This window comes from Schistocerca americana, chromosome 2 (assembly GCF_021461395.2).
Source record: "Schistocerca americana isolate TAMUIC-IGC-003095 chromosome 2, iqSchAmer2.1, whole genome shotgun sequence".
NCBI lineage: Eukaryota > Metazoa > Arthropoda > Insecta > Orthoptera > Acrididae > Schistocerca > Schistocerca americana.
In genome coordinates, this window is record NC_060120.1 from 871518053 (window position 1) to 871590141 (window position 72089).

Sequence of the window (72089 nt, forward strand, 5' to 3'; positions counted from 1 at the left end):
CTCCTTCTCTAAGAGTTTTAGTCCTGACTGTACTTGTTCCTCAATATCACAATACTAAATTCCAAGACGCAGAAATAACCGAAAAACTAATCCACTCGACGGTTCAACCAGCCAATTTCTCTCCAGAATTCTGAGCCTGGCTCTTTGATATCTCTCGTCAATTGCAGCTTCTGAAACATCTTCAAGTATAACCTCTCAGCCAGTCAGCATTACATTTACGATGTGATTAGCTCTTGTATGAGAAGAGACTCGTATCTACTAGGTGTTGTCCTCTGTTACTGCTGTTTGCATCATAACGTCTTGAGGGATGCTCCCTGGAGGAATGGAAAACCCACAAAGAACTAGAAGAGCCCACAAATCCTTACAACAGCATTTAGATTGGCTTGGCAACCTTCCAGAAAGGTTGAGAGTTGCAGGAGTATAAATTAGAACAGTCGTAGTTAATCACAGAAAATACTTTTCAGTGCAGCTGTTTGACTACCTCGGAAAAATATAAATCGGAGCATTGAAGTGAACCATGTAGCTAAAAACAGAAACACGAAACGATGGAAAACTACAAAACGGTAAGTTTTTTATGACATATCCAGGTGAAATGACTTCTGGCGTCTATGTCAGTTCTGGAGAACTGAAGGAAAAATATGTAAGACGAACTGTGCTATTGGTAATGCATTTAAGCACTCGTACAAGATTTCAAACATCCAACGAGTTACTCTATTATACTGTCGTGACTCTTATGAAGGAAATACTTTGAAATTCCAAGAACCAGTCCTTACGGAGCTTTGTAAAAGTAAACCCCTTGCCGGTCTGACGGTGTAGCCCCGCTGTGATTATAAAATGGCAGTGATTAAAGTGTGAAGAGAAGTGTGCAGGGAACCTGTGTTCACTCGCAGCTCTCTCAGACAGAACAAACAGGTGAGTCATGAGGACATGGAGTGAGAATAACACTGACTCTAGGCGTCTTCTGATCTTAGGAGACTGAATGCGGATGTGGTTTTGCAAATGGAACTGTTAGCAAACAGAAAAAAATGGCGGGAACAGTCTATCACCAATGTTAGAGGATATAGCAGTGCTCTCTCTATAAATTTTAGTGCAACATCTTCATTCAGTAGAGAGCGCTCAAACATGTTGGAAATGACTCGTCGAAGTCAAAGGCTGTAACGGCAGAACGTGAAGAGGCAAAATGATCGACCATGGGAAATGTGCTTTGCACATCGTACAAGGAGTGTTGCTACGTCATTTGATGCACATGTATATATCCAGTGCTCTGAAGATACTGCACTGAGGCACTCAAAGTGAACGCACCACAGCCTGTTTGCCCCTAGTCATAAAGGACGATTCAGCTTCATTCACGGTGGTTGCTCGACGCTGGAACTGTGAGACCATGTACCATGTACCATGTACCATGATGTCTGCTGTGAAATGGACTAACGAAACACAAGGCATTACGCCAGCTTTGATCAGGGACCTACAAACGTCTCAGTCTGGTCTGGGCTCGTGAATCCATCGCTGACGTGCTAAACTGAATTTTCAAACCAGTGTGTTGGACGCTACTGCAGTCTGGAGGCCAGCTGCGTTGAGCAGCATAAAACTTGCGATCTTGGTTGCTATGTCACGAAGGCAATCAAAAAAGCAATTGCTACATCAAGGAAGTAGGTCTCCTCCTCGGACAACTTAGTAGTGTGGTGAAGAACGTACAAGAACTGTCCGAACTCTGACGGATACTACCGCTTTCACATTCTCCTGGCTAGCATATGACTACTCGGCTGCTTGTTCGTACAGTCAAACAATCACTGTTGATAATTTATGGATTGATGATGATGATGATGATGAGCGTTTGGCGTCATTGGCCGGGAGGCCCCTCGCGGGGCAGGTCCGGCCGCCATAGCGCAGGTCTTATTACATTCGGCGCCACATTGGGCGACCTGCACGCCGGATGGGGATGAAATGATGATGAACACAACACAACACCCAGTCCCTGAGCGGAGAAAATCTCCGACCCAGCCGGGAATCGAACCCGGGCCCAGAGGACGGTAATCCGTCACGCTGACCACTCAGCTACTGGGGCGGACATTTATGGATTTAAATATAGTGAGCACTAAAAGACATGCCGCAGGAACATATCCATACCAGTAATGATTCATTATGAACTTGAAGGGTAAGACGTCAGCATATGGGGCTCCACACTATACTGCATTCTCAGAATCACAGATTATACACAGTTCTGTGATCTTATTCAAATGGAATGACGACGATGAAAATCTGTGCCCGACCAGGACTCGAACCTGGATTTCCCGCTTATAGCGAACGATAACCTTATTTGTCTATCCACGCCCGACTAACGGCCTGACCCAAAATTCCATATGTCGTTAACCACTTGTGTACATCCCGTACTCGTATAACCATTATGTACATCCTCGTACAGGGGAGAAAGTCACTTGCCCGGTGTTGGCGGAAAAATACACACTGCAGTGCCTGTATTATTCCGAATTACGATGTAAAGTTCCTTCGGACAAGCAGGCATGCAGTTTTGAATACTGGGCAAGCGACTTTAAAATAAATTGTCTCCTCTATACGGGATTATACATAAATGATATACAGCTACAGGAATTAGACAAATGGTTGACGACATATGAAAGTTTGAGTGTGGCCGTGATTCGTGCTCGGATAGCCAAATGGTAAGCCTACCGCTCGCGACGAGCGGGAAATTCGGGGGCGAGATTTTCGTCGTCGCCACTCCATTACACAGCTGATGGTAGTCCATATTCGCAATAGCGAATACATTTCATGTATTTCATCACGGCTGCAGTCGCTGCAGTGCTTTACATCGTAATGCGGAATAACACAAGCACTGCAATGTCGCATTATTAGTAATTGGGTTTGTGGTACAAAGGGCGCACAGTTCAGTACACAGAATAGCCGCCTGTGGCAGCAACAATGACTAGCCTGGGTGATTGTCGAGTAGACGGCTACGTCATTCCGTGGTGCTTCCACTCTGTGGCAGAGTGTATCAGTCTTTGCCGTTGGCGAGGATAGTGCACCAGTCTCTCGACAACCAATGACCAGACGTTTTCGATAGTCATCTGGAAGATGTGTTGGCGAGTGGTATCGAGGTAGATGAGAACAACGTGGACAACATATGGTCTTGCGTTATCTCGTTGGATTGTAACATCACGGAGACATGGAAGACAGCGCCCCATCCTTGACCTTAACACGTCACTAAGGTAACGGCCGCTGACCTGATTACCAGCAGTGTAAACCAGAGTTTATCGCGTTATATACTCATCACGCCAGGTGCTGGGCGAGTATGTACTTGACGAAAGCAATGTCGCAATGTTCCTACTCCTCAGAGTCTCCACAAATGGATACGTACATCGGTGAGGCTGTACACGGAAGTACCACTCCCCTGAAAGCACAACCTGTTGTTTTTCCAGTGATTAAGTTGGGCGCACCACTTTGATGGTGTCTTTCTCTGCTGCAGCAGCAACAGAAGCTGCAACAGTGCTAGCCGTGCTGAATGTGGTACTCTTCTTGCCGTCACGTTGTCCGTGTGGCTACTTGTCCCGCTTCAGATAACTTAGTTTCACGACTCTAGTTACGTAACTTGGTCGTACACTCCTGAGTGGCCGAGCAAACAGTATGTCTGACCTCGTGGGTGGTAATCACTTGGGGCAGCTGAAATCGGGCATAGCATTGGAAGATACCCTACTGAACCCATTGACCCCATGTCTATGACCGTCTTGGTACCCCTATCAATCCGAGCAGAAGCAACGCGGAAAGGAAACAGCATTCTTCATAGGCTACGATCCTACCGCTGTCGAAATCGGACTCCCGCTGTAGACATTTCCTCGTCTTAAACGCAGAATAACACAATCTTCACCACCAACATTCAAATGCAGTTCCCGAATGAAAAACCCACTGTGTAATACTCTCTTACACACAGAACATAGACAGTATTAAACCTACTTTATTTGGGCAGTTGAGCTGAAATTCTAGTGCTTTGCATATCCAAGTACGTAAAAGGAGATTATAATTAAAGCTCCAGATTGAAAACGCTATAAAAAATAAACAAATAAATAAAATGCACTGCTCAGAATGACGTCAAATTTGAACGGAATATTATCGAAGTAGGAGAAACGTTATCGAAAAAAGAACGGAAAAAATAACGAACATTTTATCACTTTTGATCACTAAATCGCTCTATAAGACACAGAGCATAGGGCTGTTCCTCAGTTTGCGTCTGAGACGCCCAGCATGACTTTCTCAATGCAGGATCCCGTTCCATGCTGGTAAAGCTCTTTTACAATAACGGTGACTGTGATCCAGTAACTCTGCAGAATTCCCGAGCACTCAAGGGTGTGAAAAATGCCATCGGAACGATGTGTACCAATGGTCTGGAGAAAATGATTACGAAATTCGAAAGGACACGTTCTTTTAGACTGAAATGGGTCATTGGGTGGAAAACAATTGCCGACGTCTGTAGAAGATGTGGAAACAGCATTGCAGGAGGGAATTGTGTGCAGCCATGCAGTGATCTGGTAATTGATCGAACTTTGGACAGGAAATTCTACGAAACATCCTACAATGTTATCCATACAGTATTTCCCGTGTTCAGAAGTGTTTGCATGAGGACCCGACAGTAAGGCTCTAGAATTTCTTGCCCACATGCAAGTGGAAAATGAAAGTCACGGACAGATGAAGCCTATCTCCATCTTCAGAGGTATGTCAATACACAAAACTCCAGAATATGGGCAACGGAAAATGCGCTTGCGAATTAACCGGTACCATTTCATCCTACATAGATAACTGTTTGCTGTGCGTCGACAATATCGTTTATCAGAGGATCATATTTCTAAGAAGGGATGGGTTCTGCAAGTTCTTTTACGTGTATCGTCAGTGGTAAACTCTACGAAAGTCTTTTGCGCACCAACGTCATTCCAACGCTTCAATAGTGTAGATGTATAGATAGGATCATCTTCATGCAAATGGAGCTCCTCCGTATATTGCACAGCAAGTGGAGCAGCTGCTGCAGACGCATTTTGGAAATGCCTGAATTATCAGCCGCCATCTTTTTCCTACAGCCTGGCCATCCAGATCACCTGATCTTAATCCATGAGACTTTTCCCGGGGGGTTAACTGAAAGATGCCGTGTTCAGTGCTCCGATTACAAATGTAGGCGAACTAAAGGCACACAGCCGGTCGCTGTGGCCGAGCGGTTCTAGGCGCTTCAGTCCGGAACCGCGCTCCTGCTACGGTCGCAGGTTCGAATCCTGCCTCGGGAATGGATGTGTGTGATGTCTTAGGTTAGTTAGGTTTAAGTAGTTCTAAGTCTAGGGGACTGATGACCTCAGATGTTAAGTCCCATAGTGCTAGAGCCATTTGAACCAATTGATTTGAAGGCACACATTGCGCAGTGCGTTCTGAACGTGACCCCTGAGAAGCTCCAATCTGTTGTGGAACATGCTGTTTCTCGATTTCAACTTGTGACAGAAAACGGTGGACAACATTTTGAAGATGTCTTGCGGCAGTCTAGCCACATTAAAAAACCGATTGCATTGTTGCTTTTTACACGGTTTTGGCCTTAGGACACTTTTTTCCACTAGCTGCTTATATTTTATGACCCACCGTCTAATTTCTTATGGTGGGTCGTATGTTGCCACTTAGCCGCTGTGACTGGGTCCGGGGTCCACAGTGACTGAAAGTAACACCACACCGGCTCCCGTCCCCACTCACACCGTTGCCCGTGTCCCGCCACGTGGAGGTGGGCTCTGTTTAGATCCATTTGATATCTCTTTTTTTGTGCAGCATTAGAAAAACTTATAACTAATACAAAATAGGACAGTTAAAATGTGATTTTTTCCACCCGATATCCGACCTTTCCGTGGCGGATGGGCTTACGTAACTAACAGTGCCACAGTTATTGAGTGCCATACACGTACAGTCATGCACATCGCACAGTTCGGTTGGTTTAATGTGCAACTCACACCTTAGCCATCATATTGCGATTCATCTGTCATTTGTAGCCGGTGTAGCCGAGCTGTTCTAGGCACTTCAATCTGGAACCTCGCGACCGCTACGGTCGCAGGTTCGAATCCTGCCTCGGGCATGGATGTATGTGATGTCCTTAGGTTAGTTATGTTTAAGTATTTCTAAGTTCTAGGGGACTGACGACCTCAGATGTTAAGACCCATTGTGCTCAGAGCCGTTTGAGCCATTTATAGCCGACCGCATTTACGTTATGACGCTTAGAGCGCCATATAGTTGGAAATTTTCCTTAAATATTTTTTTCCATAACGTTTATCCCTTTTTCAATAATATTCCGCTCCAATTTGACGTCATCCTCGACAGAAGTTCTTTTTTTACAGCGTTTTGAAACTGCTACTTGAATTAAAATCACCCTGTCGTATTCTTCATATCAGTTCACGGCGTTGCAGTTTTTTTGGTCTGTGGTTTCATTTACTAGTGTGTTATCCAAAATGTGCTTGTGTAACAAAAGGGAGCAAATGGCAGCATTTGTACAGTTGCAAAAAAGATGGCTCTGAGCACTATGGGACTTAACTTCTAAGGTCATCAGTCCCCTAGAACTTAGAACTACTTAAGCCTAACTAACCTAAGGACGTCACACACATCCATGCCCGAGGCAGGATTCGAACCTGCGACCGTAGCGGTCTCTCGGTTCCAGATGGTAGCGCCTAGAACCACTCGTCCACTCTGGTCGGCTGTACAGTTGAAGATGGCTATTAAAACGACAGCAAAGGGAAGGGTACTTTCATGTAGGCAAATGTATCCATGATTTCCTGGTGATACGTTTTGCAGTTTCCATTTCCAACAGTGTAATTTAGTTGTGCATTATCCAAATATTACGTGTGTAATAATAGTTAGGAAATGGTAGTATTTGTAGTGTTACAGCTGACGTTTTTGACGACAGTAAAGGAAAGAATGCTTGAGCATAGTTATTTGTCTTCAATACTTCTTGACGGACGACCGAGGCTAACAACTCCATCAGACAAGCTGATTACCATCAGTAACGTCAAGCTCCGTAATTGCCTACGACCGAGCGTTGTGACACAGCGGTAAGGCATACGATTCTCAAGAGGAGGAGTGTGACTCAAATGCGAACTCAACCTTCTTGATTTAGGTTTTCAGTCGTTTCTCTAAATCAGTTTTGAAGAATGCCGTACAAATGTAGTGAAAAAGTCACCACCGAATTTCGTCGAGCGGTTTCCTTGCCTGATCAGACAGTTCACGCAGCAGATCACAGCGGTTTCCTCCGTCTCCTTCCCTCTTCTACCTTCTTCACTTTCCGACTCAACCACTGCTCTATGAATTGACTCCTTTGTACATGACTGCGGGAAGTAGCCTGACCGCTTCCACAAAATAACTACACGTATATACTGTATATCCAGATACAGAGAGACTAACAATCGAGTAATCAGTATTTCCACGGAAAGAAGTGATACTGCTGTCTCTCAATAATCGAGGCTACGTAACTGAATGAGATATTTAGCTATGAAATGTCAGTAGTTTGATTTATTAGTTCTGTAAGTACAATCACTAATGGACACCGTATCGCAGACTAAAGGAAACGGGCGGGGAATTGTTTTAACCTCGACTTGAGCTGAAGCCGCCCACACATTCTTCGCGAACCTTGGAATTCCAATAGCACAATGGAATGTCAGGCGGTCATGAGTGCCATTTCACTTCCCGCAACACAAGAGGAGAACCGTTGTTCGTTCCAGTATGTCATTAGCATACGTGAAACCGACGTACCTCCCAATAATTGGTACGTAGTTTTTGCCGCATATGTCTACGAGGCACGTGATCTACTGCTACGACCGAAATAAGACCAGTCGAAGATGATATTATTTATGATGTTAGACTCAGTCTTAGAGGAGTAGCTACACACAGCCAGCCCTCAACGAAATATTTTAAAGCCACCGAAATCTTCGCCACCACAGGAAATGTGATCCGGCCGAGAGATGTGTATGATTAATTATTATCATGGGTGGGATTCCAGGAGGCGCTGTACTGACTCACGCTATATGGGTGCCAAGCACAGATTTCCGTAACAGAAAAATAGCGTTTCACAGAAGCAATTTCCAAGTTTTTAGTTAACGTCACAACTGCGTTAGAGCGCATGGCCGAGTAGTAATTCGGGCTAAAGTTATGTGCTTATAAAATAAGATGTGAATAAAAAAATGCTCTTTTCAAAGCTATTGGTCACATAGCTACAAAATTATTTCGTTAAATGGCCAACATACTATTAACAGTTCGTCACGGTACTGTATTTCCATGTTACTAGTGAAATGCTTTTTTTTATAAAGAATTGCGAGGGTCATAAGCTTTTGCACATCGATTTTGTTTTTAATTCAGTTGCGACTAGACATAAAATGAATCGTGCAAATGTTATAAAAATTTGAGTGAGAAGGTGCTACATTATTTACATAAAAAATTATTCAGCTGTTAGTCTAGCATTCAGTCGTATTCCACGTACATAGGCGACAATGTAATCGTTTGCAGCGGACATAATAAGGTAACTGATTGTTTATTTAAGACTTTCAATGAACTTCATGAAAAAATTAACTTCGCCTATGAACAAGAAACGAGAATCGGCATCTTAATTGCTCATAATTAAGATCTCTTTCGATATTTTCTGAAGGAGACCAGTACAGATCAAATATTGCGCTCCAGCTCAACACATCCCCATAGTCATTAAAAAGACTTCTTCCATTCAGCTGTTCATCAGAGTGTTTCAACACCTTTACCTGCCGAAAAGTTTAAAAGTGTAATGATTTTAACAAAAACTATAGCAGTTTTTATAGTTATGAACCTGACTTAGTCTTTAATATTTTCAAAGCAAAAATTAACAGCAGAGTCATTACTATAGGCTACATGCTAATAATGGCAGTGACAACAGCAAAAAATATTCCTCGGTACCGTACGTAGGGACCATTGCCTTCAAAATTTGGTGTCTACTAGAAAAATTATACGGATACAAAGTCCCTTTTCCACTAATAACAGCAGAAAAATCTAATTCACAATTTGAAATCTTAGGTTACTTCTTTGCGTAATTCATGGCATCTTAAAATAATTCTAGAACATTACCTGTGACATTCGTCCAGTTTATTTCATAAGATAGATAAGGAAAGCCATCAGTGTCAGACATTAAGACCATTTATTAGGAAGAACAGGTACTAATGTACATAATTCGTCCTTTGCTGATGATATGTTTATAACTGGCCACAAACCGAAGAATTGAAAATTTTTAAGCGTATGTCCGTTAATGATGCTCTGATTCTTAACGAAAAGCTGTAATCGCGAAATGAAATTTTTTTTTAAAAATACTTGTTTTGTGCCGGCCGCGGTGGCCGAGTGGTTCTAGGCGCTTCAGTCCGGAACCGCGCGGCTGCTACGGTCGCAGGTTCGAACCCTGCCTCGGGCATGGATGTGTGTGATGTCCTTAGGTTAGTTAGGTTTAAGTAGTTCTAAGTTCTAGGGGACTGATGATCTCAGATGTTAAGTCCCATAGCGCTCAGAGCCATTTGAACTTGTTTTGTAAATAAAACTACCTTTTTCTAATAATTATTAGAAGAAGAAATACGCCGGGAAAATTTCAGAAGTAACATCAAAACTACCTTTTCCTGCTGCTAGTTATTTTATTTATCCCATACGCGTTTCGCCTTCTCCTGTTCTAAGGCATCATCAGTGGGATCTATAACAATACAGTTTCGTTAGTTTTAGATTATTAAACAGTTCACTTCGCGATTTTTTTGTAAAAAAATAATTACTCGCGACTTGCTGATCTGCGTTTCCTCCCATCTGGTCTATAGGTCGCACTACCACTTTTATCACTGCCAAATAATCACATCTTTGTGTTCTCGCCTTCCACACACTGTTCACCATGTTTCTCACTATTTTTTGTGGTGGACTATTGTTCTTTTGTCAGTCGATACAACTATTTCGTCGTACACTGTTTTCACAACGTAAATATTGCGACTCCATTCCATCACGTGTTTCATCTTCTTTGATATATTTACCTATTTGTTGCCAACCTAACGAAGTATATGTTCGAGACTAACTTCTACACTCCTGGAAATGGAAAAAAGAACACATTGACACCGGTGTGTCAGACCCACCATACTTGCTCCGGACACTGCGAGAGGGCTGTACAAGCAATGATCACACGCACGGCACAGAGGACACACCAGGAACCGCGGTGTTGGCCGTCGAATGGCGCTAGCTGCGCAGCATTTGTGCACCGCCGCCGTCAGTGTCAGCCAGTTTGCCGTGGCATACGGAGCTCCATCGCAGTCCTTAACACTGGTAGCATGCCGCGACAGCGTGGACGTGAACCGTATGTGCAGTTGACGGACTTTGAGCGAGGGCGTATAGTGGGCATGCGGGAGGCCGGGTGGACGTACCGCCGAATTGCTCAACACGTGGGGCGTGAGGTCTCCACAGTACATCGATGTTGTCGCCAGTGGTCGGCGGAAGGTGCACGTGCCCGTCGACCTGGGACCGGACCGCAGCGACGCACGGTTGCACGCCAAGACCGTAGGATCCTACGCAGTGCCGTAGGGGACCGCACCGCCACTTCCCAGCAAATTAGGGACACTGTTGCTCCTGGGGTATCGGCGAGGACCATTCGCAACCGTCTCCATGAAGCTGGGCTACGGTCCCGCACACCGTTAGGCCGTCTTCCGCTCACGCCCCAACATCGTGCAGCCCGCCTCCAGTGGTGTCGCGACAGGCGTGAATGGAGGGACGAATGGAGACGTGTCGTCTTCAGCGATGAGAGTCGCTTCTGCCTTGGTGCCAATGATGGTCGTATGCGTGTTTGGCGCCGTGCAGGTGAGTGCCACAATCAGGACTGCATACGACCGAGGCACACAGGGCCAACACCCGGCATCATGGTGTGGGGAGCGATCTCCTACACTGGTCGTACACCACTGGTGATCGTCGAGGGGACACTGAATAGTGCACGGTACATCCAAACCGTCATCGAACCCATCGTTCTACCATTCCTAGACCGGCAAGGTAACTTGCTGTTCCAACAGGACAATGCACGTCCGCATGTATCCCGTGCCACCCAACGTGCTCTAGAAGGTGTAAGTCAACTACCCTGGCCAGCAAGATCTCCGGATCTGTCCCCCATTGAGCATGTTTGGGACTGGATGAAGCGTCGTCTCACGCGGTCTGCACGTCCAGCACGAACGCTGGTCCAACTGAGGCGCCAGGTGGAAATGGCATGGCAAGCCGTTCCACAGGACTAGATCCAGCATCTCTACGATCGTCTCCATGGGAGAATAGCAGCCTGCATTGCTGCGAAAGGTGGATATACACTGTACTAGTGCCGACATTGTGCATGCTCTGTTGCCTGTGTCTATGTGCCTGTGGTTCTGTCAGTGTGATCATGTGATGTATCTGACCCCAGGAATGTGTCAATAAAGTTTCCCCTTCCTGGGACAATGAATTCACGGTGTTCTTATTTCAATTTCCAGGAGTGTATTTATGACGTTTATGCCGTGTGTGTGTATGAGTAAGAGAGAGAGGGGGATAGAGCCGACGAGTTTTCTTTTTTGGTGACAGCTGATTTGACTTTTCCTTTCAATATTCTCTGGAGTGGTTCATTGATGAGTGAGAGTAAAGATGGTGGGTTCTATTATGATTATATTGGACAGTATTATCATATTAATACTTGTTGCGAACGTTATTATATTATTTTATCTATTAGTGTAAATAATGAATTGCTTGGCACGTGTACTTGGTCATTCATCAGGATTTTACCCTCTGTTTTGGTTTTCTGTATGTGGTAGTTTTCTTGCATGGTTAGGAGGTGTTTTTTATTGTTGATTCTAATTATTTTCATGTCATCTTCTCTAGTGGTTGGTTTGTGGTTATTGTCTCTTAGATGTTCTGCAAGTGTGGAGTGGTTTGTCCCACATTTCCTGGCTCTCATGTGTTCCTTGTATCTGACATGAAATGTTCTCCCTGTTTGCCCTATGTATGTGCCTTCACAAGCATTACACTGTTGCTGATATATACCTGCTTTCTGGTATATGTCTCTGTTTTTTGTCAGTTTTGGGGTGTATTTTTGTATAGAATTGTCTGTTGTGTACGTTGTGTTTATTCCCTATCTTTTAACCGCTTCAAATGGCTTTTCACAACTTTTTTGATATACTGCCGTTCTTTGCTTGATGGTCTTTATCCACAGTTCTGAAAAATCGTTTTCCTCCTCTTTTGATTGTATTAATTGCATTCCATGGCTGTTATTCCTACAACGTTAATTCTGTTCATTTCGAGAACTTTAATACTTTATGCACTAGACAGATGGCGCATATCAATTGCTGTTTCATTTTGTAGCATTTCCAACAGATGGCGCGCATTGCACTGTTTCAACGCGGCGGCGTATCGGTTGAGTACACTTTCAGACTAATCAAATGAATTCGCAATTGCGAATAAAGACTACCACCAGGTGTAGAATGGAATGATGACAGTGGAAAATTGTGCCGGACCAGGACCCAAACTCGTATTTCCCGCTTATCGCGAGCGGTCGCCTTACCATTTGTCTATCCATGCACGACTCAGAACCACACCCAAACTTCCATGCGTCTATGACCTGGACTCGTACTTCGATTAGTTACATTCCCGTAAAAGTCAGACCTTTTACTTGAAAGTCGCTTGCCCGGTATCGGCAGATAAAGACGTTATTGCAGTGCATGTGTTATTCTGATTACGGTGCACAGTTCCTTTCGGCACGCATGCATGTCCAAAAGAACTTTGCATCATAAACAGAATAACACAGGCACTGCTAAGCTACGCTTGTGTTTTTAATGTTGACATTACAAGAAAACTTTTACTTATTTGACTTGAGCACTTCAGCTCATATGGTTTTACTCTCTCTCCATGCAATGTGAATCTATATAAGCAATAGCTGTTCTGTTTTTAATACTTCTTGTACTACTTAAGGTTTCTGAAATAGTTCTTATTCTCATGTGTAAATTTAAAAAAAATTATTGTTAACTATAATTTTATTGTTAACTATAAGGTATGATGAAGATACCTCAGTCCGCAGATACCTTAGTTCCCGGGTTCGATTCCCGGCGGGGTCAGGGATTTTCTCTGCCTCGTGATGACTGGGTGTTGTGTGATGTCCTTGGGTTAGTTAGGTTTAAGTAGTTCTAAGTTCTAGGAGACTGATGACCATAGATGTTAAGTCCCATAGTGCTCATAGCCATTTGAACCATTTGAAGATACCTTAGTCGGTATCGAAACCACGTCAAAGCAATAAAATTTGTGCAATCGGTTGTTTTCATTCTTCATTAAAATATTTCATAATTATTTAGAATCGCAACAGACTTCTTTAGACGGAATCGCGGAATTTGAGAGAAAAATACCAGTGTATTTTGATCTTTGTATTCCTCCACTAAGTTATGTTCATGGTCGTTACGTGCCTTCATGCTGGTTGGTATGCACCTTTAATGAAGCTCGCACCTAACATAGATTGCACGCTAGCGGAATGCAGAAATAGCGAAGGTGAAGGGCGAAGCTTGAAGGACAGCCCATGGAGAGAAGCCAACGACGTGCCTATCCTGTTTACTTAGTGTCAACTAGGTTGCGTTGTTAGTCCACCTAGTCTTCAAGCAGAGCAAGACAGTAACCTTATGGATACAAGAACAAAAGTTAGGTATCATAAAAACATAAGGAAGTAACTGTCACAGGCCTACAGGAAAACTGTAAACGCTCATCAACATTGATTTCAACGAGGACAAGGCGCAGGCCAAGACGAATGAGGACGGGGGTGGAAATCAGTCATTTATTTTTCATGGCCTCATCCCGAGTCTTCACAGTGTCAGTATGTTAATCTGAATTTGGTAGTGTTAGTGTTAATGTGAATTTGGTAATATTCGTAGGTGGGGGGTGGCGGAATTCCTTATCTCTCTGCCCCGCGGGGTAGCTGAGCGATCTCGGGCACCTTGACACGGTCCACGTGGCTCCCCCCGTCGGAGGTTGGAGTCCTCCCTCGGGTATGGGTGTGTGTGTTGTCCATAGCGTAAGTTGGTCTAAGTTAGATTAAGTAGCGCGTAAGCTTAGGGACCGATGACAAAAAAAAAGCTTCAAATGTGTGTGAAATCTTATTGGACTTAACTGCTAAGGTCATCAGACCCTAAGCTTACACACTACGTAACCTAAATTATCCTAAGGACAAACACACACACCCATGCCCGAGGGAGGACTCGAACCTCCGCCGGGACCGATGACCTCAGCAGTTTGGTCCCATAAGACCTTACCACAAATTTCCAAATTTTTTCCTATCTCTCTCCCCACCCCCACCTCTTTCCTTCGACGGCAATTGTGTACCCCACCTCTCTGCGTCTAGTGCTAACCTACGTAACAGTTTGTGAATGTTTTCGAAATGTTCGCGAATCGTATAACTGAAGCAGAACGTGGGTACCAGCCCAGTATTCACATATTTGGATGTAGAAATCCGCATGAAAACCATATCCAGATTTGCCAGTCCGAGCGAGGTGGCGCAGTGGTTAGCCACACTGGACTCGCAGTCGGGAGGACGACGGTTCACATCGGCATCCAGCCATCCTGATTTAGGTTTTCCGTGATTTCCCTAAATCGCTTCAGGCAAGCGCCCAGATGGTTCCTATTAAAGGGCACGGCCGACTTCCTTGCCCATCCTTTCCTAATCCCACGGGACCGATTACCTCGCTGTTTGCTCCCCTCCTCCAAATCAACCAGTCAGCCAACCATGCCTGTCGGCACACCAGCCCTCGACGTTAACCAGCCGTCGGATTCGACCCGGGTCCGGCGCTCCTCCCGAATCCCGGCAGCAGTGTGTTAACACTTACGACTATCCGTGCGGGTAGGGAACAAAGTGATCACGCCCACACTGAATGCCCTTTCCTGGCCTTCGTAGATTCATGGAAACTACGGAATATCTAAAAGAGGATGGTCAGCCAGAAATTGCCTCAAATGCCTTGACCCTGCGCTACCTCGCTCGGTTTGCATCGCCAGTCCTGAAATTCGGACATCTGCCACAGCCGCTCTGTTGGCGTTATTTTCAAAGGGATTTGGACTAGTGAAGTCACGCATCGACCAAAAGAAACCGAGGTCAGTCGCTTGACGGCGCGTTTCGGGGCGGGCCCGCCCGTTGCCGGCGCGCCGTAGGGCACGGAGGCTCGCACTGGGGCGTATCGCTTTCCAGTCGGGCGTGCCGCGGCAGTCCTCACAGGGGAAGTGATGCGTTTCTTATAGCCTCTCCTTCCCAAGTGGCTCTTTCCGCCTTCCCGTGGTGCCAGACGGTAAGCTCGGCATTCTGCCTTGCGACAAAAGGGAGAGCTGCGACCCAACCCGATGCGAAAGCGAAGGGTGTATGGCACAGGGGGAGCTGTGTCGAGGGACCGAACACCAGTCTCTTTCTGTTCGCAGAGCACAGACCAGCAGGTGCTCTGCATGCCGGCGACTTCGTTTGTCGGCGTGGGATCACGGCGCGAATCGGCAAGGGTGCTTCGCCGCGCCCCTGGGGAACCGGGGCGTGTTCTGCCAAACCCAGGAGGTGGTGACATCGCCTGGGCTAGGTTAGATGGGCCCAGACCGCTGAACGACTGGGGGACCGACCCACCACCTGAGTAGGAGTGGGTCCTTGGCCTTCTGGTGGAAGCTCGGGCAAGTAGGCGGCGAAGGGCGAGGGGTGCATCCGCCTCTCCGGAGTGCGGGGTGCAGTTGCCGAGGAGCGTCGTGTGAAATCGTCGACGACGGGGCCATCGATGGGGACCAGTGCGCTGGCGACGGCGCACTGAACCCGGCAGCTCTGCAGTGCCCTTGACCTAGGGGCGAGGTCGGTGGGCGAGCTGCAGAAGTCCCCCCCCCCCCCCATGCCAGAGGAGCCGGTCCGGGGCAAGAGACGGGCTCCCACCTTTTTTATCACTCGTTCCAACCATGGCTACAAACGAAACGAGTGATTCGCGTGCGCCTTCACAGCCTTCCGCTGCGCCTGATCCCTCTCCCCAGGACGAGCAGGGACAGGCTGAGAATGAAACGGTAATGCAGAGGTACACTAGAATCTCGTCGCTCATGGAGCAACAAATAAAGAATGGCAAGATAAGCCAAGCAGGTCTTGCCATCATAAAAAATGAGCTGGCTGCATGGGCTATTGCTCACGCCAAACTTGAGGGAAGGGTAGAAGAGCTTGAGAAAGAGAACGACAGATTGAGGACGCAACCGGCAAAGACGTGGGCGGCTGTGGCTGCGCAAGCGCCCACCAAGCGCCCACAAAGCACGACCAGAGACACCATTGATAAAGTCACAAAAAGAACAGACACAGCTGTCTTCCTCAGGACACTGCCTGGGCAGGACACAAGTGTCAAGAAAATACAGGAACTATTCACAAAAAATATAGACCCTGTCAACGACAAAATCAAAATTAAAAAGATTAAACCGAGTAGAAATTCCGTGGTAGTCGAAGTTGCCTCAGAGGAAGACAAAGAAAAGCTATTGAATAATCAGAAACTGAACTCGGTGGTCAAATGCGAACCACCGAGAAAAAGAAATACTCTCGTCATACTATATGACGTACCTACAATTATGACAAACAAAGAACTAATAGAAACAATCAGGCAGCAGAATTTTTATGGAATAAATGAAGATGAATTCAAGAACAACTTTAAGTTGAAATTTAAGACTGGGCCGCGGGGTCGTGATGTTGTTCATCACGTCGCCGAAGTATCGGCGCCGATGTGGAAGAAAATTACAACAATGGGCAGATTGTATGTTGGCTTCCATGCCATCAACACTAGAAACTATGTCGTGGTACCTCGTTGCCACAACTGTGGTGACTTGGGCCACATCCTAAGGCTGTGCACCAGGGAGTCGGCGTGCACTAAGTGTGGGGAAAAAGGTCACAGCCGCAAGGACTGCAAAGCGGCGGCAGTTTGCATACCATGCAAGAATCGAGGGAAGAAGTCTTGCGGAGCCGCAGGCAGAAATTGCCCGACATACAGAATGTTGGAGCACAGATTGATCTCTAGAACTGACTATGGCTGAGCCTGGCATACCGAACAGGATGCCAAAGCGAAAGTCCCTGAGCAAAAGGAGGAGGGATGCCATGCGGGCAAATAGATTCAAGGATTTTTTGAGGTCGCTTTCCGAAGCCACAAAAATTGAAACAAAAGACATGGCCATACAAACCGAATTTCCAACTATGGATATAGGCATTCAAACCAATCTCCCCCCCATGGCTGAAATTCCCTCCTCTGGAAGCCGGGAAACAAAGCCGAAACTACACCTACAACGGCAAGGGCATCCTGTGGCTCTAGCAACTCTCAGGGACAAGAATACAAACGAACAACCAATACAAGAAAATATAGTGACGAGCTCAAGTACGAGCCCCACCACACAATGCACACCAATAGTTAGACTACCACCGGCCGATCCGGTTAGGGTGTACCCCAATTTGGAGTACACCATGCAACTATCTAGATTGGAGCAGCCGGCTACCCTGACCACTGCCTTACGGCATGTGGTCCGTGTAGGACACTAAGACGGCAGGAAGATAACTTTTTCGGTTATGGAGGCTGTTGACAGAATCCAGCTAAAATCAGTGAATCTCCCCACCGACTTGGGAGCCTTGCGCGACTTGCTCAAGAAAGTATTCGAAAGACGAGGAGAGAAATTTGATCTTGACGATATTTACCAACAATCAGGAATGGCACATGGACGAATTGCATTTGACTGGAGTAAGACCTGGCCACATGACCGAATTCACACATACTTTCCATAATGACACAAATAACTATAGGACAGCTTAACACACACAACAGCAGACTCGTAATGCAGGAGCTCCGAAGGGAGGTGGAGGAGAGGAGATTAAATGTACTCTGTCTACAGGAGCCATACTCCCTGGCTGGGAAAATAGCATTTGCTGCTGCAAGCTGGCAAATAGTCAGCAGAGGAGATGACCCGAAGGCAGCAATTATAATAACAAATAAACTCTTGAGAGTTACCATACTCTCACAGTTCACAACTAGCCACTGCAACGTCGTGGAGCTTCAATCCCCTACGGGAATTTTAACTCTCGTAAACATGTACTTTCAGTATGGGGACAACATTGAACTTTATATAGGCCACCTAGCGAGAGTTACCACGGCGTTGCGGGGAAGAAAACTCGTAATAACTGCCGACATTAACGCAAAATCCCCCCTGTGGTACAGTGGCACAAGAGATGCTAATGGCGAAAAGGTCGAAGAACTTATTATGGCATCATAACTTGTGGTGGCTAACAGACCCGGCAATCCTCCCACCTACGCTGCAGGTGGAGGACAGGGCACAAACATCGATGTCACCCTAGTAACTCCGAACACAGCTAATAATCTTCAAAACTGGAGAGTTACAGAGAATGCCACCACAAGCGACCATAATCTGTTAACTTTCACCATAGGAGAAAGAGAGTGCCGCTGGGCCACGGGGTGGGAAGTACAACTAAACTATAGAAGAGCCGATTGGGAACGCTTAGCGAGGGAGTGTGACATTCCTCCATCACCGGAAGATGACATGCACTTGGACATGGACGTAGACCAGAGGGCAGAGGAACTGGTGACTGCAGTGACAAGAGCGGTGAGGACAGCCGTACCTACTAGGAGGAGGGCCATGGCGGCCTCCCCGTCAACATGGTCTGCCGAACTAGGAGAACTGCGTCAGTCTGTCAGAAGGCTAAGGAGGTATTATCAGCGCAGTGTCGTCTGGCAGGAACGACAAAGGTGGCAGTTGCTGTACAGGGAGGAAAAACGGAAATTCCAAAAGGAACTGAGGGAAGTTAGAAGGAAAAGTTGGGAAAACTTTGTGCTCAACCAGCTAGTCACGGACCCGTGGGGGCTTCCATATAAGTTGGTGAGAGAAAAAAATCCGCTCTCCTCTGGAGTTATCAACAGTCAGGTACGGGGATAGGATGACGGAGTCCTGGCAGGAGACTGCGGGGGTCCTCCTCCACTCCCTGCTGCCTGACGACAATGCGGATGGGGAGACAGAGGGACAGCAGCAACTCAGAGATCAAGACCAAGAAATATACACCAATGAGACGGCTGTCTACCCCTTCTCAGACGAGGAGGTAGCAACCCACATAAGGTCTCTGCAAAGAGGGAAAGCACCTGGGCCAGACGGCATTGTGGTGGAGGTGGTGTAGTTTCTGGCGCCTCAGCTGACTGCGCCACTAACACATCTGTACAATGAATGCCTGAGACAGAGGAAATTCCCCAAAAAGTGGAAAATGGCACATGTAGTTATCATAAAGAAAGGACCAGATAAGAATCCTGCAGAGGTGAAATCTTACAGGCCGATCTGCCTGCTGGATATATTTGGCAAAATTTTGGAGAAATTGCTGGCTGACAGACTGACAGCACACTGAGTGTTGTGCGGGATGAGTGACAGGCAGTTCGGGTTCAGGCCGACATCTGATGCAATCGCCCTGGCGGCCGAGGTCTGTGGCTCGACCCCGCACAAATACGTGGTTGGCATCATGGTTGACATCAGTGGCGCCTTCGACAACCTGTGGTGGCCTTCGCTCTTCTCCTGCCTGCGGGAGAAAGAGTGTCCAGGGCCGCTATATGGTTGCCTGAGGAGCTATTGCGAGGATCGGGAGGTCTGGCTATCATCCTCTAGCGAAAGAGTTGGAAAGACAATTACTAAAGGATGTCCCCAAGGCTCCGTCTTAGGACCCCTCTTCTGGGACATCCATATGGAGCCCTTGTTAGATAGTTTACAACAGAGTGAAGAGGTGCTAGAGGTGATAGCCTATGCGGATGACCTCCTTCTGTTGGTTGGCGGCCGCAGCCGCGAAGACATCGAACCGAAAGTAGAGACTGCATTAAACTCCAACAGTGGTGCCACATGACTAAAATGACGATATCGCCCAGCAAATCTACTTACCTCCTGCTAAAAGGACATCTCATTAGAAATCCGACTGTCAGAATAGACGGTTCACCAATTCTCAGACGACGTGAGACACGTTACCTAGTTGTCATCATTGACGAGAGGTGGAGTTTCGGAAAGGACATTGATACCGTCACCCAGAGAGCCCTTCAGATACTAAACAATCTCATCTCAATAGGCCATAAAAAATTCCATCTTCCTCCACACCTAATTAGACTTTATCATAACAGCATCCTAACCTCAGTTGTGGGCTACGGCTCGGGAGTCTGGGCGCACAGGCTCGCGAGGGTGGTGCCCGCCATGGCGGTGAGAAGAGTCCAGAGAAGCATGATACTAAGAGCTGTGGGTGCCTACAGAACATCTCCAGGGGGGCCCTATTAGTCATAATGGGGCTGTGCCCTCTGGACATAAAGATAAGGGAACAGGCGGCCTGGTACTGGGCCAAAAAGGGTAATTACGAGAAGATTGTAGATATTGTGGGTATTAGGGTGGGGGATAAAAGAGAAATAAGGAAAAGAGGGGAGGAGCTCTGGCAGGAGACTTGGGTGATAGAAGAAGCTGGACGACGTACCTTCCAGTTTCTACCTGATGTGAGGGAACGCCTGGGAATGAAGTACTTCGAGCCCACACGAGGTCTGATTCACTTTCTCACTGGCCATGGACCCTACCCGACGTACTTATGTCGATTTGGGAAAAGGGCAACATCAGCGTGTGACTGTGGCGATCCGGAGGGTACACCCGAACATGTTTACGAATGTTCCCTCTTCAATGATGTCGCAAATACACTACGAGACAGACTTCCCAACCATGACACGTATCAACTGCTCAGACGAGAGGAAACTTTTCAGATTCTAAACTCCTTGGCAAACGAGGTATCACGAAAGGTTCTAATTGAATATCTAAGAGAGATACCGTAAATAACAAGGACAATAGTCACCGATTTCGACCAAGAGCCCTATTCCCATGCCGCCTGTGCGTGGACTGGCCGACCTCATCCGAGTTGGAATCCGCCATGTGCAGGACTAGGGGGAGTAGGGATCAACCACCGAATATGACACACACTGGACATGACGTAGGATAAGTTAGTTTGTAGGACTTAGATATAGGAAACTAGAATAGGTACTGCAGTGAATTATAACGTCGAGGCCTGCCCAGTGCCAGGGGCATGTTCTTCGGGGTTAGCTCGAAAAACAAGGCAAATATAGTAGGTTTATATTCTAACTGGCACACATGTGACGCTGCAAAATATATATAAATTCAATTAGTTATAGGATTTAGGTATAAACAGTAGATGTAGATATTAATGCCCATTGTTGTTAGTAACTGTAGCTCACTATAAAACCAAAAAACTAGCTGCACAATTTAATAAAAATGTATAACTATTAGGACCCACTAATGAGCTAAGGAAGTGGGTTAATTTGTATTAATTATGATGGTTACCTTAATAAAGAATTTAAAAAAAAAAAAAGACACCGAACTCTGAAGACAGGGTGCTGCGCAGACGTAGGTTTCCTATAAATGCGATAAACAGAGAAAGGAATATACTTGCTGAATATTGATACTTCATGCCTTTCCTGAACTAAGGAAAGCTCAAGAAAAAGTTACATGGAAATAAGAAAAACGAAATATCATGCAGAATCAGTGTGAAATTACTACTAAGTAACTGCCGTATCTCTGGAGACAAGAGAGTGGCGGGTACACTCATTAAAGCTTACTAATTACTTTGCACCGACTAACAAGATGTGGACGGGAGTCACTCGCGGAAGCAATGAAAGTGAAACGGAAAATATCGTGCCAAGGACATGAGGGAGTGCGGTGCTGAGCGGATCAAGCAAGCTGACTGGAACGAGTTATTGCTAACTGCACAGGTTGTCCTACCTGGTCCCTAAAGCCTGTAAATGTGGTTCTATAACAGCACTGCTTTTTTGATTGACCACTGTGTTTTTAAGATAAAGTTTGCAATGCCTGTCATTTATTTTTAGTTTTCCCTGCTCCTTAGCTCTCAATATGCTAAGTCGTACCATTCTTTGTCCTGTAGGTACGTACAATTCTCCCCACAGATGTGACTAATGCAAAATTTGCAGCACATTGAAAGTAAGTTCTCCAGTAAATCTCTTAATTTCGGTTATAGCTCTGCGGAATTGTACCATACCCTAACGAATACTATTTCGTTTTTGTTACAGACTTGCTGATGACACCATAGAGGATGAAATGCATCAATAAACGTATTATTTCCGCTGCAACCAAGACTGTTTTTCTTTCGAAACGCCATGGAGTGCGAAGAATAGGGTTTATTTTTTTATTTTTTTTTTAATAGCGACTCATATCTGATTCACGGTGCTGTCAATGTTGATATTAAGAGGAGGTCATTTCTGACAGCAAAGCATGTCTTATTTAAGCTGAAAAACTGGATACGTTTACGTTTTGTATGGTGTTAGACCAACAGGAGACAAGGGATTTTTGGAGGGTTGTTCATTGCTGCATAGGTGATGGCCAGTTGAATACTGCAAAACTGTCATCAGAGAACTCTTCTTACAGCGTGTTACAACACGCCATGGCCGGCCGAAGTGGCCGTGCGGTTAAAGGCGCTGCAGTCTGGAACCGCAAGACCGCTACGGTCGCAGGTTCGAATCCTGCCTCGGGCATGGATGTTTGTGATGTCCTTAGGTTAGTTAGGTTTAACTAGTTCTAAGTTCTAGGGGACTAATGACCTCAGCAGTTGAGTCCCATAGTGCTCAGAGCCATTTTGAACAACACGCCATTGCCAGTGGTGGGCGGCGGCACTGGTTGAAGGAGACAATATCTTACTCGGCCAGCGAGGCAGCACATAGGCACAGCATCACTTCCACAATAATGGCGGGAGGCAGTCACAGGACTTAATCTGAACTGACATGGACCCCAAACATTCGATCAGTAGCCAATAACAGGTCGCATTAGCGTTCTATATGTGGTCTCCCACACTTTTTCAAAATTCTTCCAATAAACCGAAGCGTATCATTCGCTTTTCCTCCTAACCCCACATGCTCATTCCATTCCATATCTTACTGCTTTGGAAGAATTCGTTAGCACTGATACTGAGATTTAACCATCCCAATCAATGACTTGTTTTTCAAGTATGACTTCCAAGAAGTGGGCTCGTGTTATTGACAAACACATACATATGTAGTAATTACTATTTCTTATACTACAATAATAATAACAATAAGAATAATAATTTATTCTTGTCTGCATTGCTTCTGAGATGTACTCGTTTTTTTCGTTTTTTTTCTAGGTGCTATCAATAACAACGACAGTGGGGGAATGAATTGACATCACAGCTGCAAACATCCAACGGAATGATCTATTCTTCATCCCACCCCAGGCTACGATGCCTTTTTGCAGTACAATTTCATGTCTTATGTTACCAACTGTTGAGGGTCAGATAAGTGGGTAGTAATAGAATCATTTTTGCGCTTTAGAAGGACAATAATTTTACACTTCCATTCATAGCTTAAGAGGCCTCTTTAGTTTCTAGGTACACCCAATAACGACATTGCCATGGACGAGATTGATCACCAAGCAGAGCTAGATGTTGCACTAAGAGGCAGCATCAATTGATGATGAAATGTGATCAATATATTCCAGGACAGAGGATGAAGAATTACTACGCAAGTACTAGATATTATTATTATTCACGCCTGCATACATTGATAGTGCTTTTGGCATCATTAGGCCATACACAAACACACACACACACGCACACAATATATTTACCACTTCTTCCTTGCACGAATTTGGAACTGTCTGATGGTGGGCTTGGGCAAACAACGTTGCAGGTAATTTGAAGAAAAGATCACCATACGCCGACGTCACAAATGAGACTGATCAGCAAGCAGAGCTGAATACGGTGACAAGATATAACATGGCAATAGGTGACGAGATGGAATCCATGCCTTTTAATAATATGGACACTGACAATATTCTAAGTAAATACTAGAAAGTAGTATTTTGCTATTTTGTCGAAAACTGACATTCTTGTGGCTGTATACAAAATATAAGCTGACTCTTACATCGAAGATAATAGCAACCAGCCACTTTTACAGTGCTGTTTATTTATTTAAACAGCGCCGTTTTCGGTTTCGAACATTACAGGTTCATCTTCAGACGGCTAGTTCACATTAAGATTCATCTTACATTAGCTTTCACTTCTTGTTTTCTCAGATGAAGAAATTTCCTTGAGGTTGTGGTGCCCTATAACCAAAACAAGATGTGAGATAATATCTTTTTAACTGTAATTATGCCTCAAAACTATTTTAAACGATGTTAACAAATCGTTAAAGTGAAGATGTTTTGGTTACTTACGTTGAAAAATCCGCGCCCTTACATTCCAGTGCTGACTGTCTGTGATCATCTAGCAGCAAAGACTGCATGATGCACTTTTTTATGTATATGGGCACACATAATCTAAGGCACCACTCACGCATCGAGAAATTTCACCACATGGAAGTATGTGTAGAAAGATGGCGATATTGCGACCATAACAATGCCAAAGACTTCCACTCTTGGACATGTTTCGGTACATACATATATGTGACAGTAGGAATATATAAATTACTAATGTTCGATTACTTACTATTTGTATTACAAGAGAATTGATTAAAATTAAGATAAACAAATAAATCAGTCAATTTGTCATGAGGTGATACTACAGTAATATTATGTAAATTTTATGGTATACATTACTTTGGTTTCAATGTGTACCATGATATTTACATATCACTGTAGTAACACTTTACGACAAACTGACTGGTTTACTTGTTTATCTTAATTGTAAGACATTACTTCGGTCCCAGTGTATACCATAATGTGAATTTAAGTGGTTGTTAATTAGCCAGATAAAACTTAAGACTCTGAAAGCGTTACATCCAATTGATTTAAAAAAGAATTACACATCCTTGTGATATACTTAACAAGTCATCCACGTGTTACACAGTGAGATTATTTAATAATAAGAAACACACGAATAAAATTGGTGAATGAACAGGCTTCCATACGAAGGATCGAAATGGCGTCGTGCTGCTCCACCTTGCACGCTAGTCCAACCCTTAATTGGAACCAGCTTAATAGAGACAAGGAATAACGCAATACGCTGCTTACTACAACACAGCAAAAAGAAACAGTGACCAGATTGGCTATCACAGCACGCAATAGGTACTGCGGAACTGACGAAACAAAACGGACAACAAAACCTTTAGCAGTGTTTTGTACAACTGATACTAAAAAGTAGCTGAGGCAAAACACGAATTCAGCTGGCAGTATGAGATTTATTACACGCTTTTTCATCGGAAAAACTTTCTCTCAGTTTGTGGAATAACCCCAAAATATGATAACATATGACATAATAGGGCAAAAGTCAGCAAATTATGAGAGTTGATTTTTTTTTCCATTATGCCTCCATTGTCACCCACTCCAAGAAGACGCGAAGTAGAGGTGCACGTATAATTTATTGCAACTAAACCTCCCTCAAAATCATGGTCAGATGCTGGTCATCTACCTTGAAACCATGGTCAAATGTTGGAAGCCCTTGTTAATATCGCGCAACATTTCTGGGCAATGAAGGTTCAACGATTGACTCATCGGAGCACGCCTCGCAACCGGAATCAAAGCTTCAGTCTTCCCGTATCCTCCCCTACTTACGCCCTTTCATTCTGAGTCGGCTGAATCGCCTACGCGCCCGCCGTATCTCGGCTGCCTGTGGGGTCGCAAAGTCATATGTCCCGCGGGTGATGCCGCCACGTGGTTGGTCAGCGTGCTCCCCCTCCCCCGCCTCGGTCCACGGCTGCTGACCATCGCCGCGTCATCACATTCTCCTGATACTGTTCTATATTTAAGAGCGGCAGCAGGCACGTTAGTTCTACAGTTGGATCGGCGGTGATATCAACGCAGTGCACTGTCGTAGCAGAATTCATCACGTAAGTGTTCACTTCTGTTGCTGTTAGTGAAATCTGTCGCGTTTCTACGTCACCGTCTGACGCAGAATGAAAATTCACTGAACGTTTGCGGGGGAGTGTGCGCGTGTCCCAAGTCATTGCTGAACGACGGGGTGTATTGGTATCAAATGGTTCAAGTGGCTCTGAGCACTATGGGACTCAACTTCTGAGGTCATCAGTCCCCTAGAACTTAGAACTACTCAAACCTAGCTAACCTAAGGACATCACACACATCCATGCCCGAGGCGGGATTCGAACCTGCGACCGTAGCGGTCTCGCAGTTCCAGACAGTAGCATCTAGAACCACACGGCCACTCCGGCCGGCTGTATTGGTATCATACGTCCTCACAACACTTAGATTCGTCCCGGTGTACCTCGTACATAAAAGAGCGGCGAATGGAATACAGCCCATATGTTAGGGATGCTCCAGTCTAAGCCGTGCATGATCTCATATAAAACATTATTAACCTCTTCATTTCCTCCGTCTGAGGAGCTGCGCGGTCAGCGCGGCAGATTGTTAAATGAAGGGATGCCTGGCGTGGTCGGAAATTTCCTGTGTGTAGTATTCTCCTTACGGTCGTACAGTCATAACTGACATTACAGTGTTGAGATGGCTATGTGAGCCCGTCCCGAAAGCCAATAAATTTTTAAAAAATAAAATAAAATAAATAAAAACATATTCAGTTCTAGTGCTTATTTATCCGCTTAATATTTCTGTTAGTTGTAATTGACGATACAGAGTGCCGAAAGTTGTTGAAGTAGATAGTGACACATAGCAGAACGTAAACAAATCATTAGCGCTTGTATCTCTGTACGCAGATACACATAAGGGAAGCGAAGAGTTTAACATCAACCGAAACGTCTTTTCATATGATGCTGTTGAACTGCTATCCGATAAAAAGCTGCATAAATATTCACAAACATCTTCATCGGATTTCTAATTTGTACACAGATTGGCAGATCAGAAATTTAAACGATCAGAAATTTAAAATTGTGCTCTTCACAAGAAGCAGAAAAGAAATTTTCCTATGATTATAGTATCAATGAGTCACTGTTGGAATACAGTCTGAAGAGATATGAAATGGAATGGTAACATAGGTTCATTAGCAGCAAATTCTTTACAATAACTCGTGCGACCCCGTCTATTGCTCAGACAGAACTAACGGGAATATTGAAAGTTCAGAGGATGACAGTGCGAATGGTTACACGTTTGACTCCCTGGAGAGTCACAGAAAGCGCGTTTTCACGGCCGGTATCTGTATTATTGCTGATAATTCCATTACGGGCATTAAGTAGCGGTTCAAGGAATAATTATCTGTCTGGCGTTTCGTCTTTCCATGCTGCCGACATCATCCGCGGCTTTAACGATTCAGATAGGTGTTACAGTCTCAAACAAGCTCAGCAGCCCGAACTGTCTGTATGTATCCACGCAACGGTCGTTTAGTGACGTCATCAGACTGCTGTCTAGATGGCGGCATCGTGCCGACGTATGCTATGGGGCAATATTGATAGGAGCTGGGAAGTGGGTGTGGGGGGGGGGGGGGGGAGGAGGGCGAGCTGGCACTCTGGCTCTTCAATCCACTCTCTGTACATCCTAACGTAGTAATTACATATTAGATCTTGCTAAAACCATAGTGTCGGAGAAGGGTTGGTTGGTTGTTTTGGGGAAGGAGACCAGACAGCGAGGTCATCGGTCTCATCGGATTAGGGAAGGAGGGGGAAGAAAGTGGGCCGTGCCCTTTGAAAGGAACTGTCCCGGCATTTGCCTGGAGCGGTTTAGGGAAATCACGGAAAACCTAAATTAGGATGGCCGGACGCGGGATTAAACCGTCGTCCTCCCGAATGCGAGTCCAGTGTCTATCCACTGCGCCGCCTCGCTCGGTTCGGAGAAGGGATTTTGTGCTTTCCCAGTCCTAGAGCGTGATCTACTACTACTGATTATTCCGTCTTACTCAGACGACAATTGCTCCTGTAATCCGTAAGGCGGGTGTTAATGCTTCTTTTCGTAGTTCTAATCTATACTTGGTCGCAAGTGCGAAGGGCTTTATGTACATCTTCTGTGGCGAGCGTCGTCCGTAGATTCTTTGCAGTGTTCAAATTTAGCGCACCTTTCTTGTTCGTTTAAAAACTGTATCAATACCATGTTTTCTGAGTGTTTTGCTGATGCGATCTGTGACAGTTTTTACAAATGGAAGGAAAGCTTCCCTTTTACTGTTTTTTTGTATTGGAATTACTACGCCTTTTAGGATACAATTCTGGATTTATTTCTTTGTATGAGTAGTCGTTTCTTCTGCAGGCCACTCTTAAATCAAGGAGATCTTCTTCCAGGCCTGTAGTTCTTAGTTTATTTCAGCCCGGTACATCAATGTTTTGATCACTCCTCTTTTCTGCTTGCGATGATTGTAATTTCTGTGAAGGTATCCAGTACTGGAAGACAAAACGCCTAGACTGAAGACTATGCCTTGGACCACAGCCTAATGCCTATAATATAAATATCAGCAACAACGCAAATACCTACCAGGAAGCCCTGCAGTGTATGATTTTGCAACTTTCTTATAGACAGGTGTGATCTGTGTTCTTTTTACAACTAGGCACATCTTTGTTCAAAGGAACAACGCTAAATCATGGTTTAAATGGAAGCTAGGTCAGTTGCAAATTCTGAATAGAATTTAACAGGGATCCCGTTATAAAAGATAAAGCCTTCCCACCACCCGGTAAAGGTCGGAACTTTACTATAAAATGCGGCTTTGAAAGGTGTACGTATGGTTTTCCCGTAGCGCCCGCGCGACTAAGCTGGCACATTGACGTCGAATAAGATGAATCTTGCAAGAGTGCCATTTAATCAAGAGTTATAAAGAATTCAGCCGTGTGCTGCTACAGCTACAGCATACCAGTTGAATATGTGTGCAAGGGAAATCGTATTCACTTTACATGGCAACTATTGGCAATAAGGCAAATAATCGTATGTTTTTGCAAAATGCTGAAGAATGCAGAGTTGCTTCTTGTAACAGACCTGAAGGTATCCCATCTGCTTCTCTGTTTATATAAAGTAACAACGTCAAGGAGACAAGATATTAGGGCATGTAAACGGAGCGAATAAAGACGAATAAGATATTTATAACGTGCAACAGCTGAGTGCTGCTGAGCTCACGTGGGACCAGGTGGTTCAGTACTTGTGACACCATACTCGTATTTTGCAGAAGTTTGGTTTAAATCCCCATCAGATCATGATAGGTAAGTTTCCCTGAAGTCGGTTATCTACATACAGGTTGTTTCACAATTCATGTTACACATTTATAGAGGTTGTAGAGAGGACTTAGTAGATAACGTTTTACATAGAAACCCATGTCCGAAAATGTCATCCAACGACGCTACATAGCATCAAAGGTATAAGCGCTGGCGCCTGCAAATGTCGGTTACATACTTTGTGATTCCGTGATGATGCTACAAAATTTCTAGAATGATGGAGGAGGATAAATCTATCAATTTGAGGTAGGAGTCCTGTACCGGAAAAGAATTAGTCGAAAGTTATAAGGGAAAACCGTTCTGATACCTCTGACATTGGAATACATGTACTGGTATTGTTGTTGTTGATAAGATTTTAGGATAAGTAACTTTCGGAAGTGGTAGTACAGACCAAAGCAAGAAAAACTGTCCCGTAAACATGGGCTCTAATATGCATACCTGAGAAGTTAAGAGCACTTGTTCAATAGGGAAGATACACTACTGGCCATTAACTGGCTACACCACGAAAATGACGTGCTACAGACACGAAATTTAACCGACAGAAAGAAGATGCTGTGATGTGCAAATGATTCGCTTTTCAGAGCAATCACATAAGGTTGGCGCCGGTGGCGACACTTACAACGTGCTGACGTGAGGAAAGTTTACAACCGATTTCTCATACACAAACAGCAGTTGACCGGCATTGCCTAGTGAAACGTTGTTGTGATGTCTCGTGTAAGGAGGACAAATGCTTACCATTACGTTTCCGACTTTCATAAAGGTCGGATTGAAGCCTATCGCGATTGCGGTTTATCGTATCGCGACATTGCTGCTCGCATTGGTCGAGATCCAATGAATGTTAGCAGAATATGGAATCGGTGGGTTCAGGAGGGTAATACGGAACGCCGTGCTGGATCCCAACGGCTTCGTATCACTAGCAGTCGAGATGACAGGCATCTTATCCGCATGACTGTAATGGATCGTGCAGCCACATCTCGAACCCTGAGTCAACAGATGGGGACGTTTGCAAGACAACAACCATCTGCACTAACAGTTCGACGGCGTTTGCAGCATCATGGACTATCAGCTCGGAGACCATGGCTGCGGTTACCCTTGACGCTGAATCACAGATAGGAGCGCCAGCGATGGTGTACTCAACGATGAACCTGGGTGCACGAATGGCTAAACGTCATTTTTTTCGGATGAATCCAGGTTCTGTTTACAGCATCATGATGGTCGCATCCGTGTTTGTCGACATCGCGGTGAACGCACATAGGAAGCGTGTATTCGTCATCGCCATACTGGCGTATCACCCGGCGTGATGGTATGGGGTGCCATTGGTTACACGTCTCGGTCTCCTCTTGTTTGCATGGATGGCACTTTGAACAGTGGACGTTACATTTCAGATGTGTTACGACCCGTGGTTCTACCCTTCATTCGATCCCTGCGAAACCCTACATTTCAGCAGCATAATGCACGACCGCATGTTGCAGGTGCTATACGGGCTTTTCCGGATACAGAAAATGTTCGACTGTTGCCTTGGCCAGCACGTTCTCCAGCTCTCTCACCAATTGAAAACGTCTGTTCAATGGTGGCCGAGCAACTGGCTCGTCACAATACGCAAGTCACTACTCTTGATGAACTGTGGTATCGTGTTGAAGCTGCATGGGCAGCTGTACCTGTACACGCCATCCAAGCTCTGTTTGACTCAACGCCCAGGCGTATGAAGGCCGTTATTACGGCCAGAGGTGGTTGTTCTGGGTACTGATTCCTCAGGATCTATGCACCCAACCTGCGTGAAAATGTAATCACATGTCAGTTCTAGCATAATATATTTGTCCAATGAATACCCGTTTATCATCTGCATTTCTTCTTGGTGTAGCAATTTTAATGACCAGTAGTGTATGTTTCGCTGCAGCGAGGAGGAAGAAGTGCTCATAGATCCTCAGGTATGCATTTTGGAGCCCATTTTACTGGACATTTTTATCTTACTTTGGTCCATACTACCATCCCTGAGAATTACCTACCTTACAATCATGACAACAACAGTAACAATATATGTAGTCAATCGTCAGAGGCCGGGTTCGATTCCCGGCGGGCTCAGGGATTTTCTCTGCCTCGTGATGACTGGGTGTTGTGTGATGTCCTTAGGTTAGTTAGGTTTAAGTAGTTCTAAGTTCTAGGGAACTGATGACCTCAGAAGTTAAGTCCCATAGTGCTCAGAGCCATTTTAACCAATCGTCAGAGGTATCAGAACGGTTTTCGCTTATAACTTTCGACTCGTTCTTGCCGGTACAAGGACCCTTACCTGAAATTGATACATTTATGCTTCTCCATCATCTTAGAAAGTTTGTACATCATCACGGTATCACCCTGTATAGACATATATTCACTGGCTCTGTAGCATCGTTGGATGAGGCTTCCGGACATAGATTCCTGTGTAAAACTTGATCTACTAAGTCCCCTATACAACCTCTAGAAGTGTGTCACGTGAGTTGTGAAACACCCTGTATATAGTTTGCAAGGCCACTACACAGTGCATGTCGTAGGGTACTTTGTACCAAGATTAGTATTTTTGTGTCCCATTCCATTCGCGTATTGATCGAGGGGAAAATGATTGTTTGTACTCATCTGAGTGGACCCCAGTATGTCTTATCATCATGATCCTTAAGAGAAATATAGGGTGATTGCAGCAGGTTTGTTACACGGTTTACACGGTCTTCCTCCAATGCTGGCCCTTTAAATGTGTCCAACAGACTCTCTTGAGAATGTCATCACCTTTAAATGCATAGACTTCAATGGCCGGAGTCATTTGGCATAAAAGTTTTCTGGGTATGGTACCACACAGTATGGAGAACAACAGTCACTGCAACCATGGACAAACTGGTCTCATTCAGTATCAATTATTTTCCAATATCACACTCGCCATTCTCCCACAGATTCCCATTTAAGCTTCCTAGGAATCAATTCCTTCTCTCTCTCTTTAATTTCTGTCTGTCTTTTCTCTATCTTATTTTGAACTAAGAACTTGTTATGAGTCTAACAGGGCTTGTTTTAGTTTGTTCTGGGTCTGTTGTCATGCCCACTTCGTCGTTACTCTTCACATGAGATACACACTCCACACTTGGTTGTTTGTGATTTGCGTTACAGAGTCGTGACATTTTCTCAAAACCTTTACAACTAATCTAGGTTTTCCATCGATTTTCCTTATTAGTGACTTCACTTGTTTGTCATATTTCATCTCACTGCTTAGCGTTAGCCATAAATATGTAACTGATGTGATAATTATTTGAAAGCTGGGATGGTTCCTTTGAAACAGACACTGATGCTTCCCTCCCAGTCCTTGCCCTGTCAGAGCTAGCACTCGGTGTCTAATGACTTTGTCATATTCCTTCATTTTTTCCTTTGCTATCTACACAGTAAATATTAACCGTTGACAAAGGTAATAAATTAAGTTTAGTGTCCTATTTTGATTTTTTTATATTCATACCTGCAAAATTTATAATTATTCTGATGACTCCACAAAATTCGTTTAGGCTGTTGTTGAGTATCCTCAGCACTCCAGCTGTGCTAGTGCAGTAAATAGAAAAGGTCTTAGAAATTGTGCTTATTAACATAGATTTGTTAAGAAGGTACCACAATGTTCGCTACACTGACAGATTTTTTTGCACATGAATAATACTTTATTACTGGTCTACTACTTGAATTTCAATAAATTCCCAACAAAATAAATGTTTTAGGTGTAACTTATTTTTTCAAATATCAGTACAAGCCAAATTGCCCACACCCATTTCTTTGTACTGGAATTAATGGCAGCACTTCAGAACACGTTGTTGCAATCTGTTTGTTATATGCATGTACTTTCAGGTCTATTATTCATTATATTTTTGAAAGTATTTTATCGACTGAGTAGGCAGGGACATGGTTTGCAACGAAGTTGCTTTATGGCACTGGAACAGGTGATTTTCTTCAGTCCAGGTGTCAGTGGAAAAGTTACACTTCATAAAGAGAAGCAGTTGACATAATATATGGAATTTTGTTGATGTTCGGAACATACAAACATGTTCAGTTGTACTGTATTGCTTTGTCTAATTTTCACCCAGACAACATAACAATCAATCTAATACTTTGAGACTAATTTGTTCATTTGCTCCTGTTAATACTAAACTTACTAAATTAAGCACAAATTAAGTGATTACTAAATTCTTTGGCAAAAATCTGGATCCATAATTGCAACGAGTCACCTTTATATTGTTTCCTGGTCATCCTAACTTCTGTAATGTCAGTTCAATATATTACACTGAGGTGACGAAAAATCATGGGATAGCGACATGCATGTATACAGATGGCTGTAGTACCTCGTAGACAAGGTATAAAAGGGCAATGCATTGACGGAGCTGTCATTTGTGCTCAGATGATTGTTGTGAAAAGGTTTCCGACAGAAATCAACAGACTTTGAACGCGGAGTGGTAGTTAGAGCTAGATGCATGAGACGTTCCATTTCGGAAATAGTTAGGGAATTCAATATTCCGAGATCGACAGTGTCAAGACTGTGTCGAGAATACTAATTTCAGGCATCACTTCTTACCACGGACAACGCTGTGGCCGCTGGCTTTCACTCAACGAACTTGAGCAGCAGCGTTTGCATAAATTTGTCAGTGCTAAATAGACAAGCAACATTGCCTGAAGTACCCCCAGAAATTAATTTCGAACGTATGACGAATATGTCCGTTAGGACAGTGCGGCCAAATTTGGCGTCAATGGAGTACGGCAACACACTACCGACGCGACTGCCTTTGCTAACAACACAACATCCCCTGCAGCGCCTCTCCTGGCTCGTGGCCATATCGATTGGACTCTAGGCGACTGGAAAACAGTGGGCTGGTCATACGAGTCCCGATTTCGGTTGGTAAGAGCTGATGGTACGGTTCGAGTAGTGTGTAGACCCCAAGAAGTCATCCTCCCAATATCAACAAGGCACTGTGCAAGCTGGTGGTGGTTCCATAATGGCGAGGGCTGTGTTTACATGGAATGGACCAGATTCTCTGGTCCAACTGACCCGATCATAGACTGGAAACTGTTAAGTTCGGCTACTTCCAGACCGTTTGCAGCCATTCAACGATAGATTTTTTACGTATGACAATACGCCGTTTCACCAGACAACAACAGTTGGCGATTGGTTTGAAGAACATTCTGGACAGATCGAGAGAATGATGTGGCCATCCAGATCGCCCGACTTTAATACCGTTGAACATTTATGGGATATAATCGAGAGGTCAGTTCGTGCACAAAATCCTGCACCGGCAACGCTTTCGCAATTATTGACAGCTATAGAAGCATCATGTCTCAGTATTTCTGCAGGGGACTTCCGACGACCTGCTGAGTTCATTCCACGCCGAGCTGCTGCACTAGATCAGGTTGTCACCTCACTGTATACCCTTTGATTACACATTGTTTTCTTTCAGAACGATGTAGTCAGTACCATCTTCCTTCCTCTCTAAGGCTTGGACTAGTGGTGCTCTAGAAGCACAGCATTTAACATGACACTTAAAATTGTGTATCAAATGTTAGTTACTATGACTTAGTTACTATGACTGAGCTCACAGAATTTGAGAAGGCAACCTGATATCATGCGAAATATTTTTGAAGGTGAGAAGGCAGAAAATGTGTTGAGTTGGAACTAAATGTTTGGCTAGCTGAGTGGAATGTTACATTGCTTAATGGGAAACAATGTAAGTGGCCAAGTGGACATAATTATAATATGGCTTTATATCAGTTAAAAGTTTTGATTGTGTGCAAATGTTTGAGAAGAAGATTACTTAAACTTCTCTACAGCCGATTCACTGCTGACAACCTAGATCGGTCACAAGACGTCGATTCTGGCTTCACTCGCTATGAATAGCTACACTAGATAGCATAAAGTAGCTACCTATTCAGATGGCTCATTACTGTAGTTAGACTTTCCAGCCGTATTCATCACAACACTAACAGTACCAGATATCCATCTAACTTGCATGGATAAACTGCTAAGCCCGTTCATTGTACTACTGACAGTATGCTATCCATAGTAGCAGACAGTAGCTGATACTACAAAGCAGTTACCTAAGTAGTTCATGTTCACAGACAGAAGAAATAATTTGGCTGTCCAGAAGTCTGTGATGCTTGTGACAAGTGCTTACTTCTTTGGTGGCTGATGGTAATTGTTTTACCAGCTGATCTGCAATTTGCATCTCATGTACTTCTTTCCATACTGTATGATGTTATTGTCAATGTTCGTGTAGCACAATAAATAATTAAGATGACTTATTCTCTGTATCAATGGTAAATGCAGTTGTAAATGTGGAATACTCAATTCTAGTAACACGTAATGATTTTCTATGACATGAAAGGTTACAAATTAAAAGTACAACACCATTAAAGCATCCTTAATTAAGCTTTGCTATTTTCAATAAAAAGAAATGTAATTTTTCTTTGGCGCTTTGGCCCCATACACTTTAGTTTTTTGATAACCTGTCATTATTAGAATATTATGTTTCACGTACCTTTCGTCGTTTGCAGACTCGCAGCGCCGCTCTGCAACACGAAGCTGAAATGCTGTGTTAAAGTGCACCAAAATCTTGACGGTTACGTGAAAGGTTTTGATTGTTGTGCACGTAATGTTAATTTCTTTTCAACTGCGAGTTTAAGCAGTCTATCATGTTTGTGTTTAACGTATAAGACATGAAATGTAGCAAAGCTAAATGTCGCGCGCATTAAAATCCGACCAACTTCATTGTTCTGTTAATGAGAAGAGACTCTGGGATTTCTGTGAGGTCAGCATTGAAATCTTGTTATAGAACTGATCAAAATTCTTCGAAAGCGAGTGACTTCTTATTTTTAAGACGAGTGGCGTAATGAAAAACTTAAAATTATGTTCTCTTTCGTAATGGCGTCGTTGAAACAAAATCAGCTCAATACATGAAAACTGCAAATTGTTCAGTAATAATTATGAGATGCCTTTCCCTACACTGCTGAAAGGAAAGCACAAGTTAACGCATTTATAGAATTAATTATTATTATCATGAGAATTCTTTTTCTTACACTATTAGTAATAAACGCATACCGGTACCATTCTCATCACGAATCGTCAATGGTGACCTTCTACAATGAAGAAAAAAACGAAGAGAGTTTTTTCTCTTTCTTCCTCGTTAGAGGACTGTCTATTCATTTTTATCTTTGTTCACAGATTATCCTTGAAATACAAAGTTTTCGTATTTCATAGTTCTTTTTCTATATTATTTTACAATATTTCGTAGCAATAATTAGAACACATCGTCTTTATGGCTTTTATCAATATTTTCGTTATTACGATTGTTTTTATATCGTCGCACTAGTTACGTAAATTTTCGTAATAACGTCATGGGGAAGGCACACACAGTAGTCAACATTTCACTACCACGCTTTCTCTCATTTATGGCATTACTGTACTTGATCTTAACAGTACATTCTAAATAGAGCCCTGCACCTTCTTTAGTTTATTTCATTTCTACGACTATCAGTATTATTACTAGATCTCCTACTACTACTGACAGTGTTGAGTTTCCACAAGGTAACAAAAGTTTTAGTAGCAGAAAATTACATGCTAATGTAATGATTGAAACATTAGGCAAACATTTTAACATTGTCCTATTTCCCATTCCAGTATGCCATCTATGGACTTGTATTATGTTCCGGGCAGTGCTCCTTGCAGAGCAGTCCAGATGGTTGCAAGAGCTGTGGGTGTTGATCTCAACTTGAAACATGTGAATCTCGTGGCAGGTGAACAGCTTCGACCAGAGTTTCTGAAGATGAATCCCATGCACACAGTTCCTACAATTGATGACAATGGCTTTTACCTTTGGGAGAGGTAATTATCTAGTTTTCTATTTTCTTTAAGTTGATATAAATAGGTCAGAGACGAAATTCTTAATGCTACTGTAAGACACATATAGGCTAACTATAAAATAATTGTCTTGTTACAGTTAAGGAGCAATGTATACCTGTAAGAGAGTGATAGTAATCTATTTGAATACAATTCTTAGATCTTTGTGTTTGAACTTTGCATTTTGTGACACCCTTCTTACACCATAATTTTCAACAGCCGTGCCATAATCGGTTACCTGGTGGATAAGTATGCCAAAGATGACTCACTATATCCTAAGGAAGCCAAGAAGAGAGGATTGGTGAACCAAAGACTGTACTTTGATGTTGGGACACTTTACGCTAGATTTGCTGATTATTATGTAAGTCATCTCTGATCCTTGCACCTAACAAGGTGCCTTTTTATAAGGCATAATGAAAGTATTGTTAGTATGTGAATAGTACCAAATTCTGCAAGCCATACCACAATTTATAATTGTCGTCTGGTAGAATATAACATTTAGGACAGGGTGTCAAACTTGATGTGTAACAAAACCTTTTATTTACCAAATGCTACTAATCTACAAATACCAGCCCCCTCCCTCGCAGGGGGCTCACAGCTCTCTTTCTGAATACCTGTGAGACAAGCATTTGGCTCCTATGTCACCGTGTACTTTTTCTGTTCCATTCCTGTGCTGCAAATTGTACTCACTGATTGTATTGTTTCTTCAACTTATTCTCTAGAAATGATTCACTCCTAAAAACCTAACTTGGGTATAGGACATTGATTCTGTCTTTGCCCACTATGTTCCATTACTTTACACTAAATATTTGAGTTAATTTATGTTTAGTGTCCATGTGGGGAAGTATGCGCTGTACCCAGAATGTCTGGGTGCACCAGATCTCTGGGCTCTAGCCACCATGCCAAGTAACCAGCGTTGTGTGGTGTCTAATGGAAGAGTCCCCATTTGAAGTAGGCGGCATTATGGCTTATATTTGATGTCGTGAAGTGACCATTGTTATCAGCTATTAACTGCTTGGCCCTGCAGTCTCTTCAAAGTGACCACAGCTCAGCACCGGCTGTTATGACCCTAGGAAGGTTCACTCCAAACAATATGTAGGTAATTATTCCTCTCAGTTCATGGTTTGCACCTGAACAAATAGAGGTCCTCTCTCTCTACTAAAACAGAGTAGTTTTGTGGAGAATACTGAAAATGTATTTGGTGGACGCTCTTCCCTTAGCAAAGTACAGAATGGTTCCATCGTAATTAAGATGGCAAATCCTACCAGATCTGGATATTACTCTCTTGTAAACAAAAACCTCAACAAGGTGCAGGTACTAATTCTTCACTGACATCTAAAGCTGCAGACAGATGAAGAACTATGCAAACACTTGAAGAGGTGAGGAACCAACTTCATATTTCCTGTATGTCAACAATACAGATACTTTCATACTCATTTTTGAGGGGGATTCTCTTTTTGAACAGAGCAAAATCGTATGTTACTACTGCAGTGTGAAGCCATATTTCCCACCTTGATGTGGTTTTGTAAATACCAGCACTTCAGGCATACAGCTTCCCAGTGTATTTATGATCCAATTTGAGGAGACTGTGGCCAGTCATTTCACAAAACTTAGCGATATATACAACCAACTGTCTGTGTCAATAGCAGGAACAGCCACCATCCTCAGTCCCAAAATGTGCTAATCTGCTCAAGGAATGTGAGAGACCTTTGAATCTAGTCTCAATGATATCAACTTCTGCCACCATTGTAGCCAGGTTATCAGCAGTACCTGGTGTATTCACTCCCCTGATTTCGACATGTGGTAGTCATACAAATAAACCCGACTGTTGGTATGACATGCCCTTCCCTTTCATGGTTCCTGTGGAGACATCTTTGGGAACCCTCCCTGCACCTGGCTGGAGTAACAGCATCCTCCTCCAGTGACTAATGATAACAGAGTCCTTCTTGGGAATTCTGTAGGCAGATATCTTCAGAGACCTGAAACCAGGCCACGACTTTAGAACCACAGCCTGAGGGTCACTGAGGTGCCATTCTTCTTCCATTCCCACACCCAAAGCAGATAAGCTCTGACAAGAATTTAGACAGTCAAAAATGATGAGTGAGGACAAGAAAAATAAATCTTAGGAGAAACCTACTCCGATGACCCCAGCAGAGGTATAGAATTCCCGCCCTCTTCCCCCTCCCCCCCCCCCCCCCCCGACTCGCACACCCACACACGCTGCCAATCTCGGAGGTGACGTTCCTTGCTCGTCGTTTATGTTATTCTACCCCAAAAATGACAGGCAGCATTTCTGGGGCATGACGTGTCCTCTTGGACCCTTCACACTTGACCAGAACGTCTCTAACATATTGATCCAATGGAGCTGCAATAGATATTACTGTCATCTGCCAGAACTACAACAACTACAACTAATTTCTTCTTCAACCAATAATCATTCTCCAGCTCTTTGAGGTTACTGTGCATTTTGTCGGAACTGTACTGTTCCTGAGAGAAAATCTGGAAGTGTCTGTGCGTTGGTTCTCATAGATGTCATCAGTGAATAGGTTCCTCTCCGTACTGTGCTGGAAACGATAGCAGCGCAAGCGCAACAGACTCCAACAGACATTGTCTGTAACATTTATTCACCTCCAGATGGGAAATTTACTTACTTTGAAATGACCATCTTAATCCAACAACTCTTCCCCCTTTCTCGCTCTTGGGGATTTCATTGTGCTCCACCTCTTGTAGGGAAGTACCACTTCATCAGGTAGAGGCCTTTTGGCCTACCAGCATCTTTCCAGTTTTGATCTGCATATCCTCAATAAGGATACTCTCACCCACTTCAGTGCAGCCGTAGCACGTTTTTGAGTATCGACCTTACAATCTCAGTCTTGTAAATTCGCTACAGTGGTTCTGACAGTGACCACTTTCCAACGACACTGTCACTTCCCTGTAGCTGCTCAGTAAACCAAGTACCACTTTGGGCTCTTGAAAGAGCCCAACATGGTAATTGATCCACTGGCAATGTATACTTCTGCTGTCGCCTTTGCCTCCTCTCTGTGAGATTGCATCGGCAGGGTTGTGGGAGGCGTCTGTGATGCGATCTCCCATGCCACTGAAACTGCTGTTTCCCTTTCTACAGAATTCGCTCCCCCTTTGCCCCACTGCTATTCAGAATTGTTGACAGGTCCTGCAATGCCTCAGCGACACCCTTTCACAGACCATCCTCCTCATTTTTAAGCAACTTCATAAAAATGTTTATTGTTTAATTAAATACAGTAAGGAGTAATGTTGGGCACAATACATTCCCTCGTTGAAAGCATATCCCTCTTTAGCCCAGATGTGGGCCAAGCATTGTAGTCCTCTTGGTCGGAAACGATGAAAAACTGTTCCAGATCTCCTCCTTCATGGTGATATTTTTACCAATGCATCGGTAGTTGCTGAACACCTTGTGACCCATGGTGGGACAGCGTTTTGTCGTCTTCTTAGCCATCTACACTTTGAATAAATGCCAAGCTGAAGATATCTTCTTATCCGTCACCCCTCATGTGCCAAATTAAATAACGAAATTTCACTGAATAGAAGTTGCTTCAGGCTGTTGATTCACCATGCAAATGGCCCCAGACAGCATCTGAATGTTACTGAAATACTCCATCCACTCAGGATCTTCAACTGTATTTGGCTAAATGTTGTTTTCCCATCGCAATGTATCATCATCTCAATCATTAAACCAAATAAAAACCCAACGTCTGTCTGCTAGGCTTTCTCTAAATACCAACACCTTACTGCAGTCTTTTTGACCTACGAAAGGCATATGACACCACTTACCATCATCACATTTTACTTACACCCCATGGCTGGGGCTTTCAAGACACCCAGCTGCCAGTTTTTATCCTACCACTTGTTTTGGGTTACAGTTGCTACAAATTGCCTGGTATCTGTGGACAGATTACACACATATATGTTTTATGTACTGCTAAAATTTCTGATCAAGGTATCTGTTAGAGCTTCATTTATACTTTTCACTGATTCTTTTATTTGAAAAAATTCCTTGCAGGATTCCAATCGCGATTAACTCTGTTTTTTTCTTTTATTTGTAATATATACTGTGATATTTTCAGCATTACACTTTTTATTTTAGTTACAATGTGTAAAATTAGTGAGTTTACACTCTACTTTATTCTTATTATTTAGTAATTAGGCTGTAAGTGTTCATGAATTCGCATGTTTTCAGATCTTCAAACCATTTAAATCAAACTGAAACCTCCTGGGAGATTAAAAATATGTGCCAAACGAAGACTGAAGCCGGGGAACTTTGTCTTTCATGGGCAACTGAGCTATCCAAGCATGACTCACAACCCATTCTCACTGCTTTGCTTCATCCAGTACCTCATCTCCTACCTTCAAAACACCATCAAAGTTCTCCTGAAAAATTTGAAGGACTAGTATTACCAGTAGAAAGGGTATTGCACACACATGGCTTAGCTACAGCGACGAGGACGGTTTCCATAATGAATGCCCATGAAAGGGAAAGTTTCCAAGTTCAAGTCCTTTCATCTGCCAGGAAGTTTCATACCAGCACACACTCTGCTATAGAATGAAAATTTACTCTGCACATAAAGCAAGCTGAACTTAAAATAAAAACTCACTGATATGTATTTGATTCTCATATTTATTCATATTATACTTTCAGGTCTAAAGAATGACTGTATTCATTACTCTGAACTTCTGCATCTAACTGATGTGACCCTCTAGATTCCTTATTTATATTTAGTCTGCTAGACATCTGTACTATCCTTTGAACCATCATACTATTTCTGTATAGATAAGACAGCATCTGCATTTTGTAAATTGTAACAATTGCTTGTGCAGCAGGACTCCACAGACCACTATCACACTCATCAGATAGTCATAAAAACTCTAATTTGAAAGCCTCAAAAATACAGTGAGCTTTCTGAATGTGAAAAATTCCTAGTTATGATATTTATAGGGTGGGTCATTGATTAATCTCTGCCACTATTAATCTAATACATTGTTCTAGTATCCTGTAATTTTCGCTGGAGGGAGTTATAACCCAGAGAATTTAAAGAAACTGGAAGAAGCATTTGAGTTTCTGAACAAATTCTTAGAAGATAACGATTGGGCTGCTGGTAACTCCATCACTATTGCTGATTACTCCCTAATGGCATCAGTCAGTACAGTAGAGGTAAGAGCTTATTTGTAGGAAGTGAAATATTACTTATGTTTTGCTATTTTTTACGTCACAAACTTGAGTAGCTTTTGAAGAATTCATGCATTTGAGCTATTTTTTATCCCTTGCCTTATGGATATGCGTAGTATTCAACCAGATGAGTATCGATCTTCTCATTTTTGTGTATCAGACTTTTATTGGAACGTTCTCTTGAGAACTAATATGTGTACAATGTCCCAACCACAGTGGAACATTAGAGGACAGAAATAAAATTTGAATGAATTCTATTTAAACTGCAGTCATAACTGAAAGAAAGAAAAACAAAACATTGTGACCGCTTTTTATTAATAGGTTCATATAAACATGATGTATGGAAAATATGATGATTAAACATCGTTCCACAGTGTTTGCATGTACTGCAGTTACAATACTATTTTACATGCTAAAAAATTAGAAGACATCTCCTTACATAGATACAGTCTTCAAGGAATGAAATTTTAATTAATTGTAAGATCATGAAAGAAGCAATAACCAGTATAAACATTTTCATTAAATTTCAATTTCTGGACGTTGCCATAGGATTCCAATAATGTTAAGCATTAAATGGACGTTAATTGTATTCTCATATTGACTTAGAATTAGCATTTTAAACTGACTGCTCGATTTATGAACATTTCTGTGTCAATATGCCGCATTATCATTTCTTTTTCCAGATTCTTGGCTTTGATATAAAAAAATACTCTAAAGTTGCATCCTGGTTTGTGCGCGCAAAGAAAGTAATTCCATCTTATGAAGAAATTAACCATGCAGGAGCCTTAGAATTTAAGAAACTGCTTGATGCAGCGATTGCCAAAAAGTAAGACTGAAACTACAGAAGAAATTGGTGAAAGACTGTCAATGCAGATACATCAATTTCATCACATAACATTGCGATTTGAGATCACAAACATTGTATTATACTCCTATTTACTTTATACTGATAATACAAGGAACAATTAAAATATATTTGATGTAACTTTTTTAAAAATTGATGTTCAGTGAAATGTTATTTCATAATCACTAGTCAATAATCCTGGGCCTGGCCACTGAAATTTTTATGACAACTATTGGGTTGATCAACTTGAAACATACAAGGAATACTTTGATCAGTGAATAGGGTGTTCACTATGAGATTTTCAGCTGAGAATAATGATGTAATGAAGGAAATATGAGAAACATGCTGAGAATGCTAATATGATACAGCTCTCCATGCTAGTCACATCTGTGAAAGGATCTTCATTTCTGTGTAACTAGACATACATGCTGTTGCCTAAAGCTTTCAAGCCTTAGCCTCCCTGCTCCACTCCCTGTTTCCACCACTAGCATGTTAAATTCTGTGAGTCCTTGATCATATCCTATCAACACATCCCTCAAGCAAAGTCATGCTGTAATTCCTTTTGTACCTTCTCCTGTGGCACGTATGATCCATAACTGTTGTAGCTTGTCCTTGATATACTGTATACTGTAACTGGGGCAGTGTTGATGTCCAAGCTGGTTCCACACATACTGCATTCAGGACATGTGGGGATCTATCTGGCCATACGAGTGTGGCAAAATGTGGGAGAAAGTATTTAGAGACACATGCCATGGGTGAGCAAGCATTGCACTATTGAAAAATCGCAACATATACTGTCACATGAAAGATGAGACATTACAACCCAAAATGTCCATGATGTGCTTTGTGCTGCAAGTGTGCCCTCAATCACAACCATTCATGACCTCAAGTAATACCTTATGGCCCCCCATAGCCTGATGCCAGGAGAAAGACTGCTATGCCTCTTCCAAGCATTAGAAGAATGGAACCTTTCCCCAGATGACCATCATACTCATCGGTGATGGTCAGCTAGGTTGGCATAGAACCATGACTCATTGCTGAACACAATGTGATGCCATTCATCAGTGGTTCATGCTTCCCATTCACAGCACAGTTTCATACACAGCCATTTATGTTGTGGTGCTAATGGCAGCCTACAAATGAGATGGCAATTTCCTAACCTGGCTACTGATAGTCTCCAACCAATGCTATGGGATGACACAGAATGTTGCAGGGAGTCCATTAACTGCCCTCCGATTGCTGGTGTAGATGTGATGGACAATATGGCTATCCTCACTTGCGACTGTCAGACATGGCCAGCTGGAACCTTGACAATGAGTATGCGTGACCCTATGTTAGCATGCAGTCAACATTGCCCCACAAATCCTGCTATTGCATGATTCGGCTATCTGACCAAATACAGATCCACAATCAGGCCCCTGACACTTCCAGGTGCTGATAACACTATTTTACACAAGTATGCAGCATATCCAGGTCACTCACAATGATCGCTCACTACCTGACAGTTTACATGCCGCTTATATACCCTACCAGACCTAGCACCAACAATAAAAATGAGCAACATTAATGCACTTTAGTGGCCATTGTGTCATAGAGAACTGCAGCTCTAAACATTTACACACACACCAATGGTGTGAATGTGTATGACACTATGTTGACATCAAACCATATCTTCTGGATGCTTTTGTTGTAAGCCAGTGTATGATATTTCTATTTAATTCCATCCCCAAATGCTCGCAGCCAAATTTAAAAAGACTGTTATTGGTGTACTGCTTTTTCTGTTTACTTAGAATAAATTTTTAATATTTCCCCAATTACCAAAACGTTTTACAGAAAAAATGGAAATTGATAAGACCTAAAATTTAAATGATCCCATTGTAAGTACTTCAGTTTGTTTTAATGCATAGTATATATGTACAGAACAAGGAAACAAAACAACAAATTCTCTTGTCAGTGGTCAGATTATTAGAGATGGAGCCCAAAATGGAATTCAATAAGAATTAGGAAGGCATTCACTTGTGGTCATGTCGAAATAAGTCATTTAAAGGAGGTGAATCTCAGTGATAAGGGCACAGTTCAATCCAGCATGTCGAAACCTGCCCTGAAATTGTTTATACAGGAAGAATACACTAAAATAAACACAATGTCAAAATTTTAACTACTAAGACACACTACAAGTATTCTTTAAAAATGTTGAAAAATTCCAAATTTGTAGATTGCCAGTTGGCTGGAGAAATGTACACCCCTACTGTAGTTGTATCAGGCAGTGCAAGTGCAAAATGTCAAGCATACAGTCTCAATTAATGACACATTGGTAAACAGATAACAAGGCACAATGTGATCGTTAATTGCAAAGCAAATGCCACTTTCCATCGTTAGTTTCAGTGACTCAAGTGTTCACGGTAACTGTTCACTCGAATTTGCAACTCATTTAATACATGTAATAATTAGCAGTTGCCTTTGGAGTATCACTAAGTGTTAAAGTGGAGGTGAAAACTGGTTTATTTTCTTTCTGTTTCCTTCATACATCCTTGCTAATAGCATCTGTCTTTGTGCAAGTTACGTAGCTTCACAGTAATGTGTCAGTAGAGGTACAAAGCAGGCATCAGCACAATTTGTTAGTGTGGGTTGCCTACATTCAAGGACAAGTATACATTCAGAGGTAAACCTATTGTTCTCCTTTGATTGACAGGTCCTTAACCTACTGTTCTGCAAAGAGGATTATGACCCTGTGGGGATAATCCTTCGTTTGATTGTTCCTCCCCTTACCCTCCTCCTCCCAAATCCCCACGAAAACTCCCCCTCATCGATACAGGTTCACTATCTGGCCTGAGTTATTCTAATAGCCTCTTCTGATGCTATGAATTTGATTAACTACTTGATTAAATTGATCTATTAATTAACCCCTCCCTCTCTGACAAAACCCCATCCCTGCCCTTCTAGCCCCACCCCCTACCTACAAATTGGTGGCTCTATGCTGGAGAGGAAGGATCTCATGACAGGAAATTCAGTTACATAGCAGAGGGTCTACAGTTTATTTCTACAAAAATTCATTTTGCAGGGAATGAATCTCTCTTGCTCATCATTCTCTGTTGTTTGGGAAGATACAAGCATTGTAAAATACACCGAAAAGAAGTACATACAGTAAAGCGATTGCTTTTTTTTATTCCAATTGCACACAGAATAGCACCATGAAACATGTCACTCGTAAGTACGCTGTTACAAATCTTTCAATCACAAAGCATGCACCATCCACTGTCAGCCATCCACTAGCCCAAAGAGAACGCTGGCCCGCGCCACCACACTCAGGTCACTCGGGGTACCGAAAAGCGATGCATATGGCAGTGGCTGCGCCACGCGCCAGTGTCCAAGAAGTGTCCGCTCAGGCCCTGCGACTGACAGGGTGCCACGCTAATCCCCGAACAAAAGCACCCAAGAAATTTCTGTCGAAACATGTTCTCTCTCTCTCTCTCTCTCTCTCTCTCCCTGTCTCTCTCTCTCTCTCTCTCTCTCTCTCTCGTCCCTCAACATGCCACTACTGGGCCTTCACGCGCCGTCGGTTGTGATCGGACCGAACTCCAAATAAAGCACTGTTTAGCCTAGGAACCGCTGCGGAATGCTGGCCCGCAGAAGGGACTGGGAATCGATCCAGCAATGCTGCTGAAGTTGATAAATAATTAATTCCCGGTCACATGATCGTGATGTAGGGGAGGAGGCAGTAGCTATTTCACACACACACAAATTGGCGATGCCACAAAGCTAAAAGCAGGCCGACTCGAAATATACCTTATAAAAAGATTGTTGCGTACAAAGAGAGAGAGAGAGAGAGAGCTGTAGTTTGCTTTTGCAGATGACATAGGAACTAGCACGGGATATTTCATTCTGCCACGGACTCTAAGCTGCCTAGGCCTTCGTTGTGCACTTTTCTTGTGCTGCATTTTACGAACTGCTTCAGGAATTGTTAAATCTGGTGCGAAATATCACATTTCGAAGATGTCACAAATGGTGCTTCGGAAGATGTGGCATGGGAAATATTAATTAAATCGTTAATATAGCACTGAAACAACGTGCTTCACACAGTTTAAAACTACTCGAAATTTTTTTTTAAAAAAAAGAGATAGAGACTACACAGTAGTTTGTGTACATAAATAGTTTGTGCGGATAAACAACTGTGTTATATTTTCGATGAGAAATTTCATGAAATAATCCAAACCAATTACTGTTTGATGTCACGATTGGAAGCAGTGATGTATGAAATGATGGTTGGAATTTTAAATTTCGGCGTGAATTTGTATCGTCACGGTTATAGGGTCCCTGACCACTATAGACCTACTAAGTGTAGTTTCTTTTTGAAAGTACTGTAGAGATCCTAACTTGACTGGTTCTCTCAACTACACCATGACGAAGTCGGAGGGAGGAAAGTGTGTACCGGCTGATAGGATAGTAACAACAACAACAGATAACAGCTCGATGAATTGAGAAACACGATCTATTCACGGATAGATGACTGAGATCGTTAAAAACATTTTTACATCGCCGCACTCACCTTCCGGACGCCCGCACGCACTGGCCGCAGTACTGTGCCAGCGCTCGGAAAAAAATGGTTCGAATGGCTCTGAGCACTATGGGACTCAACTGCTGAGGTCATTAGTCCCCTAGAACTTAGAACTAGTTACACCTAACTAACCTAAGGACATCACAAACATCCATGCCCGAGGCAGGATTCGAACCTGCGACCGTAGCGGTCTTGCGGTTCCAGACTGCAGCGCCTTTAACCGCACGGCCACTTCGGCCGGCCCAGCTCTCGGAGATAAGCGATAAACGCAGCCCAGGACCGCAGCCCTGGTAGCGCGTGTGTCAGAGGCAGGCCCACAACAGGAGGACCTGAGTGGTAGGACTTACAGCGCTATCAATACTCCTAGCGCAAACACTCATCATATTGAAACTTCTCAAATTTCCAAGCAGTATACACGCGACACACGCGGTCCCGAAAGCGGCTCAACGAAAACTGGGTACTAGTTCACTCTTAACCCGTCCAGGGGGAGCTGTGAACCAAATCGTCTTATGCCGAAAGCTGCCTCTGTCTCTCCGAACTGATGCACAAAGCATGGGCCAGACCCAGCCGGAGTGGCCGAGCGGTTCTAGGCGCTACAGTCTGGAACCGCTCGACCGCTACGGTCCCAGGTTCGAATCCTGCCTCGGGCATGGGTGTGTGTGATGTCCTTAGGTTAGTTAGGTTTAAGTAGTTCTAAGTTCTAGGGGACTGATGACCACAGAAGTTAAGTCCCATAGTGCTCAGAGCCATTTGAGCCATTTGAACAAAGGCGTCTGCTGAGATGGTGTCTCCGGCTCCGACCTACTTGCTTGCTGTTAAGCTTTCTACAGCCATCACCAGACTCACAAGAATATTGAGAACTAGGCACATATTTAATCAGTGTGATTACAATTAAATGTTACGATTGCAAACTGCAGGCTGACACCGATCAATGTACTGGGAATATCTTCTCTTGACAGCTGTGGTTCTGGAACGAATCTACTTTGAAATTTCAATATTTGTAGCGCGCATTATTTTCCACGTAAAATCTCTCTCATACTCCTACGGCTATCGATGCGCTGAATCTATACCTTCCTCCCCATAGGACACACAGTCTTTTTCTCTGGACATGCTTGAACATAAGCCACAGTAAGTTTACACTGCCATATATACACATTTCACACAAACAGTGCAGTTATCGTTTATACGTGTACAGCACCAGAAAAAATTATCATATGCCCACACTCACACCAGCTACGTGTCCCGATTTTCCTCAGTTCTAGGAAATTATTTGACGTTTAAGTCTTCCTGTCAGCGCTTCTAGAAGGTGTTGCATCTTGCCAAGACTCTCTCAAATAAGTGCTGTAAAAACACAGGCGTCCAGTAGTGCAGTTATCGTTTATATGTGTGCAGCACCGGAAAAAATTGTCATATGCCCATACTCACACCGGCTACGTGTCCCGATTTTCCTCAGTTCTAGGAAATTATTTGACGTTTAAGTCTTCCAGTCAGCGCTTCTAGAAGGTGTTGCATCCTGCCAAGACTCTCTCGAATAAGTGCTGTAAAAACACAGGCGTCCAGCACTATGCAATAATCAACAGGTTACCTATGGATGATAGTGTTCGAAAGACATCACCTATATGGGCTGGTGTACTAATCTACGCCGGAGTCGATAGTGTAACAAGAAAAACGCGAGGATACGCTTAGGGGTGCCGCTGAGGGGATGTTTCGTTATAGCTGTAGTCCCCGTCATGTTTGTATACTATACCAGATCCAGTTGAACTCTTCCATTGCTATATTGTGCAGCTGTTCACGAAATGAATCAACCACCCCTTTACGTTCGGATATACTCCTCAATGCCTTGAAATCACATTTCACCACTTCAAATCTATCCTTCCCTTACGACTAGACATACGTATTTTTTTTTTATCTGAGTAGTAATTTGATTACTTCGCACAAGCGTCTGGTGATATGCCAGAACATAAGCCATTTTAGGTTCTAGCATAAGCATAACATATCTATAATTTATAGGTGTATAAAAATTATGATACATCTACACTTGCACCAGCTGGGTGTCGTTTTCGCACTGCAAAAAAAGCCTCCCGCCATCACAAATTTGTCAATGAATAAAGGACGTACATACAATTTAAAAAATCACCACAGTCCGTTTGGTTTATCAATTTCACCACTTCCACGAAATCTTTCTGTACTTTTGATACCTGTAAATACAGACAACACACAGTGGCGTCTTATATACAGGGTTATAACAAATGATTGAAGCGATTTCACAGCTCTACAATAACTTTATTATTTGAGATATTTTCACAATGCTTTGCACACACATACAAATATTCAAAAAGTTTTTTTAGGCATTCAAAAATGTTCGCTATCTGCCCCTTTAGTGATTCGGCAGACATCAAGCCGATAATCAAGTTCCTCCCACACTCGGCGCAGCATGTCCCCATCAATGAGTTCGAAAGCATCGTTGATGCGAGCTCGCAGTTCTGGCACGCTTCTTGGTAGGGGAGGTTTAAACACTGAATCTTTCACATAACCCCACAAAAAGAAATCGCATCGGGTTAAGTTGGGAGAGCGTGGAGGCCATGACATGAATTGCTGATCATGATCTCCACCACGACCGATCCATCGGTTTTCCAATCTCCTGTTTAAGAAATGCCGAACATCATGATGGAAGCGCATCGACCATCATCAGTTATTTGGCTCCCCAAATAGCAAAACTCCTTTACTACTTTAAGTGTCTCATTTCCTAATCTAATTCCCTCAGCATCATCCGACTTAATTCGACTACATTCCATTATCCTCGTTTTGCTTTTGTTGATGTCCATCTTATATCCTCCTTTCAAGACACTGTCCATTCCGTTCAACTGCTCTTCCAAGTCCTCTGCTGTCTCTGACAGAATTACAATGTCATCGGCGAACCACAATGTTTTTATTTCTTCTCCGTGGATTTTAATTCCTACTCCAAATATTTCCTTTGTTTCCTTTACTGCTTGGTCACTATACAGATTGAATAACATCGGGGATAGGCTACAACCCTGCCTCACTCCCTTCCCAACCACTGCTTCCCTTTCATGCCCCTCGACTCTCATAACTGCCATCTGCTTTCTGTACAAACTGTAAATAGCCTTTCGCTCCCTGTATTTTACCCCTGCCACCTTCAGAATTTGAAAGAGAGTATTCCAGTCAACATTGTCAAAAACTTTCTCTAAGTCTACAAATGCTAGATACGTAGGTTTGCCTTTCCTTAATCTATTTTCTAAGATAAGTCGTAGGGTCAGTATTGCCTCATATGTTCCAACATTTCTACAGAATCCCTGAGGTCGGCTTCTATCAGTTTTTCCAATAGTCAGTAAGGAATTCGCGTTAGTATTTTGCAGCCGTGACTTATTAAACTGATAGTTCGGTAATTTTCACATCTGTGAACACCTGCTTTCTTTGGGATTGGAATTATTATATTCTTCTTGAAGTCTGAGGGTATTTCCCCTGTCTCATACATCATGCTCACCAGATGGTAGAGTTTCGTCAGGGCTGGCTCTCCCAAGGCTGTCAGTAGTTCTAATGGAATGTTGTCTACTCCCGAGGTATTTTTTCGACTTAGGTCTTTCAGTGCTCTGTCAAACTCATCACGCAGTATCCTATCTCCCATTTCATCTTCATCTACACTCCTGGAAATTGAAATAAGAACACCGTGAATTCATTGTCCCAGGAAGGGGAAACTTTATTGACACATTCCTGGGGTCAGATACATCACATGATCACACTGACAGAACCACAGGCACATAGACACAGGCAACAGAGCATGCACAATGTCGGCACTAGTACAGTGTATATCCACCTTTCGCAGCAATGCAGGCTGCTATTCTCCCATGGAGACGATCGTAGAGATGCTGGATGTAGTCCTGTGGAACGGCTTGCCATGCCATTTCCACCTGGCGCCTCAGTTGGACCAGCGTTCTTGCTGGACGTGCAGACCGCGTGAGACGACGCTTCATCCAGTCCCAAACATGCTCAATGGGGGACAGATCCGGAGATCTTGCTGGCCAGGGTAGTTGACTTACACCTTCTAGAGCACGTTGGGTGGCACGGGATACATGCGGACGTGCATTGTCCTGTTGGAACAGCAAGTTCCCTTGCCGGTCTAGGAATGGTAGAACGATGGGTTCGATGACGGTTTGGATGTACCGTGCACTATGCAGTGTCCCCTCGACGATCACCAGTGGTGTACGGCCAGTGTAGGAGATCGCTCCCCACACCATGATGCCGGGTGTTGGCCCTGTGTGCCTCGGTCGTATGCAGTCCTGATTGTGGCGCTCACCTGCACGGCGCCAAACACGCATACGACCATCATTGGCACCAAGGCAGAAGCGACTCTCATCGCTGAAGACGACACGTCTCCATTCGTCCCTCCATTCACGCCTGTCGCGACACCACTGGAGGCGGGCTGCACGATGTTGGGGCGTGAGCGGAAGACGGCCTAACGGTGTGCGGGACCGTAGCCCAGCTTCATGGAGACGGTTGCGAATGGTCCTCGCCGATACCCCAGGAGCAACAGTGTCCCTAATTTGCTGGGAAGTGGCGGTGCGGTCCCCTACGGCACTGCGTAGGATCCTACGGTCTTGGCGTGCATCCGTGCGTCGCTGCGGTCCGGTCCCAGGTCGACGGGCACGTGCACCTTCCGCCAACCACTGGCGACAACATCGATGTACTGTGGAGACCTCACGCCCCACGTGTTGAGCAATTCGGCGGTATGTCCACCCGGCCTCCCGCATGCCCACTATACGCCCTCGCTCAAAGTCCGTCAACTGCACATACGGTTCACGTCCACGCTGTTGTGGCATGCTACCAGTGTTAAAGACTGCGATGGAGCTCCGTATGCCACGGCAAACTGGCTGACACTGACGGCGGCGGTGCACAAATGCTGCGCAGCTAGCGCCATTCGACGGCCAACACCGCGGTTCCTGGTGTGTCCGCTGTGCCGTGCGTGTGATCATTGCTTGTACAGCCCTCTCGCAGTGTCCGGAGCAAGTATGGTGGGTCTGACACACCGGTGTCAATGTGTTCCTTTTTCCATTTCCAGGAGTGTACATCCTCTTCCATTTCCATAATATTGTCCTCAAGTACATCGCCCTTGTATAGACTCTCTATATACTCCTTCCACCTTTCTGCTTTCCCTTCTTTGGTTAGAACTGGGTTTCCATCTGAGCTCATGATATTCATACAAGTGGTTCTCTTATCTCCAAAGGTCTCTTTAATTTTCCTGTAGGCAGTATCTATCTTACCCCTAGTGAGATAAGCCTCTACATCCTTACATTTGTCCTCTAGCCATCCCTGCATAGCCATTTTGCACTTCCTGATGATGTTATTTTTGAGACGTTTGTACTCCTTTTTGCCTGATTCATTTACTGCATTTTTATATTCTCTCCTATAATCAATTAAATTCAATATTTTTTTCTGTTACCCAAGGATTTCTACTAGCAGAGGTAACGGATGTTTTTGAATGGTTTCCATGCATGTGGGGCCGTGGTGGGGCCCCACTCAATATTTACATGGAATGTGAGTGTAGGCTTCAGTTTACAACGGCCGTTCCCCTCCAGCGCTCGCCATTTCCCCTACAGCACCTGAAAACTACCCCCACCACCATCGTTCTCCTCACACGTGCCCTCCTGTCTGTGCATCTGCCGTCCATGGTATTCTGCGTGGACTCTAATTCCCTAATCTAGTTGCTGCTAGTCTCCAACCAGTGGAGCAGGATGACCCAGAATTTTGCAGGAAATCCATTGCTGTTTTCAGATGGCAGGCACAGATGTGAAGGTATTAGGATAATCCTGGTGCACAGTGCTGGGATCCACCCTTGTAGTGGTCCGACATGGTTGACCATAAACTTGACAGTGAGAATGCTTGCCCTCACATTCGCAAGCAACCCAAATCAGACTACTGTCACATGTGAATCCCCAAAAATCTGGATACTGCATGTGTCGACCAGCTGACCAAATGGAGACCCACAATGAAGTCCCTTTCAACCAGTTGTCAGCTGCTGACAACGCTGTCTCACACAAGTACACAGCGCCTTAGTGTCCTTCACAGTGATCACTCAACATCTGTCGCTGTTCATACCCCATATATACCCTAGCAGACCTGGCAACCGCGTGGCCGCTACGGTCGCAGGTTCGAATCCTGCCTCGGGCATGGATGTGTGTGATGTCCTTAGGTTAGTTAGGTTTAAGTAGTTCTAAGTTCTAGGGGACTGATGACCTCAGAAGTTAAGTCCCATAGTGCTCAGAGGCATTTGAACCAACCTGGCAACCACACTAAACAGGAAAAATATTAATGCAATCTTGTGGCTGCTCTATCTGTCAGAGAGAAATGGAGCTCAATTCTCTTACATACTCGCCGATGGTGTGCATGTGAATGAAGTTACACAGACATCTGACCATGTGTTCTGGGTGCTTAACTCTTTTTGTCAGGCAGTGAAGCTTTGGCTCACCTTCTGCCACTGAACCTGACAAATAAATAGACAGCACCTTTATTGTGAGCAATTTTGAATGCAGAACCAACGAATACTACACTTTACCTTCACAATTATGGTTTGTTCTCCATCAGCAATCACAGACATGTGGTAATGGCGTGTTTGTAGTGAAGAGCAATTGCTAACAAAAGTAACTAGTAACGAACACTTTGCATGCACAGATGACTCGACAGTAGTGAATACACACAGTTTAAATTTAAACTGTTACCTTTGAAAGGCTAGCGTCGCGACAGTACCCATCTGACAATATTAACGTTCGCTAAAAGGACTGTAAATCATGAGACCATCTATGACTTTCGCACCTGACTGCAATGACAGATTTCGGTGCTTTTCTCCCCCTGGCAGTGGCTCTTTTAACCAACGTGCACTTGGACCCAGCGAAAGCTGCCTGCATTAATGGAGCATTAATGTATATACAAAAACTCAAATATTGTAAAGTATTTTCTCATCGTGACCCCTTATTTTACATTGTCATGAACATCAAGAAAAGTTGCATGTGACTTTAAATGATGGGGTAGTCAGAAATTAAAATATTGACATTAACGTTTATTTCTAAAAGCGCGCAGGAATTTTCCGTACCTATAAATCACGAGAACTATTCAAGAATCAATTTTTCACTGTGCGGCGGAGTATGCGATGATATGAAACTTCCTGGCAGATTAAAATAGTCTGCCGGACCAGACTCGAACTAGGAACTTCTGTGAAATTTGGAAGATAGAAGATAAGGTGTTGGCGGAAGTAAAGCTGTGAATATGTGTCGTGGGTCGTCATTGGGTAGCTCGGACTTGCTCATGTAACTCATGTACTCAGAGTCGTATTTCAGAACTGCTTACTACACTTTTTACGAATAGCTGCAGCGGTGAAGCGCTGAGCTCTACTGCAGCATGCTGTTTGCAAAATATCTTTCTCAAAAATCCTTAGTCGCAGTTTTGAAAAGACAGTATGGTTACATCGTTTCCGTTTCTGGTCATTGACACAGCCTGGTGCATACCCACTCCTCCCGAGTTGGCCTAACACTATAGACGAAGCGTGGTGGCCGTTATGGCCATGTATTACGAAAAACACCAAGGGGGCCGTCAAGCTTAACGTCCCCATCCGATGGATCACCAGTGTCACAAGCCCTCACTTCATGAGACACTGCGGAGTGATTTGGTATCTAAACCACGGCATTAACGCGAAGTCTGTTGATCAGGAACTTTATGCCACCACCCCCTCCTCCACTTTCCGGCCAAATACTGGCAGAAAAATCAGTAGTAACGTAAAAACTACACCACATTTGTCTTCCTTTAGTTTAGTTAGTTAATTAGTTAGTTACGTATTCCATTGATCAGTCTCACAGTAACCGTTATGACGTGGAACGTCTCAAGTGCATAAGAAATGCACACATAATCAAGTTTTTTTTAAGCTTAAAATTTTTATTACCTACCCCATTCCCTTAAACGGCACAAAATGCATATACTATACTTATAGATTTATTTATTCCCATTCAAGACTTCATCTATGGTATAGAAGGAGTTGTCAAGGAGATACAATTTCAATTTATTTTTGATACTGTTATTGCTGTCTGTCAGACATTTTACTTCATCTGGTAATTTATCGAAAAGCTTTACAGCAGCATATTTTACCCCTTTCTGCGCCAAAAATAGGTTAAACAGTTAAACAGAGGATAGTGTAAGTCTTTCTTTCTTCTGATATTGTAATCATAAATGTCACTGGCTTTTTTTTAAACCGATTCGTGTAGCATTCAAATTTCATTATTGTGTAAATGTACGGTGAGGCTGTTGTAAGAGTTCCTTACCTTTTAAACCCAACAAGATATACGACAATGAGCCCCACACGTTTTTCTAAGCACTTTCTTTTGAGCAGTGGACACTTTTTACCTAAGTGTTGAGTTACCCCTAAATATTTTTCCGTATGACATCAGAGAGTGAAAGTATGTTAGCTTACTAATTTTTATTGGCAATTCTGATTGAAAATAATTATTGGCCAGTATCCTACCTTACAGCATTCTCAAAAATCTTCGAGAAAGTAATGTGCTTAAGAGCGGTTAGCCATCTCAACAGTAATGGGATACTTAGTAAATCACAGTTCGGATTTCAAAAATGCTGTTCCACTGAGACAGCAATACACAATTTCACTGTCCACATAATAGAGTCTTTAAATAGTAAAAGTCACCAATATGAATTTTATGTGACTTGTCCAAAGCATTTGATTGTGTGAACCATGACATTATGTTACAGAAATTACAATTCTATAGTATAAATGGAATAGCATATGAGTGGTTTAAGTCATACCTACAGAACAGGAAGCAAAACGTTTCCTTATATGGGTCAAGGGATGTAAATAAGTTTGCCACTTCATCTAACTGGAGTGAAGTTACATTACGTGCTCCACAGGGTTCAATCACGGGTCCCCTTCTGCTCTTGATCTATGTGAACAACGTTCCTTCCTATCTGAAACAGGAAGCTGAACTGACACTGTTTGCTGGTAATACAAGCATCATTATTAATCCAGTAAAAGAAAGTCCAATTGAAGATGATACAAATAAGGTCTTTTGAAAAGTCATTAATAGGTTTTCTGCAAATGTGCTTGCTCTAAACTTTGAAAAAACACAGTACATCCAATTTTCTGCTGCAAAAAGTACAGTTCCTTCAATAAATATAACACATCAACAGAAGTCAGTAGACAGGGCAGAGCATACAAAGTTTTTGGGTGTACATATAGAAGAGGACCTGAATCGGAAAATTCATATTTTGGATCTCCTAAAGCGACTAGGATCAGAATAATTGGCAATTTTGACTATGTAGAAATTATTAAGCTTACAATACTTTGCATACTTTCACTCTCTGATGTCATACGGAATAATATTTTGCTTGTACAGCCCTCTCGCAGTGTCCGGAGCAAGTATGGTGGGTCTGACACACCGGTGTCAATGTGTTCTTTTTTCCATTTCCAGGAGTGTAGCTTCAAAAATAAATTGAAATCATATTTCCTTGACAACTCCTTCTATACCATAGATGAATTCTTGAATAGGAATAAATAAATCCATAAATATAGAATATGCATTTTGTGTCATTTAAGGGAATGGGGTAAATAACAGAAATATTCATCTTTAACTCTGTATTGTAATATATTAAAAAATTTTGTTTCATGTGTGCAATTTTTGTGCACTTGACACATTCCACGTCATAACTGCTACTGTACTGTGGGAGTGATCAATGGAACATGCAACCAACTAACTAACTAAAAGCTGCTGAACCTAGTTGCTTTAGGAGACCCAAACTATGAATTTTCTAATTCAGATTCTCATTTATATGTGCTCCCAAAAACTTAATATGTTCTACCATGGCTACTGATTTCCGTTGATGTGCTATATTTAGTGAAGGAACTGTACTCCATGCAGCAGAAAATTTGATGTACTGCGTTTTTTTTTTTTTTTTTTTCAAGGTTCAGAGCAAGCCCATTCGTAGAAAACCAATTAATAACTTTCCTCAAGACATTTCATTTATTGTATCATTTTCTATTGCAGTTTCTTTTACTGGTTTAATGATGATGCTTGTATCATCAGCAAACAGTGTCAGTTTAGCTTCTTGTTTCATAGCAGAAGGTAGGTCATTCAAATATATCAAGAACAGAGGGGAACCTATGATTGAACCCTGTCGAAAAGCTAATGTAATTTCACCCCAGTTAGATTAAGTGGCAAAATTCCTTAAATCACTTTAACCATATAAAGAAACTTTTTCTTTCCTGTTCTGCAGATATGACTGAAACCATTCATATACTGTTCCATTTGTACTATAATATTATAATTTCTGTAACATAATGTCATGGTTCACACGATCAAATGCTTTGGTTAAGTCACAGAAAATTCCTATATGTGACATTTTACTGTTTAAAGCTACTGTTACATGGGCTGTGAAACTGCATATTGTTGTCTCAGCGAAACAGCATTTTTGAAAACCAAACTGTGATTTACTTAGTATCTCATTACTGTTGATATGGCTAACAACTCTTGAGTACATTACTTTCTCGACAATTTTTTAAAATGCTGTAAGCAATAATACTGGCTGGTAATCATTGACGTCTGAGATGTCCCCTCTTTCGTAGAGAGGCTTGACAATGGCATATTTTAACCTGTCTGGGAAAATAACTTGAGTTAGTGGTGCATGACAGATGTGACTCGGAATGTCAACTGTAACTGCTCCACACTGTTAGAGATGTCATCTGCTTCTACAGAACATTTGTTTTTCAAAGATTTAATGATTTTCCTTGTTACATAAGAGGTTGTTAGGAGAAAATAAATGTGACTAAGATGTCTCTTTTGAACTATTCCCACCAATTTTTTCACCTACACTTAAGTAAAGGTTGTCAAATATATTAGCTACTTGTGTACTGTTGGTTAAGATGGTCTCATTTCGTTAATAGTGATAATACCTGCCCCAGAGATCACTTTTCCTGTCTCCCTTCTAACAACATTCCATATTGATTTGATTTTATTGCCCGAGTTGTTAATTTCATCTCTAACAGACATATTTGTTGATTTTCAGACAACTTTTCTCAGTATGTTACAATAATTTTTATAGTGTAAAATTACTTCTGGGTCTTTATTAAATCTTCCTGTCTCATACTCTTTTCTTTTTCTTTCTGAAGACACTTTGATACCTGTAGCAGTCCAAGATTTCTTTGAAAACTGTTTGGCGTTACATTTAGTAATTTCTTTGGGCAACAGTATGCAAAAAGGGATATAAATTTATCAAGAGATATGTTGCATTTATCATTAGCATTTGGCTTATTATATACAAACCCCTTCCCCAATTAATATTTCGAAAATCTTCTCTGAAGTGTTCTATAGATACCAGGTTGAGAAACTTTACACTTTTACTTAATGGTTTCTAAACTGTATACCCTGCTAGGTTTTGTAAGTTAATCATTTGTGCAATCATTTGTGCATCATGGTCTGATAATCCATTTAACACAGGGAAAGCGTATGTCAGTTTTACATCCTCTTGCTGTATAAATATATTATCTATTACAAGGCTACCGTCTTGAGCCATATGTGTAGAGAAATTGATTGATTCTAAGTTGTATGTCATTAATAACACTTGTAGCTCACTTTTCCCATCAGAATTGCTTAGAAAGTTAACACTGAAATCACCAAATATTAATAACTTCTTTTTTTTCGTCTGTCAGACAGCAAAATAGGGAGTCAAACTTTTTAATAATAGCTCCGAATCTCCTAATGCAGACCTGTACACTGTTTCTAATCTCAGCCCTACATTATCTAGCTGTAGTTCACATGCACAAACTTCAAAGTGCTGATCGACGCAAAATTTGCTTACTTCTATAATTTTGTATTTGTACCCTTGTTTTGTATAACTGGCAACTCCTCCTTTATCCATGCTAAATCTGCAAGTGTATGATGCTAAATTATACCCATTTTAACTTATACTTTCCAATCCCACAGTTACATGGTGTTCAGACAGACAAAGTACATCTGCCTCATTCTTGTTTTTGAGATCATCTAAACTCACAAACAGCTCATCTACTTTATTTTTTATTCCCCTGATATTTTGATGAAGTAAATTGATACTACCGTTAGCTATCCCTATTAACTATGCATGAAGTTTATTTTATGCTATTTTTCTTAAATGTTGTCTGTCTGGACTTTGGTTTTAACCTAAAAAACCTGTCTGCCTGGTTCCATTAACCGCATGGATCATACCTTGTGTGGCTGTGGCCCCCCTTTCTATATCTGCTAATAGAGAAGCTAACTGATCTTTCCCCTTCTTATTAAGATGCAAGCCATGTGTAGTGTATCCACACCAACCTCAACTGGAACAACACTTATATGAGATTTTGCCGGTGCTGGAGCATTCTGTTCAGCTCAGTGTTAACATGCCTTACAGTTGTGTTTACCCACGGCCGATCTTGGCGCTGAACGACCTTCACAAACCACACATTTGTGCGCCCAGTTTCTACTCCTATTTTATCCAGGTCAATCCTAATACTGTAACTTGGATTCATAGCAAGGTTGTTTCCCGCTCCCCCCAACTACAATTAACTGATCTTCCTTCTCGAAGTCCCTGCACAGCTGATCTAAGTTTTCTGTCACCTTGGTTTTACAAAACTAGTGACCTGGTACCCTACACCTAATTTCTCCTGAAGCTGCTGGGCTATTCCCTCCCCCACTCACACCTCCCCCCCCCCTCTCATGATAGCTACCTAGAAGCAGAATTCTTGTTTTCCTATTCTGATTTAATCCTGAGCTGTCTTTTTTCTTTAACTAATATTCTGCTTCAACCCACATTCAACTACATCTGAATGAGGCCCTTCCTCTACTACTTCAGATAGCAAGCAAAATTGATTTACTAACTGAATTTCGAAAGTCTTTTCAAATGATTCCCTTTTTCACCCTTTGCTTGCTACCTTTTCCCAGCACACCGTCTCATTTTCCTCCCTTAGCCTACATAATTCCAAATTCCCGTTTTCTAATTCAGTCTTAAGGACACATTTTTGCCTCCTATTCAACGATTTTTCTGTCCGTTCTACATTACCTACAGTGCCATGGAAGAGCCTCGTCATGTATCCCCATTTCCTCGCTGCTACATTCGCCCCAATGAAACCATAAACTACAATCTTCACGGAACACCTTCTCCTTCAAATTTCTATGGCAACCACCACATTTGTCACACACGGTTTGATAGAAAAATTTACACAAAAGAAGAGTATAACTTGGCACAAGAGCACTGAAGTTTCGTAACCTGTACTAATACTAAATTAATCGCTAATGTAAACAAATTTTTAAAGTTACTTTCAAAAGTTTCAATTAAAAACCTAAACTCTATATGACAGACACGAATAAATTTAACTTTGAACCGCTAAGTCTAGTCAAAAATAAAGGTCTACACTTGCACGAAATTTACGCTTGAAATATAAATAAAACTAATGACTACCGGCCTTTACGAAATACTTTCGTTTCGATCTAAATACGTTCAGAAAAGCGAAACCTTCAGTAGATAACCTAGAGAAGAAGTAAATTCACTAGTCTCTAGTTGAGAAAGATGGCTGCCTTTGATTCCTGGATGTTTCGGTTAAATGGAAGAGTGATGGCATGGTGGGACATTCTGTCTATCGCAAGCCCACTCACACTGATTTGTATTTGCATTCTTCAAGTTCCCATCACCCATCCCAGACGATGAGTGTACTTAAAAACCTTGTGCATAGGGCACATACGTTGTCGGATGTAGAGAATTTCCCTAAGGAACTTGCACATTTGAGGACGGTGTTAAGAGACAATGGGTACTCGACCCGGCAAATTAACAGGGCCTTCTCAACTAGAGCCAGGAACCGGGAACTGGATAAAGAGGAGAACGAGCCAGCCAAGTCCCTAGCTTTTCTTCCCTTCGTTGGAAATATCTCCTTCAAGATAGCGAGGATTCTTAATAATTTTCATGTGAAAGTCGTTTTTCGTCCGCCTTCCAAGATTTCGGATTTGCTGGGAACGGTGAAGGATGATTTGTTACTGCGGAAGGAGGGAATTTACAAAATACCATGTCAATGTGGTATGGCCTATGTAGGACAGACCCTAGGATTAATCTACTATCCTACAACCATGGAGTCATCCTTGTTCTTCCTTAAATATGATCTGGGTCTGAATCTGGTGCTGCATTTTTTTTTTCTTTTTTTTCAAGCCGGGCTCTTTTATTAAACTGAGGCATTTCCTTGCGCCGCAGCGGCCACGCGTTTGCTGGCAGGCAACTCCGTGGAGCTTTTGTTGCTCGTCCCTATGGCGATTCCTAACGCTTTCATGGTCTTCAGAATAGATGAATAACCTTTGTTGAATATACCTGGAGCTATGTGGGCTGCTGTTTCGACAGTTTTTGCTCCACAATGTTGTTTCGGTGCCTGCCTTGAAGCAATCATTGTCATTTTGCGTATTGGTACCGGGCATCTTTTAAGCAAATCTTCATTTGACAGAAATTCGTATACTGATCGACTCTTTCCCTGAACTACACTGAAGAAAGAAAGAAACTGATACAACTGCCTAATAACGTGTAGGGCCCCCGCGAGCACGCAGAACTGCAGCGACAAGACGTGGCATGGACTCGGCTAATGTCTGAAGTAGTGCTGAAGAGAACTGACACCATGAATTCTGCAGGGCTGCCCATAAATCCGTAAGAGTACGAGGGTGTGGAGATCTCTTTTGAACAGCACGTTGCAACGCATTCTAGATATGCTCAATAATGTTTATGTCTGGGGAGTTTGGTGGCCAGCGGAAGTGTTTAAGCTCAGAAGAGAGTTCCTGAAGCCACTCTGTAGCAATTCTGGACGTGCGGGGCGTCGCATTCTCCTGCTGGAACTGCCCAAGTTCATCAGAATGCACAATGGACATGAATGTATTCAGGTGATCAGACAGAATGCTTACGTACGTGTCACCTGTCAGAGTCGTATCTTGACGTACTAGGGGTCTCATGTCGCTCCAATTGTACGCGCCCCACACCATTACAGAGCCTCCATAGCTTGAAAAGTCCTCTGCTGACATGCAGGGTCCATGGATTTACGAGGCTGTCTCCATACCCCTAAACGTCCATGCACTCGATACTCTCTTCCGACCAGGCAACATGTTTCCAGTCCAAGGTCAGTGTTGGCGGCCCTGGCGGGGCGTAAAGCTTTGTGTCGTGCAATCATTAAGGGTACACGAGAGGGTCTTCGGCTCCGAAAGCCCATATCGATGATGTTTCGTTGAATGGTTCGCACGCTGACACTTGTTGATGGCCCAGCACAGAAATCTGCAGTAACTTGCGGAAGGGCTGCACTTCTGTCATCCTGAACGATTCTCTTCATTCGTCGTTGGTCCCGCTCTTGCACGGTCTTTTTCCAGCCGCAGCGATATCGGAGGATAGATGTTTTATATGATTTCTGATATTCACGGTACAATCGTGAAATGGTCGTAAGACAAAATCCCCACTTCTTCGCTGCCTCGGAGATGCTCTGTCCCATCGATCGTGCGCCGACTATAATACCACATTCAAACTCACTTAAATCTTTATAACCTGCCATTGTAGCAGCATTAACTGATCTAACAACTGCGCCAGACACTTGTTTTTTTATATAGGTGTTGCCGACCTGTTTATGTATATGTCTGTGTTTGAATACGCATGGCTATACCAGTTTCTTTGGTGCTTCAATGTAATTCATCGAGCGCCTACAACCGCCTTTATTTCGGTCGGCGCAAGGCTCCATTCGACACTTATAAAATACTTTCACAATCGAAAAATCCTCTTTCAGGCATTATCTATAGACTTAAGGGAGAATAACTATGTAAAACAGATCAATTTCTTTTTCATCGGTCGCGACCAGAATCTCCCCTAGTGTAGAATCTAGCGAATACTAACCCCCGTAGCCGTGATATGCCAAGGATTTCGCTCTCAGGGCTGAAAAGAAATAACAGCTTACTGTTTGTTGCTGTAACATTAGAACACTGGATAAATGTGATATGTCACGTTAAAAAGAGTTTGTGATGGATGCTGGAAGAGAGATTTTGTTCCAGAACATGGAAACTGAAAATTTGATGCTGTTATTCAGCTGAACTATCGTGAAGTTATGAGAAGCATTTCACGTTCTCTCAGTTTGTGTATACTATGATAACGAATACCATAATAGGCAGTTCGGCTGAAGAGAAATGTATACCTCTAATGATTGCAATGACAGAAGATGAATAGGTACAAGGAAGGCAACTGCGAACAAACGTTGGGTAATAGAAGAAATACTTCCTGTGATTGACGAAAAAAAGAAACACAAAAACGTTCAGTTAAAGGAAGGGAAACAACAGAAAATTCGCTTAGAAATGACATAAACAGCACGCGCAGGAAATCTAAAGCGAAATGATTGCACGGAAAATGTGAAGAAATCGAAAAATAAATTCAGCACGCACAAAAGTCAAAACAATCTTCGGTAAAATTAAAAGAGAGCACATTGAGTTCACTGTTAAGCACAGTGGGGAGAGCAAATAAATGTAGAGAGGACATTGAGTGCTTCTACGAGAGGGAGAAACTGTCTCGTCACTTGAGAGAAGAAACGGGAGTAGATATTGAGACATAGGGAATCCAGCAATTCAAAATGTAAAAGACTTTAGAAAGATTCAAGATCAAATAAGGCGGAAGGCATTGATAACACTTCTTCTGAATTTATGAATGCATTGGGGGAGGTCGTTTGTAAAATCGAAGAGAATGGAGATACACCATCAAACTTTCAGAAAAATATCATACAAACAATCTCGAAGATCGCAAATCGGAAAACTATCATAGTCTCGGCTTAACAGCTTAACCATCGAAGTTTGTGACAAGAATAAAATACAGAAAAATGGAGAAGCAGACTAAAGATCTGTAAGACGAGGAGCACTTTAGCTTTAGGAAAGATCAAGCTACCAGAGAGACGTTTCTGGCATTGTGCTTGGAAATGGAAATAAGGCTTATGAAAAACCAAAACTTGTTTTACAGAATTTACCGACCTAGAAAAAGCGGTCTAAAACCTAAAATGTCTTAAATTCTCAGAGAAATAGGAGTGCATAGATGAAATAGGGTAACATGCAATAAGAACTAAAACCAGCGGAAACAATAACAATGGAAGATCAAGAACGAAGTGCCCATATTAAGAAGCGGGTGAGAATGAGATGCAGTCTTAGTCTATACGTCGAACAAGCAACACGGTAAATCAAAGAAGACAACGTGAATACGAAAGAAAGACTCAGGGTAGGGATTAGAATTAACGATAAAATTCGCTGGTGACATTGCTATCATCAATGAAAATCAAGAAGAATTACAAGACTTGTTGAAGTGAATGAATAGCTTAATGAGCGTAGAATATGGATTAAGCGTAAGTCAGCCGAAGTAAGAGGAAAGTAAAGAGAAGTAGCACAAATAATCAGAAACTGGTGACCACGAGGTGGACAAAGTTAAGGAATTCTGCTGCTTTGGAACAAAATAACACGTGACGGACGAAGCTAGGAGGGCATAAAAAGAAGACTAACACAGGCAAAGAAGGCATTCCTGCCCAAGAGAAGTCTATTGACATCAAACATAGGCCTTAATTTGAGGGAGCAATTTATGAGAATGTAGCTTGAAGCATGGCACTGTATGGTAGTGAATCATGGACTGTGGGAAAACTGGAAAGGAAGAGAGTCGAAGCGTTTGGGACGTGCTATTATAGTAGAATGTAGAAATTTAGGTGAAATGATAAGATATTAAATGGTTCCACAGCATCGGTGAAGAAAGAAACTTACGGGAAACATTGACAAAAAGAAGGGACAAGATGATAGTATTTGTTTTAAGAGATCTGGGAATAGCTTCCATGGTACTAGAGGGATCTGTAGAAAATAAAAACTGTTAGGGAATACACCCAATAAATAATTAGAACTTAGGTTGCAAAGGTTACTCTGAGATGAAGAGATGGGAACTCACGGGTGCACGATGTTACTACCGCTCCTCCTTGTTTCTCAAGCGTAAAACTCGACGGTGCTGCCGCCTTGATGAGGTGTTCAACTCGCTTTGCCGGGTAATATCACTCTTCGCTGCGTACCATCCTCTAGTATACTTAAGTTCCACAAACAGATCACTATCACAAAAACTAACCCTATAGGAACCAAAAACGTGTTTCGATATGACAAATCTAATTCCCAAAGACCATTCATTAAAGGCGTCTGGAGAGGCTGGTGATCCCTATATTAAATAAATCAAAAAGGTACCTCTTATTAGAAACTATTGGAAATAAAAATTTGTGGAAAAATATGGCACGTAGGTTGCACATTTCTTGCCTCTTTAACAGAAGGATATCTAAAAATGTTGACTAGTTTCAAGATAATATACATACATTTTTGTATGTACGTAAGGCTCTAACTCCTTTAAAATGTACAAAATAGGAAAACCTCTGTGTTAAAATAAGAACGATACTCAGGTTAGAGTCTCTTGCAATTTAGAACAAATTCTGACAAGTAGATGTTGATGAAAAGCACACTTCATTCTTAGAAAATGCAACTTATGTGAAACAGCCATTGAAGTTGTCAATGCATCCAGCTTCATAAGATAGGTTGTCTGCATCCCCTTTAAGCTCCTCTCGCAATGTCCTTTTTCCTGCTCTGTGCGTTGTCTTACCCTTGTTCCAAGGTCTCTAATAGCTCTCTCTGATGCCCTAATCTTTTTTTATCTAAAGTTAACATATATTTCACCGTGAAACAACCAACAGTCTGTAGCAGTCTTTTCAGAAATTCACACGTTGCAACATTTCCCTCACTGAAAGTTGCCCCTGCACCAAAGACACCAAAGTGCAGTGTAATACTTGACACAAAAACTGTCTGACCCACATTACGCTGTTAATGGATTAGTTAGGATTCTGAATGCGACCACGAAGACATTTCTTCAATCGTCTTAAAACTAAACTAAACTCCAGCGAATAGGCCATGAAGGACCATCGGTACCGACTGGCCGCCGTGTCATCCTCAGCCATCTGCCGTCATTGGATGCGCATATGGAGGGGCGTGTGGTCAGCACACCGCTCTCCTTGTGGTATGTCAGTTTACTAGACCGGAGTCGCTACTTCTCAATCAAGTAGCTCCTCACTTTGGTTCACAAGGGTGAGTTCACCGCGCTTGCCAATAGCGCTCGGCAGACCGGATTGTCACCCATCCAAGTGCCAGCCCAGCCCGACAGCGCTTAACTTCAGTGATCTGAAGGGAACCGGTGTTACCACTGCGGCTAAGCCGTTGTGGCTTCAATAGTCTTACACCTGACAAATCTCTGAAGCTTTCTTTCAAGACCTCCACTATGCCAAAAGGTATACCTGGCTTGTCAATAAATTTCTCACCATTTTGTTGCGCTCTGTTGTATTTGCACCATGAATAACTTCCTGAAGAGGATAAGCCATGAATAGATTTATCGTCTGTTGAAAAGAGGTGAAACAAAACTGCTCATACAGCTTTTCTCATATCTTCTACGCAACTAACATTCTGTCCGACGCACATGCAATAATAATTTTAGAGTTTATCTATGATAGACTCTGTAAATCTATTCTTACCATCCAATTCTCTGTCATCTTCCAATTTCTCTCTCTTCTATGTAGTTTCCAGTCGTCGCAGCCTGGTACCCACTCGCTTTTGTACTTGAGCTGTGCACTCCAGTTCATAATGTTCAGATGTGTGTGTGAATTGCTAAGGGATCAAACTGCTGAGATCATCGGTCCCTAGACTTACACAGTACTTAAATTAACTTATGCTAAGAACAACGCGCACACCCGAGCCCGAGGGAGGACTCGAAACTCCAGCGGGAGGTGCCGCGCAATCCGTGACATGGTGCCTCAAACTAAGCGACCACTCCGCGCGGCTCCAGTTCAGCGACAGTTATATTTTCTCCTTATGACTGCTCTTTCTCAACTCCTTTGAAAGCTTTTGAATCCCTGTCTCCTAAATAATTAACGCGTCTTGCCTTCTTCAACGGTTCGTCCGCAGCTCGTGGTCGTGCAGTAGCGTTCTCGCTTCCCACGCCCGGGTTCCCGGGTTCGATTCCCGGCGGGGTCAGGGATTTTCTCTGCCTCGTGATGACTGGGTGTTGTGTGATGTCCTTAGGTTAGTTAGGTTTAAGTAGTTCTAAGTTCTAGGGGACTGATGACCATAGATGTTAAGTCCCATAGTGCTCAGAGCCATTTGACCCATCTTCAACGGTTCAGGTTCTTCGAAAATGGTCATGCCCACACAGTGATTTGTTTAAGTGAATGAATAAACCAGAAATAAGTCAATGATACATATGCAGTGTGGTCCTAAATTATATGTCGAAAATGTAAAGGCAGGTAGAGGAGATTTAAATAAGCAGATTTCGCCTAGGAAAGTGTGTGAGTGGTAATGACACATTACAGCGCTAGCTCGTACAGCAGTATGAATCATAGGAAACTGAAAAGGTATGTAAAGACAAATGACATCAGAAATATATCAATAGCTTAAAAGAGATGCTGGAATGAGCAGTCGCCAACAGCGACACACGATTCACAGCGACGGCGCATGGATCGGAGTACATTAGAAAAGACTTCTGGCATGTCAGTCACACGTCCAGCGGCAACAGACACGAGGGCAACTAGATCTTCTTCAGCTGTGACGGGACTCTCGTACACCAGGCCTTTCCTATGGCGCCGCACGAAAAAATCCTCGCACGCTCAATCGGGAGAACACGGTGGCTAGGGAACTGGACCCCCTGTCCTACTGCTGGCTGTAGACAGCGTCCAGGTGATTCCTGACGTTTCGACTGTAGTGAACTGGGGCTCCATTATGCTGGAACCGCATACGCCTGCGGACACCTAGAGGAACATAACCCAGAAGTTCAGGTAAGACATCCAGTAGGAAGATGTGGTATGTGTGACCAGTTTAAACGGCTAGGTAGAATGTAGCGCGTAAAGGTAGCTTATCAGTAAATGAAACATCTGCAGAGAAGTTTTCATTGGCTGCAGTCTGCTGTAGGTACCAAGGAGCAAAGCTGAGACGTGGATGATAATCGTCGGGGTATAGTGCTACAACGATGAAAAATAATATTACGACGTCGTCAAACCTTATTTTCATGATACAAAGAAGAATTGACGATATTAAAAATGTAATTATAATGTTATTATTTTAATTTTTGAGCTCAGTGAATCAAAGACTTTCTAGTGCACGGAATAAACTAGCATTGTTTGTACTACGAAACTATATATGATTATTAAGTGAGAACTGATTCTTTGTAAGACATTTTGTCTGGGCGGATTTTGTTCTCGTACTGGTCGGTAGAGAAAGAAAAGTTTCTTAATCGATGTATGTAATGTGAGTGTATAAAGGCTATAAAAAGGAGAGAGAGAGATAATCCTTGCGGACAATCACCATATTGTATAAGAAAAGGTAAACACAAGTTATTCAAAACAAATGTCTCTAAAGTGTACCGTCTTGTGATTTCTAAAGACTGAAAATTGCGGTGTTTAATCTAAACCTGTCCTGAATAATAGCGAAGAACATTTATGTCATCATATATTTTCTTCGTTTGACCACGGTTGTGATTCGCATGTTACTTTTTGTTGCGCGACGTGTTATTCGTATTTTCATTACACGCGCAAAAGTGCACATAGCTTTAATCGAACCTGCACCTTTCGGAAACGATAACTCTTAATCAGTACAATTACGCGAATACCGTCTAAATCGCAACCGTGATCATAAAAGTGTTTCCTGGACCTGATTTTTATAAACGTGTAGACTTGAAAGCGAACAGCATTGCACCATCGCTGGCTCGCAACAATTGAAAGAAAACAAAACATGGACTGAACAACTTTAAATTTTAACGCCGTCAGCGTACTAAATCTGAACGACGCAAGTTAATTAATTAAATATCAACAGGAAGAGAATTATTAAATTTTAAAGATTAAATCATAGCAGGAATTTAAAGCATTTTAGCATCATTACGTTTCTTTGCATTAGTACTTGAGTATCAGATACCATCATATCTATTTAAAGGACAGTGCGTAAATAAAATTGCCACCTTTTATAATTATTATTATAGCAATTCAAGGCGTCGTTGCTTGCGCTCTCTGTAAATGATACGGATGCATTCCGTCTTCCTGTTAAGTCCTCAAAACACTTTGATGTCTCACACACAACGCACGTCCTACATCTCTTGAGCTTTTCGAAGGATTATCCTCTACTGTGTTTAGTATTCTTTCTTTCACTGCAGGAGAGCTGCGACATCTTCCAATGCCAGTTCTACGCCTGGAAGCATAAAGCCATCCACTCGTGCGCAACTCCGGGCGAAGATGCTCGAATGTTCGGCGATCCTGTTGTTTCCTATCCGGAAATCGCTCCCTATCCATCCTTTGAGCAGCGGAAAGGGGAAGTTCTGCAGATCAAGATTAATGGAAAAAAACTGAAAATTTCTAAATTTTAACAGATACGGAGCCCCTTAAGTTCTCATTAGCATCGGACCTGCCTTTCCTATTAGAGACAGGATGGTTGAACACGTGTTAATCAAACGCCCTTGAAGACCTGTACTGAACAACATGTTAAACGCCACTTTCTGCAGAAAAGACACGCTGCTCTTCTAGAGAAGGTAGACAACATTTCTTCCAGTCAGTCCGAAAGACTTGCTCCGTAGCTGCGAAAGGGCCACCACAATGAGCTGGATGGGACGGACATAGCTGCGGCAACCAAACCGGTTTGCAGACAGAAGTAAAACAGAAAAAAAGAGCGGATAGCTGCACGCTGGAATGTGGTCTCGTCAGAAGAAGACGCCAGAGCGACTGCCCTCGGACATTGGACAGCGCTGCAACTGCTGCTGGCTGTGCCGGTTTTAGCTACAGAGCACTGACCGACTTTCTTCCTTCAAATTATTCTAAAGTGTTTTATGTGAGTTGAGAACTTACGTTACACATACCTTCCTGTAAGAGAGGCACGCGGCATTAGATCTCGTGACGAGGAAAGAGAAAAAGAATATCTGATGCTGGTTTCAGATAAAATGTTCTCAATCTGGCCACACAGAGAGTACGGCACTAGCTTGGGATACAGGAAGACAAACCTCAGGAGGGTTAGTTTTCGTAGACGACGCCGATTTTTAGACTGTATCTTTTAAAAAATTCTCTCGCTGTTATGGGGAGGTTTTCATAACAATATTACCAAGCACTGCATTCAACAACATCTCCATGTGTTTCTTACAGTGTACATGGTGTGATAGTCTGAGCTTCTACCATTGCTGCTATTATTTTGGTAAAATCAGGTAGTTTATCCAATTATCTCGTAGGGTTTTAGTTAGATATCAGATGTAAACTGGTTCACCGATTCTTTCTTTTCCTTAATCAAATTTCCTCGTACTTTAGTGAGTATCTGAAATTCAGCAATATTCTAATCTGAGTGATATCCAGTATATAATTAGACACATTAAGGAATGCAGTGTGACAGGCCAAGAGAAAGGCAGTGATAAATTAATAACACAAAGTTTTTCACAAAATTATGATATTCGACACACCTAAATGTAATATTTAAAGAACGAAACAGCGCGGAGTGGACAACTTGAGAAACTACAAGATTTGATTTCGTAGCTTTCCGAGCCTCGACACATTGTCTGCAAGCCACTATACAGTAGATAACGGGGACTACTTCGCATCGGTGTCATAGGTTTTCTGTCGTATTCCATTCGAGTGCTGAGCGAGGAAAACAAATGACTGTCGATATGCCTTTGCACGCCCACATTAGAAAGAAGCGAAGAGGAAGTTTCCTGAGTTCTAGCGATAATATATATCCCGTAACAGATCCAATGAATAATGTAACAGGGAAGTTCCGTGAGTCGGTGGCACGTCATACACAAGGAGAGTTCCACATTTGCATGCAAGGCCGTAACTTCTTTTAGTTATCGAGCGACTGTAATTGTGTGCTTTTTTGTTGCTGTTTTTTTTTTTAATGATGATGATTATGTTTGGTTTGTGGGGCACTCAACTGCTCGGTTATCAGCGCCCGTACAAATTCCCAACCTTTGTTCAGCCCAGTCTCGCCACTTTCATGAATGATGATGAAATGATGGGAACAACACAAACACCCAATCATCTCGAGGCAGGTGAAAATCCCTGACCCCGCCGGGAATCGAACCCGGGACCCCGTGCTAGGGAAGCGAGATTTATTGCTGTTGTTGTAATAGCATGTAGTCAGCATCTTTTTATTTATTCATCTGTTTAATTGTCTGATCTTTTGCGTTGCGCGGTTACTAAGACAAAGTATATTTATCCACTGCTTCCTTGGCCAACTGAGTTAACATAGGCGTTCTAAAATAATTTAAACATCCGTTGTACACGCCCTAATGTCTCTTATTCTCATGATCCCCGCGCAATATAAGGAAATGTCGTATTATTTCCTTTTAGAAACTTCCTTGGAATGCGGATTCTCTGAATTTAC

The 72089-nt window shown here is 42.9% G+C and overlaps 1 protein-coding gene across 1 annotated transcript; it reads left to right on the forward strand.

Moving 5' to 3' along the window:
* The first annotated feature begins 25795 nt into the window (after positions 1-25795).
* Positions 25796-43226, forward strand: LOC124594963 (glutathione S-transferase 1-1-like). The gene is made up of 5 exons (XM_047133479.1): positions 25796-25883; positions 36808-37011; positions 37246-37387; positions 42050-42214; positions 42913-43226. The coding sequence occupies exons 2-5, from the start codon at positions 36809-36811 to the stop codon at positions 43057-43059; spliced, it is 657 nt and encodes a 218-aa protein (XP_046989435.1). The 5' UTR covers positions 25796-25883; position 36808; the 3' UTR covers positions 43060-43226.
* Positions 43227-72089: the final 28863 nt, after the last annotated feature.

Coding starts and splice junctions, on each gene's coding strand:
- LOC124594963 (XM_047133479.1), top strand. CDS start 36,809: ATGCCATCTATGGACTTGTATTATGTTCCGGGCAGTGCTCCTTGCAGA. Junction 37,012..37,245: donor GGCTTTTACCTTTGGGAGAG/GTAATTATCTAG, acceptor AATTTTCAACAG/CCGTGCCATAATCGGTTACC. Junction 42,215..42,912: donor CATCAGTCAGTACAGTAGAG/GTAAGAGCTTAT, acceptor TTCTTTTTCCAG/ATTCTTGGCTTTGATATAAA.